We start from the raw sequence: 61,761 nt of genomic DNA, 5'->3' as shown, positions 1-61,761 counted from the left end.
TGAAGATAAACATGGTTAATTAAAATAAAATAAAAATTATAAAAATTACTTAATTACATTACTGCCCTTATTAAATTATTTATATATAATAAAAGTTAATTTATTAATTAAAAAAGTTTGTGGTTATTGAGTTGTTCTCGAGTTTTTGTAAATCACAGGGGTTCTCGTTTGAACCTCCACCTATATATATATATATACACACACGACAAATGCAACAAATAAACTCACACATCCTTCTCACATTTGATGAGGTTTGAACCCTTCCTCCTGAGAGGTTAAAGACAATGATACCGCTAAGCCAAAAACCTTTTCATTAATATTATATTTCTTGTAACATTGGATTTTTTTTTCCATGTTTTAATGTAACAAAGATTCAATTCTTATACAATTAAAGACATGAATGACAAGATCAAGTTGTATTATAATTATGATTATATAGAATAATGTCGTAGTGATATGAACTGGTATTTTGTAGGCTGAAAACTTGTTATCAAGTAAAATGTTTATACAATAAAAAGAATTAAATATTTATTAAAAAAATTATTTACATTAAATATCAAATATCTGAGTTCTGGGGAGGTAGGATAGTTCCAATACAAATAGGTGGACTAGCAGCTATCACAATTCGATGGAGCTATCTGAAGAGCATATGAAGACTTCGGAAATGGATTGCAACGAGTTATCTTACGGTAAGGAAAATGGTGTCTAGCGGGTCTCTTTTACCCGCTAAGCTTACATGTATAGGCAAGGGTCTTTTTAGCCTCAAAGGCGCCTTGAATCAATGCATTAATTTGACGTCAGGGCTAAACCTCTTTTTGTTTGGCCCATGAGGATACCTTCACTATATTTGCTCTTCTTGCCTGCTCCTCCGTCTTCCCTAATGTGTCATTTGACCTCAGTCATTCCAGGCAAAAGGATCCGTTCCTGGACTTAGGTTAGGGCAAGAAGGACTTAGGTTAGGGCAAGAAGGCTACGGTTGGTGACACAACCATTGTATGCGCTACATTGGGTTCGTCCATGGATCTAGAGTCATAGATTTGCGGGTGAACTTCCATGACCACAAATTCTGGCAACACGTGAAATGAAATTGAATCCAAGATGATATTTCCACTACATCTCCTACGCTAACTTATGCAGTGTGCACTACATAAAGAAATGGTTGTGGCCCAAATATATATATACACTCCCAAGGACCATATAGAAGATGAAATGGGTTATTTACTCTTAACTAAAGTGCAGTATTTGACCAAAATTTTGAGATAAATGCATATGAAAAAGGCCAACTATCAGCAGCCAGAATAATACATGCTTAGTAGAAACCTCCTAAGAGTATGTGGTGTAAAATCCAATAGCATTATCCATATGCATCTTCAAGGTTGACATCTCTTCTCTCTTCTTCTCTTTTTCTAAGTGTGTACAAGCCTTTACGACATACGCGAATTCCGGACCATAAAGATGGCATGCAGACGCCGCTTTGTAACTTACAAGCTCCATTTTCCCTGTTACCAGCAGAAAAAAACTACATAAATATTTGCTCAAATGAAAACCACAAATACTTTGAGAACCAACTATTTCATATACTTTGTCCTGTTTGGTTGGTTTTCCGTTAATCCCTGTATGGATAAAGTTGTCTTTGTGGATTATTTTGTCTTTATAATTCATGATATCGTCATTTGCATCATGAATAGCCGTCACGACATTCATCATGGATATTTGGTTCCCAGGTTCTCTAATTCTCATTTGAAATTATCCCCAGTCCAGAATGACCATTTCATTTTGGGCCAAATAACATTTCCATCAAGAAGTCATTTTGAACCTCCTCGAAATCTTGAATAATTCATGAGATATACATACTTTTAAAAAAGACGAACAAACGAAAACCTACCTGCAGCAACTTCTGATGCAAGAATTGTTTGGGTGAAATGGCGTGTCCGCCACCATCGGCAACGTAATCTCCAGTTCTTTCTTGATACGGCATCTTTAAACATATCAAGAGCAATTTTTGTATGCTTTCTGTAACCATTACCATAGCTGTCCACACAACTCGACATTCTGTCTTCATCACACTGGGAAAGCCTTATGAAGCAATAAGCAAACTCTTTCCATATATGACACTCTGCGTATGTACCATCTAAATGCAAACCAATCATTTCTACCAATTTTTCCGTACTGTAATATCCTGAAAGATTATCCAATGCAGACAAGGGAACAAATTATAAATTAGGAACCATAAATCAAATGCCAGAAAAGCACTTGAAAACCAAACCAAACCCAACAAGTCCAGTATATCCCACCCGGAGGTTTTGTGAGAAGGGGGAAGCGGTAAATAAACCAGGCCTCTACCCTAAAGAGAAGAGTGGTTGTTTCCAAAAATACCCCCAGCTAGTGAGAAGTGTGTGAAAGTGAAAAAAAACCAATATGCTAAGATTTGAAAAGCTAGATATGAGTAAGCAATAGCAATACAAACAGAAAAAGAGAGCCAGATATGAGTAAAGCAACAACAATATAATAGAGCTAGTCTAACTTAGAGACTGTTTGTTAGCAGCTAAATGAGCTTAATGAGACTCGCAGCTTATTCGGTCAGCTATTTATACATGACTGGTTGATAGTGGCTTAATGATATAGAAAATGGCTTATTCAGTAAGCTTCTAGGAGGGAGCTTTATGCAAAAAGCCAAGTTTTTTGCAAACCTGCCCCTTCCGAGTAAAAAGCACGCTCCTTCCATCTATGAAAAAACCTTCCCAATCTATATGGACAGATTAATCCACACAAACAGCTTTGTCCATACAGGACTTAATGGAAAACCAACCAAACAGCCCCTTAGGGTTCTGGTAACCTAACTAACCACTCAGGCACTCACTAACCCTATCCCCTATCATCTTACCTCTCCAGTTCTCTTCCTCCCGTCTACATAACTTTGCAAAAGACCTTTTTGTTGTAAAACTTACGATTGTACTAAATTGGACAAAAAGACTCCAAGAAAATTAACGTTATTTTGTTGTTGGACACAATGAGTTTGAAATAGATGTACACTCATGTACCATGTGGAAACGAATACTGTCATGAACAAATAAGGCAACACAAAACCTCGGCACAAGCTACCAGGTTGGTGTCGTTTGTAATAATTATTGATTAAAATGCTAAAGTACGCATAACTTTAAATGCCAAGTGTCAAAGATACTTGATCCATTAAATATTCAACAATACACTATGCAAGGAAAGCATAAAACCAGTAAAATGTGGAGGGTTCAAGATAATAACCTACCATCATGATGCAAGCTGATTAGCTTTGCGACTGAATGGCTACAAGTTGGATCCTTTCTTAACGTGTCCTCAAAGCAGTTGCACAGTTTGATCTCATCCTCATGGGAAAAGTGGTCAAGAAGACTAGCTTTTAACCTTCACCAATAGATTATATAATCAACAAAAAGCTAAATCTTTTATAGAAATGATTAACCAACTATGATGCTTGAAACCTTAACATTGACGATTACAAACTCGCAAACGACACAACAAAGAATCTGGTGAAAAAGTCGGAATGGAGTTGTAGTCTCCATTACACAGTCCACAAATTGACATGGACTACCGCTGGTTTAATTGCTAGAGTGCAAATAACAAGCCCCTCCTCACACCGACAGACTTTTGTCCAATATGTTAAGTCATACCCCTTTTGAGGTGCACTTGGTATGCAGAATGGAAATGGACAGGAGTGGATGGGACCAGACTGGCAAGAGAGGTACGAGGGTGAAAGAATTGCGCAAGGTTTTAGGGTTTTAATTTGACATGCGTAGTTTAGTAATTTACCCATCACGTCCCATCTCCTAATTTTGTTTCACCTAATTTGGTGGCATTTTTGTCCAACTCAGTCCCATCCCTCCCCAGTCTAATGCCACACCAAACATGGGGCAACAGCCAACAAGTTTTGCTCTGTCCTGTCCCGTCCCGCCTACCAAACACATTGCAGAATTACCCATCTACCTTAAGACCTGAAAAAGCCAACCGTCCCATGTGAACTTAAATTTTGTACATCACTATTCTAGGTTTAGAAGCAAACAGTATCATCAATTCTTCACCCAAAACAACATTACTGTTTTCTTCACATCTATAATCAATTTTTTACCCAAAACAACACAATTACTGTTTTCTTCACATCTTTGCATCCTCAGAAACAAATGTAATAGAAGTCTTGAATCCCACAAAGAGATATTAAGAAAGATCACCTAAAAGGAAGTGCCGCATCAGAAATTTGAACAACACTTTCCACCTCTTCTATAGCCTCCTTGACTTGATCACCGAGCAGCAGCATCTGGCGAATTGAGAAGGTGTAACCATGACTGAGTTCCAACACTTAAAAAATCAGGGAAGTTCCTTTGACACAAACTAGAAATGCCAGAAAATGTTGCTTGCCTGTATTAAAGGAAGTAAAGCCTCAATAGCAGGTGGAGAAGAATGAACAGCACCCCGTAAATGTTTCACTGCAGCCTTATAGTGATCATTGTGTATTCTCCTTTGAAAAGAGACGAAATCCTCCAAGTTATTTGTGCTGGGAAATCTTAAAGGCATCAACAAATATTCTAGATCTGTAGCAAGAACAAGAGAATGCATGCAAGTTCATACCGCAATACTTCTTCAATAAGATAAGGTACACAAAGATATAGACTTCAAATGCAAATGTCAGCATCATGGGAAAGAAAGCCATGTCAAAAGGACCCCCGCATTACAATATGTATACAGAATCAAGAGTTCCATATATTTTAACAGATATGTGTTGCATACGGGATGAGGGACAAATAAGGTAAGGGGCAAGAAGAAGATAACTGCATATCTGCATATATAACATGTTTACCAGATAAAACTCTGCAAACATATTAGCATAAACCGACCAGTCGACCACTAACAAAGTGCTGGGGCATTTTAAATGATATACCTCATGGTCTAAATTATTAGGTGCACACATGAGATTATTTACTCCAGTTCATCAAATAAAACCCCCTTCATGGATCCTTCGTTCTCAGTGTCACCAGGACATCTCAACTTTTAATTAGATTAAGCAGTTGGTGCAAGAATATGAACTTTTAACCAGTCAACAGAAAAAAGATATAAGCAGACGCTACAACTTTTGTCAACCAACATGTGCCCAAATCAATCGATAGTTAAGTAGATTGTGTAACGAAAGCTAAACTCACCACGAGCATAGTATATAGAACCATAGCGCTTGTTGCCAGTATGGGGGAACTGGGAAGCATTGCCACTTGGATCGCTCTCAACAGAGTTCATATGGAGTTCCTCATACTGGGGTATTTCTTTCTTGACATCATCATCAACCTCCATCGGAACTTTTCTTTCTCGGTCCACAACTTCAGGATCAATTGTTTTGCCAATTCTGATGGAGGTGTTTGAATCCCTTCGGATGGAAAAACCAGAATCTTGAACTTCAATGGCACTTTGTCCATTAGATTGATCGATTAACATGCTCTGTCGAGGTCCCAACATCGTCGTTGATTGGATGGGAGTACCAGACTCAGCTGAATCATGTAAGTGCATCTCTTTCTCTATGGCATTGTACCATAGATGAGAAAAGGCCAACCCAGCAACCACATTTGCTATTGAGTCACTTGTAAACTCACTCTCTTGCAGAAGGCTGATAGAACATCATATAATTTGATTAAAACGAATCCCTTATCTGTACCAAGACCAACATAAAGCAGTCCTGACCAAGATAGTCTAATGAAATGCAATCACAACAGTGGAACGGAGTAGAAAGCAGAAGATTAGTGACCCACACAACCATAAATACATGAAGCATCCCTTCAACATACAATTTTATAAGAGAAAGACAGCAAAAGATGATGATTAGGAAATCTTTTGATCAACTCTGATATGTAATGGGTATTTAAAAGATACAGGAAATGGGAATTAATGTACAAGAGGTTTTATCTAGATCAAGCAAACTTGTTGATTTTATAGCATACTGCTTCCAACCATGATGTATGGCCCGTCATAAGTCAAGTAAGTATATGTTCCAAATCACTATCAATGAATCAAAAACATGTTCCTTAGCTCTAACAATAACTACAAAATCAAATGACGACATAAGCCTCAAATAACAAGCGATTATAGTAACAAATTGTGGAACTTGTGCAAGTGTGTATTCTACAGCAGCATAAGGGCATAGATGCAGATCACTTACATGTAATAAGTTCCAAAACTAAGTGAATTAAAAAATTAATCTGCAAACCTTATAACAGCCTGATATGCCCCATCAGTATCGCCTTCTGAAAGACACAAGAGGAGGAATTCTAACTGTACATCAAACCTACCCTGCCAAAAAACCAATACATCAATAACGCTTCAACATGCAGTATTAATATTATAGTCATGGCAATCATAGTACTGGATACTAGACACCTCGACACCAGAAGGTTTTCTAGTTTTATAATAAATTTTACAAACCGGGGGGGGGGGGGTTCTTCTTGTTAATACCCAAGACTATCTATGTTTTGAAATGGACCAATTCAAGTGAACAATGAAAGAAGGATTGAAATAATCATAAGTGAAGATGTATTTCAGCAGTGAAATAAAGAACAATCTAGCTTTCGTGAGACTAGTCCACCTAACAAAACAGTAGACAATTTTCTGGCTCCTTCCCCCCACTGATCCCTATTTATAACATGGCATGACAATTTTATGAAAACAAATCCCTTTACTACCCCTACTAACAAACTACCTCAAGAAGTCACTATCTAAAATACCTAAAACATATTGTTGGGATTGGGCTTGCATAACCACTCTCTGGCTTATGGTTGAGTGCATAACAGACTACCAACGGAAGTAAATCACTTTCAATCACCTTAAGTTTCTGGTGGAAATATAATTTTATCATACGATGTCCTTGTAAAAACAATATGCTTCCAATCACATTTTTTAATATTTCAAATTTTTGGCTTCTTCACCAAAAATTCACATTAAAGTAAAATGCCCATAATGTAAACATACTATGAAGCAGATGGCCTAAAATATTTTATTTTGGTAGAGAAAATCACATGACTAATTAGAACATGGACCAGACATGAGAATGTGAATATAAAATGTATGTAACTAGACTATACCTTTGATGACCGCCTATTTTTTGTAACCGCAAAATTCTTTTTCATCCATATTTCGTACACATGCTGGATTTTTCTTCGTTTCACTTTTGCAACTCCCATATGTTCTAGAAGTTCCAACGTAGCCTACATTGCAAGTGCATAAACAGGTATTAAATAAACGTCGCTGGGAGAACTCCCATTACACAAACAGTTGAGGTGTTGTAGTTCCCAGCTTCTTGTCCAACTTTAGATCAATAAAATTACAACATGAATGATGAAACCTCAAAACTAATCAGAGCAGATAATTACAGAGTTCGCAAAGCAAATGCTCACACCTTTACTCAGATATGGCAAACTTTTTTCAATTGTATTCTAGTGCTAAATTGAGTGTGTTACGATATATATATGTCATGAACCTCAAAAATCTGAATTAACAACCTAAAGACCTACACCGAAAGATGCAATATTCTTATAGATAAATACCCCCCACCCCCATACACCCCTCAAAATCAAACTAGCCTAGACATTTAGGAATCAATTTCAAAATTCTGAGATGGTAGTACTACATATTGATCACGATAAGAGATGTTATTTTCTTTGTTTAGCATGAACTGATGCAATATCCCTGAATTAACCCTCTCAAGAACACCATCCATACATCATACAAGAAGACCACCCCATACATGATGTAATGTGTATATTGTTACGTACATTACTTAGGTTACTAAAAACAGAAGACTATTTAGAAAACTAATCAATGGTGGCTCTCCATGGACTCATATGTATTAGCCTACACCCCTACTAAAATTGTATAAATAAGAGCTTCAATACTGCTTCCAGATAATCCAAGAAACATGACAGGGATGGAAACCACTGAAGGTACCCAAAAAAAAAAAAGAAACAACAGCTACTAATTCATTGACTAATATATCTCCAAGAAGTCATAAAACTAACTGACAGGGGTGTTCTATATGCTGGAAATCAGATAATTTGCATCAACATTAGTAGTATACGACTTTGCTAGTTGTTTTTAGGTCAAAATGCATCTCTAATTTCCAAGAGCATGCATCCTTACTATGTCTGTGGGTACATGGCTTACAATAGATGCTATTCTCTTCTACGATCAATTTAGAGTGTATCTATGATTTCTGGAAAACAGGCAAATACAATGACGCAAATAAATGTACCCAATATTTAGTCCGATTCGTCGATAAACTGTTCTCCCTGTGCGTCCCCTTCAACAACAAGCTCAACACGCCGGAAGCTTCATCCCAATTTTGACGCCGAACCAGTTGCCGAAGAAGGTACCGCAGTCTATTCCGATGTTCCCACCGCAAACTCCGTAAATCTCTCCCAATACCTCTCTTTAAAGTATACGAAGGTTTCGTTACAGATAACATGATTCCTTTAATGTTCCTCTTCTTCGATGATTCAACGACGACGCCGTCATCGATCTTACTCCGATTCGTCTTCGTTGTTTTGCTCTTTTTAAGTTTGTTAGTGTCTTCTTCTTCATGGAATTCCTGTGAAAGGTCCATTGGGTATGGCAGTTTTTCCATGCATATGGCTACAGCATTCTGTGATTCAGAGACTTCGCCGGCGAGGTGAGGCCCGGTAGTGTGGCGGCAACGGAGAAAAATGGAAGAGAAGTTTACCCCGTGCGCACGACGAGTGGTCACCGGCGACGGCTTTATATGGTGTCGGTTTTTTCAAGGGTTTGCAACTTTGTTGGGCTAATGTGTACGGTTCATCGTTTCAATTTTAATATGGTCTTATATTTTTTTATGGTTTTCAATTTTGTTGGGCTTAGCCCAATAAATCTGGTCCGGTTTTTTATGGGTTTTCAACATTATTGGGCTTAACCCAACAAATTTGGGTTATAACTATATTATATTATAAAACATTTGACAAAAACTTTTAAAAATCATTTTTATGCATAAAGTATTGTATATTGATTCATATTACTTAAAGTTCAATACAAGTAAATTATGCATAAATATAACTTATTAAAACTTCATGTTTGAATTCGTTTCACTAACTGCGAATAAACATAATCAAATAAAGGATAAACATCTCATTTAAAAATATAAAAAATTTAAAATATGTAGAATTCGATTTCCTTACCAAAATTCAAAAAATGAACCAAACACGTAAATGAAACTTGGTCGATTCCTTCAAATTTTGTCGGGTTCCAACGAACCAAAACGCCACCTAAATGGTCAAGGTGTGTTCGGTTTGACGGTATATTTTTGAAAGATTACGATTTCATAACTTGAATATTACAAAAGCATAATGTTTTCAACGTATTAAAACATCATTCTTGTTAAATATTTTAACACGTTATTACAAACCAATCTAATAAAATCCCATGAAATACCAACTACCTCCATATAACTATTAAACCCGATGTTTATTTGCGGGATTTCCCTGAAATTCCCCGAATTTCTTTTAAATGGAACACGATGATCGGAATAAAATTTTGCAAACCATACGGAATAAAGGCTTTAAGATCAGGTCCAACCCAGACACTGTCATTTTCAAAAGGGTACAAATGTAATTTTGTACACTCCTGTCCCTTCCTTCTTTTTTTAACTGAAACTGAGATCAAATGTTATACAACTAAAATCCAAAATCAAAACCTAAAACCGGACCATTTATAATTTTCGGAATTCAGTTTTGATGTGAACTCGTTAAAAGGATGGAGCTTTAGTAGCCACAGTGATTAACAGATAGTGAATCAAATATAGTTATAGGTCAATACGACATCTATCATGCGACTGTTGAAAATATTAAAACGTACTTTATTTATTAAAAATTTAATTTAAATATTATTTATTATCAGAAATATTAACTTGGACTGTTTCGCAAGTGATTTATCGGTCAACGCTCGGGACAAAAAGGTCTATTTACAAGTTTGCATATAGTCCACGGACTGTTTTTCTAAGTTACTCGTCTCAATATTTTGATTAGACTTCAAATCGCTTTCATGACACCGTATAGAATTGGAAACCAATATCCAAATAAAATATCGCGGGCATGTTTTTTTTTTATAAAATCAGATATACAAGGAGATCCAATATCTAACCTTCAAAGAGGACAAGTGTTTGATCTGAAAAACAGATTACGTATATTCAAATATAACTGTTCCTATGATCGTGGATTTAATGTTGGTAAAATGTAAATGGTCCTTTTATTCACAACCTTTACATTAGAAATAGATGGACGGTTTGAATGGGTTTTTGTGTGCTCTCTTTTGAATCGTAAATAAATATGTGGGGGTTGGATTCCAGAGAGAAAGAGAGTTAAAGTGATAAGTGTAAGAATGGATCTCCACCGTTGGATACACGTTAGGATGAGATGCACCGAAATGCACCAGACCAATCACCATATCAAGCACGATTCACAGGTGAATTTGAGATTAAAGATAATAAAGGTCTGAATCCCTTTTTTTATGTTTCTTACCTTAACTTTTCTTCTCATACGATCATTTGCCTATATGTGTGTGCATGTGTATGAAAATACAGTGACTGAGTTTTTCCTCTTTCTACACTAAAGACATGCGAAAAAAATTAGGATAAATTACGGTTTTGGTCCTTATGATACGCGGGGTTTTATGAAATTGGTTCTTAGACTTCATTTATTACGTAGATTACCTGATGATATGATTTTTTCACGAATTTGATCTCTGGACCAAACGACCATCCATTTCCTCCATTAAAACTTGATGGAATTTTCGTCTATTTATAAGGTTTTTTTCCATTTTTAATATTAAATTTTCATCTTTTTTTAGAATTTTATCCTTTTTGACCACCAATTACGTGATGCCATGTGTCATCTAAGAAGAATATTCCACTCTGCTCTTCTCTTATCTCTTGGTCACGTGAACCCACCCCAACCCACCTCTATCTTTACTAGAGTTGGCAACGGTAGGGTATAGATAGGGTAAGAGTTATTCCGTTATCCAATTCATTTAAAAATGTAAAGTTTACATCTTAAATATCAAAATGAAAGTTCTGAAAGTACGTTACATAAAAAATGAATCAAGTTAAAGTGCATTACTTTTTCATGTACTTTACCCTTTTTCTGATATATATATATATATATATATATATACAAACTAGAAGGGTACTCGTGCAATGAATCGAGACACATCTCAATATCAGTGTTTTATTTAATATTTTTTATGTCGACATAGGGGGTGTTTGGGATTGCTTATAAAAGCTGTTTTTTAACTTATTTCAGTATGACACCGGTGATAAGCTGTTTTTTGGTGTTTGGATAAGAAAAAAAATGCTTATACCGGTGCCAAACCGGTAATAAGCTGTTTTTTATAAGTTAATTCTTCCTGACTTATGAAAAACTGTTTATTACCAGTTTACAATTTTAACTTTCTTTTATTTAATTCCGATTTAATACCACATAAATTAATAAATATTTTTACAAAAAAACATAAGTTGTTTTAAATAAGCAATTCCAAACATCTCATAATACGATTTTATATGGTTTTGAGAACGCGATAATGATTTTATTTTTAAATAAAATATAAATTTGAAAATATCAAAATTTTGAAAAAAAAATATTGATATCCGTGTCAAATTAACTTTTTTAAAAAATTATTGTTTTTGGTGTAGTTTTCTTAATTCAATTTTTTTATTATAATTTAATTTAGATTTAGTAATGAAGTAATTTAATTTAGATTTAATGATATAATTTTTTTATAAAGATAATAACTAAGTATTCTGTTAGAACTCAATGATTATCTTAATTATATTTTAGATTTTTTATATTTAAAATGAGATGTTTATCCAGTATTTGATTATGTTTATCTGCAATTAGTTACACAAATTCAAATATGAAGTTTTAAAAAGTTGTACTTATGCACAATTTACTTATAATCTTAAATTTTAAGTAATATGCATTAATAAACAGTATTTCGTGCATAAAAAATGTTTTTTAAGAGTTTTTGTCAAATGCTTTATAATATAGTTAATTTAATCTTTTTAAAAGTTCTTGTGTGTTTGGTGTAATTTCCTTAATTAAATTTTGTTAGTTATCAATTATTATCATTATTATATTTTAAATTTTTTATATTTAAAATGAGATATTTATCCAATATTTGATTATATTTATCTGCAGTTAGTTAGACGAATTCAAGTATAGAGCTTTAATAAGTTGTACTTATGCATAATTTATTTGTAATCTTAAATTTTAAGTAATATGCATCAATAAACAATACTTCGTGCATAAAAAATTATTTTTAAGAGTTTTTGTCAAATGTTTTATAATATAGTATAAATAGTATAGATTATGTGTTTTTAAAAAAAGCAATAGTGATTTTATTTTTGAATAAAATATATATTTGAAAATATAATAAAAATTTTAAAAAATATATATCAATGTTAATGTCAAATCAATTATTTAAAAATTTTCATTTTTTATGTAATTTATTTAATTTATTTTTTTTAAATAATTTATTTTTGGTTTAATAATATAACATTTTATAAAGATAATAATTAAGTATTCTGTTAGAACTCAATGATTATCCTAATTATATTTTAGATTTTTTATATTTAAAATAAGATGTTTATCTAGTATTTGATTATGTTTATCTGCAATTAGTTACACGAATTCAGATATGGAGCTTTAATATGTTGTACTTACGCATAATCTACTTGTAATCTTGAGTTTTAAGTAATATGCATTAATAAACAAGACTTTAAATATAAAAAGTAGTTTTTAAGAGTTTTTGTCAAATAATTTATAATATAGTATAGATTATTTTTTTATAATTTAATTTAAGTTTAATAATGAAATAATTTATTTTTGGTTTAATAATATAACATTTTATAAAGATAATAATTAAGTATTTTGTTAGAACTCAATGATTATACTAATTATATTTTAGATTTTTTATATTTAAAATGAGATGTTTATCCTATATTTGATTGTGTTTATCTGCAGTTAGCTACACGAATTCAGATATGGAATGAAATCGGATAAGGATAAAATCGTTTAGGGATGAACGAGTTTAAGAGTTTTAAGAGTTTTAGCCAAATGCTTTATAAAATAGTATAGATATATTAATTTTGAACTTATTTATTCTATCAAATCATTTTCTTGCAATTTAAAAAATAAAAATAAAAACAAGTGGGAGGAAATGCTTGAAAGAGTCAAATGAGAAGAAAATATTCTACTAGTATTTATTAAAATCATTCTTGAATTATTTATTGCATTTTTTTAATTTATTTTATTCAAAAATATATTTTTCAATAACGAATTCAACTAACTTATTGGATTTATTTAAAACTTTAAATAAATTATATACAAATTGTAGAATAAAAAAACGAATTCAATCGAATTTCCTTGAGCCTTGGAGTACGTATGGACGGTGAGAGGAAGGTGTAATGAAGCTGCTATTATGGAAAACAATATAAAGTCAAAATCCCGATAACATATATTACGATTGTTGACTTGTTACTCATTAATATGATCGTCGTTACATGAAACTTCGCATACACGTACCCGACTATGACTTGGACAAAATGTCGAGAAATATTGAAGCGATTTTGTCAATCGTATGGTTTTGACAACCAACATATCTTGCGTGGGCCTTAATCTGTATATTGATCTACAATGACTATAAATGGAATTGAACTGTATATATCATGAATTTTCTTGTAAGTTTACATATGTATTAATATCTCTCTCTCTCTCTCTCTCGTTATCTATATATCACACACACACACACATATATATATATACACACACATATATATATACACACACACACGGGTTAATTATCTGAGAACTCAAATTTCGTGAGAGCCACCATAAGCCACTGATTTAAGATAACTAGTCATATTTTATAAAAAGTAACTCATATATTAGATGACGAGTAAAATAAACTAAAAATACACGGTGACAGTTTTGTGATTATTGATAAATCTCGTGATAATTTTGTGATTATTGAGAAGTCTTACGACAATTTTGTGATTATGAATGTTCAGATTGTAGATCCAATCCAATGGTTGAGAATTGGTTTTACAGGTCTTATGGAAAACTCTTGGTCTCACATGATCCCAAGTATGTATGTATATATGTATGTATGTATGTATGTATGTATGTATGTATGTATGTATGTATAGACAGAGATAGAGATAAAGATGGGTTATAATGCAACCCTTTACGTGTGTACAATCAATGCAACTCAATCTCAACCGTACATTTGATTTCATAAATATATGATTTCATAAAAGTTTAGATTATTTTATAATATAAAGTATTGATCATAATGAATGAACCATATTCATCTTTCATAAATATTCAAATCATAATAAATAAACTTTTATCATTTTCATAAATATCTTAATTAATTGAATTGTATTGGTCGTACAAATGTAATAAACTACATTTGAAACGTATACATCACTTTTATCTATTATGTGAATATAGTTGACTTTTTAATATTGGAAGAAGAATATATGTGCAAAACAAAGGAAGCCACATAAATCGATGTCATTTATATCAAATATGATAGAAAAATGGTGCACACAAATAATAAGTTTGCAAAATGACTAAAATACCCATAGATTAAAGTAGAATTAGAAAAGAAAAGGGCAAATGTCCAAATGCAAAGTTGGTAATTTAATTTATTTTAATAGCAGATGGCAACACAATGCATCTTGTATTTGATTATTCTTTTGTTTTATAAAAACTTTTGAGTATTTTATTCAAAAAAATTTCCAATAAATTACCATGACAATGATTTATAATTTGAGTGAAATTAAGCTGTTGTTAGGTTGTCGTGCACTGGTTAAGTAATAATAGGATGTAGTGGAATATCTCATCTATATCAGATTTGAATCTAGATGCTTCCAAAGCTTTTATGGTCATGGACATTCACCTTTCATGACCTCAGACTATTCGTGATTGTTCGAGAGATTAGTCAGTGTGCATAAGCTGTCCTGAAAACTAATGATCACAAAAAAAACTTAGTGACACTTTTTTTTATATACATTTGTAATTGTCTCAGTGTTCTTATATATATATAGGGTTGGGTTCACGTGATACTAGGCTGTTTTCTTGAGACCCGTGAGACAATCTTTTTACACTTGAAACTTCATAGCAAAAACACTGTGAAGGTTTAAAAAAATCGAACATTCACAGCAAAACACTGTGAAGGTTACCTTCACAACATTTTGCTATGAAGTTTCAAGTGTAAAAAAGTTGGTCTCACGGGTCTCACGAAAACAGCCTAATATCATGTGAACCCAACCCTATATATATATATATATATATATATATACACACACACACACACACATCAAGAGAGAGAGAGAGAGAGAGAGAAAATCATTTGTTAACCAAATAAATAGTATTAACTTTGATAACCGATCTATGGCTTTAATTTTTTTTTAATCAATGGTAGTGATGAATGAGAGGTTATAATCTAACAAAAACGGAAACAAATTTAAAAAATAAAATAAATGAAGGGCATTTTTGGAACAAAATATTTTTAGAAGATATTTATGTTTATTTTTTGCAAAATAATCAATAATAATATACGTGAAACATGGTCAATCCTCAAGCCCTGTTATTACAAAATAATACTCCATAAAGCTGATAATCAACTTAAGGTGGCGTCTAGTTCACAAAATATTTTTGGATGAAATAGAATCTGTCAACGGAATTTGATTTTGAAGGAATTGAGATGAAATGTTGTCAGGTTTTACCGTCTGTTTGGTTGGCAGATTTTGAATCCGTCGGTTGGTTCACACAATGTAGCTTTATAATTGGAATAAAATTTCGCTAAATTACCAAAATACCCTTTTTGATATTTGAGGTTAAGGGTATTTTTTGAATCATGAAAATGTTAAATTCTACTTCATCAAAATACAATCTCTAGATCATGGAATGTCTAAATCCCTCATTTGTGGAATTTAACGATTACTTCCATGAAAAATATTGAATCAGTCAATAAAGTTGAATTTGGTCAAATGAATCTAACATTCCAATTTAATCAAATTCCTTCAGAATCTGTGTATCAAATGTCACATACACAATACCATAAAATAAAATCAACAGAGATACAGAGAACAGATAAAACATGAATTAAAGTTGATAATCAAAATGTATCTTACTGTATTGTATGTCAATACAATATGTGACTTCTATTTTTAGTATACATATTATATGATAATGTGACTACTTCTTCACACACACACACACACACACACTCTCTATTTCCATATATAGAAATTGTCTTTTTCTCGATCCCCCTCTATATAAATGTATGGGCAAGCAACTTGAGAAATCTTGGTGGGGGGTTTTCTTTAGCATCATATTTCCTAAAAATGAGGAACAAACCTACTTATTTTCATGTGTCTTTTCTTATTATTTTCTTGTTTTTATTTCATTTGAATAATAAAAGCAACAACGCATCTGCTTCAGAGACTGATACGTTAGTTATCGGTGCAATTACGGACACGACGTCGCGAGCAGGCAAAGAAGCCAGAGTCGCCATGGAAATCATGGTAGATGATTTCAACGCAAGAACAGGGAAAAACCTGACGCTATACGCAAGAAACTCTAGAGGAAATACTGTACAAGCGATCCACGAAGGTAATGTATATTGTACCTTCGTTCTTGTTCGATATGCCATTTTTAGCAAACTAGATGTGTTTAGTCAACCAGCCAAACAGATAAATTAGATATATGAGATAATGTTTATAAAAAGATTTAATGGAACAAGTCACAGATTAATTGGGTTGTGTATTGATTCATTGGATCTGTACATTTCGTTTTGTTTTTCATTTATATTTATATTTTATTGCAACAAATTTCGTCAACACTGATAAATATATCTACGTGGTTGGGTTCACATGAGACCAATGTTTTTTCGTGAGACCCGTAATACCAATTTATGTTCATTGATCGACTTTATAAGTTAATGATCTAAAGTTGCACGGTGACAATTTTGTGATTATTGAGAAGTCTGTTGACAATTTTGTGATTATGAACAATTAAATTGTAAATCTAATCCAAATGTTGAGAATTGGTCTTACGGGTCTTACGAAAAGCCATTGGTCTCACATGATCCCAAATTTATATCTATGTACGAAAACGATACCTGGTTTGCAACGGCCTTGTTATATTTGATTTTTATTTTACGTGATAATATGGACGTAGGAGGCGGGTTGGACGACATATCAAAACAAGTTTCGATCAAAGGGTCAAGATATATCTTGTCGGTTGAGTTGTCTCATTATCATTTTTTAATTTTTCATAAATAATTAATATTATTACATATGATTACAACAGTACCCTCATTGACTTTATAACTTCCTCTCTCCTCTATAATCTTTAAAGATTTTCGGCTTTTCTTTATCTTTTAACTTGATTTGGTCTTCAACAATTTATACTATATTATAAAAGCATTTGATAAAAACTATTGAAAATCATTTTTTATATATGAAATATTATTTATTGATGCATGTTACTCAAAATTCAAAATTACAAGTAAATTGTACGTAAGTATAACTTATTAAAACTCTATGTTTGAATTCGTGTAAGTAATTACAGATAAACATAATCAAATACATGATAAACATCTCATTTTAAATATAGAAATATAAAATATAATTATAATAAATTATAACAGAATACTTAATTTTTATATTTATAAAAAAATTATATATTATTAAACAAAAAACAAATTACTTCGCTATTAAATCTAAATTAAATTATAAAAAAAAATGAATAAATAAATTACATAAAAAAATGAGAATTTTTAAACAGTCAATTTGATGCTATTGATATACTTTTTAAAATGTTTTATTATATTTCCAAATTTATATTTTATTTAAAAATAAAAAAATTATCATTTTCTCAAAATGATATAAATAACATTATAACATAGATAAAGACAAATAATAAAATGAAATACTAAAATCGAGATATATCTCACTGTATTGTACGAGTACCTTTTCGAACGATCAATTTTACTGAAATTGTTTATCATATATATATATAATTTTTGTTAATAAAATTAAAGGAAAAAGTTAAGAAAAGCTTCCCGCCATATCAATGGAGATTTTTTGAATACAACGATCCAAAGGTCATACCTGAATGCAAATCGAGTAGTTTAACGATGCTGGATTTACTTCCGGCGCCGGTTACGATTTCCGGCATTTAATTGTACCAATTCCGAGCCCCCATCTACTTCTTCAGGTTTATCGATTTCATGAAATTTTCAATTTTCCGATTCCTGTTTTCTGATTATTCTTAGTGCTACATGCTTGGTACTGGTAGTCATCGGATTATGAAATAGTAATGTTATAGGATAGATCCGTTATCTGATTTCTACGTATTTACGGTTTAGTTCTTATTTTTTAAAACCCTAGAAAACTTCCCCTTTTCCATTTAGATCTCATAATACTCATTTCGTTTCATCAATATCTCGAAGTTTTTGAGGAAACACGATTCATTATGGACACAATATTGTGGGGGTTTAATTTGAAACAAAAATCCATATTGATTATGAACACAATAGTTCTTCCCAGCAAAGTGTGTTTTATTATTTCAATGTTCAGGTTTGCATCTAAGATTGTTTTTGTTACAAACGATCTCTGATTGTAGCGTTTGTCAGAACGATGAACTTATGTATGAATATTTAAGGAATTTCAAGAATTTTATGATACATATATATGGAGAAAGTGTTATAAATTTTATATCATTCTAGTTTGATATCAAAATAACTGGGAAATGATTTGGAAGCAGAACAAAATGTTTCTAACAACCGACATTAGATATATAGAGTCCCCTTCTTTTACAAAAACCATTAGACATCTGCAATCTAGTTGGACGAGACTCAAAAAAGAATTATCTAGACCTCATGAACAATTTGATAATTTGCAAAATTTTAGCTGCAAAAGCTAGAAACTGATTATATATAAAGGGTCATTGCTTGTTTCAACATTAAGATGTTCAGTTGGTGAATCAATAAAACCAGTTTATGTAGCTCTGTGTAGATATCTCTATTCTGTAGTGTTGTCCACCTGTTTTTCTTTTTCTTCCTCTATCTTACTTGCAGATAGATAACAATTTTTGGACATGGTCGAAATGCAGCCACCTATCTTATTAATACACATAAGGTGGAGGCGATTTTGGGACTACAGACCTTGGAAGAAGTGGTTTCAGTCGCAGAGGTCGGTAGTGAAGCTCAAGTTCCGACCTTCTCTCTTTTTGATTCAGTTCCTGAATGGGCACTAGATCGGTGGCCCTTTCTTGTTCAAGCCTCACCCTCTCAATTTGCTCAAATGAAAGCTGTTGTTGCTATTTTGAAATCTTGTGAGTGGCATCGCTTTACTTTCATATACGAAGATATCAATTCAGCTTCCACTCAAGTCATTCCTCATCTAATCGAAGCCATAAAAGAATCTGGTGTAGAAATGAGCACTATCGTAAAGCTCTCATCTCTATCTTCTTCTTCTTCTTCTTCTTTGTTGCTAGAAGAACTTGAAAGGATTAAAACAGAGCAATGCAGAGTGTTTCTCGTTCACGCCACTTTGGAAATGGGTATTCGCCTTTTTCAAAATGCAAAAAACATGGGGATGATGGAAAGGGGTTATGTTTGGATCACAACAACTTTATTTACAGATCTTCTCCATACTGTGAATTCCTCTACCTTTTCCATGATGGAAGGTATTGTGGGACTTGGTAGTTTCTTTCTGGATACTAGCTTACAGTTTCAAGATTTTAGCACAAAGTTTCAGAAAAAGTTCAAGATCGAGCAACCTGAAGAAGATAACAACATGCCCGGCATTTTTGCAGCCCAGGCCTATGATGCTACATGGATTGTGGCCTTAGCATTGAGCGAAAAGAACACGAGTGGGCAAAAGTTACTGGAAAGAGTTCCATCAATGTCTTTAAATGGCAATGGCATCACCGGTGAAGTTCAGTTTGTTGACCGAAAACCAGCTGCGTCACATATATTTCCCATTATCAACGTTATAGGAAAATACTATAGAGAACTCGGGTTCTGGTCAGAAGGACACGGTTTTTCTGAGGTTATTAATAGGACTACTAACAATACCTCTTTGCAAAGTTTAGGCTACATTTTTTGGCCTGGGAGACCGTTGCATACTCCAAGAGGGTGGGATATTTCTACAAATGTCAATCCGTTGCGAGTTGGTGTGCCAACGATGGCCATGTTTAAGAAATTTGTGGAAGTGATATATGATAGCGATGGTAATTTCACTTGCACTGGATATTCAGTTGAGCTTTTCAAAGAAATGGTTAAACAGTTGCCATATTACTTGCCATATGAGTTTATCCCCTTCAACGGAACATATGATCAACTGGTGGAGAAAGTTTATCTAAAGGTGAAGAGCCACTATTCATGCATTTTATTTATAACTTTTAAGCTCAGATTCCTGCTATTACTTTATTCTCCTTTTAGAATAGTAAAGCAATATCTTGAAGCAATTTCAGTTTCTGTGCTTCAGCCCGTACTTTTAACAAATATTCTTAGTTTAGAGTGTATCAACCCGTCTCACATAGATAGAAAAGTAAATTTGTTAGCTTCTTATGGGTGTGTTTGGTACACTGGACATAATAGAACAAAAAAGGGATCACTGTTCCATGTTTGGCAGGACTTTTACGTGGAGCAGACTAAAACAAAGTGGAATAGGTGTGTTCCACCCCCACCCCATGAAACAATGTACATTTTATTCATTCTTTAAATTTTTTTTTTTGTAATTTATGTTCTTTAAACTTTCACTTTACTATCCTCAAATATTATTTTTATTCGGTTTCTATAGTTTGATTAATTTAATGTAATTTATTTTTATTTTGGTGTCATTTTAATTGTCTTGACGAGAACTTTTTAATGATATATTTTGTTATAAAAAATATTTGTTTTATTATAATTTAATAAATTACATAAATTAATCAAAATATATAAACAACTCATTAGGGTAAATTGGTAATTTTATCTATTATGTAATGTCCAGTTTTGTCTTAACAAAAGCTTAATAGTTGTTCTATCCTCTTTTATCATGTTCTGCTCTGTCCTATCCTGTTTGGATACCAAATGTACCCTATAAGCTCAAAGTTATGGGATATGGGATACCAATTACTTCCACCATGGTTTTAAGTTGAATCCGAAGTTATTGGGCTAGCCTGTTGCTTTGGGGATTTACAAATAGACTCTACATATTAGCTATAATATGTTGTTTTTCTTCTTCTTATTAATTTTTCTTACCTGAAATTTTGCATTTATTGGGCAGATATTTGATGCAGTAGTTGGTGATGTCTCAGTAGTGTCCAGACGATATCAGTATGCCGAGTTTACACATCCGTATACAGAAACAGGGTTGGTGATGGTAGTACCTGTTGCATCACAGCATGGACAATGGCTATTTGTGAAGCCCTTCACATTGGGCATGTGGGCTCTAACTGTTATGATTCATATCTATAATGGCTTTGTGGTATGGCTGATTGAGCGGAAACACAGTCCTGAACTCGAAGGGTCTGCATTGCATCAAACTGGAATTCTTCTTTGTTTAGCCTTCACGAGGATGTTTTTAGCAAATGGTAAGTTGAAATGTTGCAAACAACGCTTCTGAAGTGTCCTATAAACACATCTTATTATAGGGCACTTGTTTTATAAGACATTCTTTAAAATAGTGTCCTATAAAAGGGCTAATAGGACACTTTGTTTCAAAAGTGTCCTAAAAAGCTTGTTAAGACGCTCAAAAGCATCCTATAAACTTATTACAACACTTTTAGATAGGACATAAAAAAGTTTGGTCTTATAAACTTAAGTTCTATAAAGTAGTCTATTAGAACATTAAAACACTTTTCGCTTCCTATAAACTCGATTTATTTGTAGTGATACAAAGATTGTTGTACTTACAATTATAGTAGGTTCCAAGTTGTTTAAGAAGTAATTTTTGGCTACAACATAATTTAAGAATTGTCTCGAAACACATCTTTTTATAGGACACTTGTTTTATAAGACATTTTTTTTAATTCCAAATAGTGTCCTATAAAAGGCTAATAGGACACTTTGTTTCAAAAGTGTCCTAAAAAGCTTGTTAAGACGTTCAAAACCGTTCTATAAACTTATTACAACACTTTTAGATAAGACACACAAGGGTTTGGACCTCTAAACTTAAGTCCTATAAAGTAGTCTATTAGAACACTTTAACACTGCAACAAAATTGGTTTTGTAGGACACCTAAAATGTCTAAGCGTCTTAATAAAATACTTTGTAAGACTTAAGTTTATAAGACCAGACCAAAAAAGGTCCTATCTAGAAGTGTTACAAAAGGTTTATAGGATACTTTTAGGCGTTTTAACAAGTTTTTTTAGGATGCTTTTAAACCAAAGTGTCGTGTTAGCTATTTTATATGACGCTATTTGAAAAAGTGTTATATAAAAAGATTAGTTTATAGGACATTTTTCAAATGTATTCTATAAAGTAGCTAATAAGACACTTTATTCTAAAAATGTCATAAAAAACATGTTAAAATGCTCAAAAGTGTTCTATAAACCTATTTTAATGCTTTTAGATAGGACGCTTTATAGTTTGATCCTATAAACTTAAGTTCTATAAAGTATTAAGTTCTATAAAGTATTCTATTAGGACCCTTAGACAATCTAGGCTATAAACCCAATTTTGTTGTAGTGGTATAAACACTTTTTGCGTCCTATAAACTCGATTTTGTTGTAGTGGTAACACTGCTCTTATCACTCAGGTGACGAACTTCATAGCAATTTGACAAGAATAACAACTGTGGTGTGGCTTTTTGCGGCAATAATCATTGGTCAGTGTTACACGGCTAGCCTCACCAGTATGCTCACTGTTAGAAGGCTGATACCTAAAGTAGCCGACTTTGAGACACTGAAGAATACAAATGCAATTGTGGGGTATGGCAGAGGAGCCCATGTCGTTAGGTATTTGGAGGATGTTTTGCATTTCAAGCCTAGTAACATTCGGAGCTTCAAGTCACCAGAAGAATATGCTCGTGCTCTTCGAAGTGGAGAAATAGCAGCGGTTTTTCTTGAGGCTCCGTTCACTAAACTATTCCTTTCCAAGTACTGCAAGAGCTTCATGGCGGCCGGGCCTACATTCGGGGATGGAGGATTTGCATTTGTAAGATTCTTATATATTACTCCATTGACTCATTTGTGTTAAGAGTCTCACATCTGCTATACTTGTTAAGAGTCTCATATCTGCTAGACTTGGACCTTTCTACTTCAACATATGTTGGAACCTCTCTTCTTTCCTTAGGGGCTCTTTTGGAGAATAATTTGATGGGGTTCCACATATTTCACATCGTATCAAAGCCAAGGTCTACACGCTACAACAAAATCAGGTTTATAGGATGCCAACAAATTTTAACTGTCCCAATAGACCGCTTTATAGGGTGCAAGTTTATAGGACTAAACAATAAAATATGCTATCTAAAGGTGTTGTAATAAGTTTACAAGACACTTTTGGGCGTCTTAACAAGTTTCTTAGGACACTTTTAATACAAATCGTTGTATTAGCTATTTTATAGGACATTTTTGAGAAATGTTCTATGGACACATCTTTTTATAGGACACTTGTTTTTATAAGACATTTTTCAAAATAGTGTCATATAAAATAGCTAATACAACTTTTTTTTAAAAAAAATGTCCTAAAGAACTTGTTAGGACGACCAAAAACATCCTATAAGCTTATTAAAACACCTTTAGATATGACACTTTATTGTTTCACTACAAAAACTGATTTTATAGGACGCCTAAAATGTAGAAGCGTCAAAAAAATATATTTTATGGGACTTAAGTTTATAGGACCTAAGTTTATAGGACCAAATCAAAAAGCGTCACATCTAAAGTGTTACAATAGGTTTATATGACGCTTTTAGGCGTTTTAACAAGTTTTTTAGGACCTTTTAAAATAAAGTGTCGTATTAACTATTTTATACGACACTATTTGAAAAAGTGTTGTATTAACTATTTATATGACAATATTTGAAAAAGTGTCCTATAAATACAAGTGTCCAATAAAAAGATGGGTTTACAGGACACTTCTCTCTCAGAAGTGTTCTGTAAAATAGATAATCAGATACTTTATTTCAAAAGCATCCTAAAAAACTTGTTAAAACGCCTAAAAGCATCCTATAAACCTAAGTTCTACAAAAGTATTCTATTAGGACGCTTTATAGTTTGATTCTATAAATGTGAATTCTATTAAAGTATTATATTAGGATGCTTAGACAATCTAGGCGTCCTATAAAGCCAAATTCTTGTAGTGTTTGGTCCTATAAATCAAGTCTTATAAATCCGTCTGTTTGGACGCCTAGACATTTTTGGCATCCTATAAACCCATTTTTGTTTTAGTGACACCTCTAGGACATTTGTGCCCGCCTAGCCTATGTTGGAGGGGGCGCGTTAGAGTCCCAATACTAGGTACACTTGGAACTTTCTGCTTTGATATATGTTGGAACCCCTCTTTTCTTCTCAAGGGCTCTTTTGGAGAGTAATCTGATAGGGTTCGACATATCTCACAATTTGATCTCTTCAACTTGGTGACACCAGTTCAATTCCCCCACCAAGTTCTTATGCATCTGCATTCTTGTTTCACTACAACAAAATTGATTTTATAGCACGCCTAAATTAAGAAGTGTTTGGAAAAATATATTTTGTAGGACTAAGTTTACAGGACCAAAACAAAAAGCGTCCTATCTAAAAGCGTCACAATAGTTTAGTAGGACGCTTCTAGGCGTTACAAATTTTTTAGGACGTTCTAAAATAACGTGTCACATTAACTATTTTATGTAACTTTATTTGAAAAAGTGTCATACAAACAGAAGTGTCCTATAAAAAGATGGGTTTATAGGACACTTCTAAAAAATGGCCCATAAAATAGCTAACGAGACACTTTATTTTAAACGCATCCTAAAAAACATGTTAAAATGCCTGAAAGCGTCTTATAAACCTATTGTAGCACTTTTAGAAAGGGCGCTTTATAGTTTGGTCCTATAAACCTAAGTTCTATAAAATATTCTATTAGGACGTTTAGACAATGTCGTACTATAAAGCCAATTTTATTAAGTGTTTCAAGTAGTCCATAATGACTTACTAGTCTGGCTGTACCTCCAACTGCAGGTACTTCAGAAAGGTTCTCCAATGCTTGCTGATTTTACGAAGGCATTACTGAACATTTCCGAAAGTGGAACTCTCCGACATATGGAGCAAAGAATGATTGGTTCCGAGCACTGTGTAGATCTGGAATCGATCCATGATGACTATGAAAGTTTGGGTCTTCATAGCTTTTGGTCACTTTTCCTTTTTACAGGCGCCACTTCGACCGTTGCACTTGCAATCTATGTCATTATTAGCTTGCGTAATCATTACTGGATTGAAGGGAGAAGTCTCGTCACCATTATTTCTGATGTTAGAAAGTATTTTCTGTATCGAAGGAAACGATTCTCCAGGAAAGTCAGCAATGTGGAAAGTCCTAAAAGTTCAAGCGTGCTAGAAATGAGTTGAGTCTAGGCGTTACAACGCAGTTACGCTGGATTTGACCCGAACAGATTGGAACCTACTATGATTGTAGGTACAACACTCCTTGAATCATTACAAAAAATTTGGGTTTATAGGACGCCAAAAATGTTTTAAGTGTCCCAATAGACTGCTTTATAGGACTTAAGGTTATAGGACCAAAATGATAAAGCGTTCTATCTAAAAGCGTTGCAATAAGTTTATAGGACGCCAAAAATATTTGAGTGTCCCAATAGACTGCTTTATAGGACTTAAGTTTATAGGACCAAACAATAAAGCGTACTACCTAAAAGCATTGCAATAAGTTTATAAGATGCCAAAAATGTTTAAGTGTCCGCTTTCTAGGACTCAAGTTTATAGGACCAAATGATAAAGCGTCCTACCTAAAAGCATTGCAATAAGTTTATAGGACGCTTTTGGGTGTCTTAACAAGCTTATTCGGACATTTTTAAAATAAAATGTCGTATTAGCTATTTTATAGGACACTATATGACAAAGTGTCTTATAAAAACAAGTGTCCTATAAAAAGATGTGTTTATAGGATACTTCTCAAAAATATTCTATAAAATAGTTAATATGACACTTTATTTTAAAAATGTCCTAAAAAACTTGTCAAGACGTCCAAAAACGTCCTATTACAACACTTTTAGATAAGACTCTTTATTGTTTGGTTCTATAAAACAATCTATTAGGACATGTAGACATTGTTGGCGTCCTATCAACCCGATATTACAGTAGCGAGTTATCTAAAATATAAAAAGCAAAGTAGCAATTCCATCTCTTTTGTATGTGTGCTGATATGATGTGTTACGTTTATTGGTGTTGGATATATAGGTGCATGGAAACAAGATGAACGACAACAGCAAATACTAAAATCGAAAAGCACATGGCATGACATTCAGCTGTTATAGTTCAATCGATGAAACAGCACATGATCAACATGAACAAGAATGATTCACAGCATGTTGTCATGGGGATGGATCACATGAAGTCGAGTGGCAGCAGCACCATACAGACATACGCATGATACCGTCTGACTGCAAACAGATCATCCGTCAAAGAAGGTTACATTTCTGCCAAAATCTCTAGCAACTTATAGAGTTTTCCAAAGTGTAAAGATATAATGCAAAGAATATAATCCCTGATTTTTGTGGGATTGTATTTAGCTTCTAGTAGCAGATTTTTGTATAGTTGGGTAGTTTTCTTCTTTAGCTATCAAATCCATTTAATTATGGGATTTAATTTAGGTCATTTAGGTTGTATACACACCTGCGTTTATCAACGAGAATACGTATAAAGTTTCTCTAAAAGTTTCATAAAGTATTCTAGTATCTCCTTGTGTCATGTAGTGTTGTCTAGGAACTTCTAAGAGGCTTGTTTGTTAGCAGCTTAATAAGCTTAACGGGAATCACAACTTATCCTGTCAACTATACATAACCATTTGATAGTGGCTTATTCAGTAAGCTTCTAGAAGGAAGATTTATGCAAAAAGCTAAGTTTTTTTTTTCAAACGTGTCATTCCAATTAAAAAACATGCTCCTTTCATTTATGAAAAAACCCTGCAAACAAAAACCTTTTCAATTTATAGATATAGATTAATTCACACAGACAACTTTATCCTTACATGACTTAATGAAAAACCAACCAAACTATGTAAGATACTGCAAGATGAGTCCATGTGACTTTAACTTAGCAGATAAGGAGGTGGGCGTCTGCTGAATGAATGAAAAGCATGAGGTTCGACTCCATGCACCACCTAGGGACATACAGTTTACGACCATGGGACCGGTATAGAGGGGAGTTCCATAGGGTGGTGGTGTACCCTTTTTCAGAATATTTGTAAGACGAACTTGAAAGTTCCCGGGACAATCTTGTATCCACGGGGTTTCAGGGTTTGTACATCTTTAGCAACGTTTGGAGTTCCCCTCATTTGTAAACCATCCAAGAAACATTCAAACAATAAAAAGAAAGCCTTTTTACAAGCTCATTCAAGGTTCTTGTGTTTGTTACTCCATTCAAGTCCCTTTTTTAGCACTTTCAGGATGACTTAGGGGATGTTTACCAAACACTTACTCGGGTACGTGAACACCACGTCACATTACGTTACCGGGTGAATATTGGTAAGGACCAAAAATCTTACCCGGTAAGAACGAGACAAGGACCAAGAGTCTTACCCGGTAAGTGAGGGCGATAACTCTTATCACGGTAAGTGCTTACCGGGTAAATTGTTGCATACGATACCGTTTTGGTGGACTAAATCTTACCCAGTAAGTAAATGATTGTGTTAAATTTTACCGGTAAACGCTTACTGGGTAAGTGTTTGATAAATGGCCCCTTAGTACTTTCAAGGTGTCAAAGTATAGTAAGGCTTCGTTTTTGGTTTACTTTTGTAGTAACGGCAGAAATCTAACAATGTTAAGATCGCTCATAACTTTTGTCCGTACAATAAAATCGGGTTTATAGGATGCCAACAATGTACAAGGGGATGTTTGATTGGTTTTCCATAAGTTCTGTATGGATAAAGCTGATTATGTGGATTAATCTGTTTCTATGGATTGGTAAGGTTTTTTTATAGAAGGAAGGAACACGTTTTTTATTTGGGAGGGGCATGTTTGGAAAACCTTGGCTTTCTGCATAAAGCCCTCCCCCAAAAGCTTACAGTGAATAAGCTGTTAGTCCCATTAAGCTCATTAAGCTGCTAAAGAACAAGCCCCAAGTGTCATACTAGACCGCTTTATGTGATTTAAGCTTATAGATACAAACAAAAACGTGTCATGTCTAAAAGTGTTACAATAAGTTTATAGAACGCTTTTGGGCGTCTTAACAAGTTTCTAGCACATTTTCAAAATAAGGCGTCATATTATCTATTTTATAGGACACTTTTGACAAGTGTCTTATAAATACATTTTTTTAAATGACACTTGTTTTTATAAAACCTTTTTTTACATAGTGACCTATAAAATAGCTAATATGACAATTTGTCTTAAAAATGTCCTATTTAGCTAGTTAAGACACCCAAAACCGTTCTATAAACTTATTGCTACACTTTTAGATATGACGCTTTATCGTTTGGTCCTATAAACATAAGTCTTATAAAACAGTCTATTAAGACACTTAAAAACATTTTCTGGCGTCCTGTAAACCCAAAATCGTTGTAGTATGTAGTGAAATTATGAAGTTCATGTCAAAACTTGTAATTCTTTTGTCAACAAATGTATCTGTGAAAGTTAGATAATACCCTAACCCATAGGATTGAACTTTGTAATTTACTTCAAAGATAAATCGGACTTGCATACATCATATCCTATAGGATAGAGGTCAGGTATGTGTACATCTTACCCACCCTAGACCCTACCACCAGATGGAATATACTGGATTAGTTTGGTTTATAAATCAGACCTGCATTTTATGTATGGATCATCAATCAATCCAGGATCATATTTGCTTCAAGATTCTAACGTGTTTGGTACATGGGACGGGATAAAACTCATTGTCCCATGTTTGGTGCAACATGCGACAGAACAATAACTCACTGTCCCACGTTTGGCGTGACATGTGACATAACAATAACTCACTGTCCCACGTTTGATATATAATCTTAAGAACTGGGAAAAGGTAGGACAACATGAAGCAAAAGAGACTTTTTCTTGTTCCATCAAAATAGGTGGAACAAGATGGGACAAGAATGAGGTAAAAACTAAAATATTACTGATCTACCCTAGTTTGATATATAATCTTAATATTGTATTTGTTTTAATGGTTATCATCGCTAGTTTCAGTAGCCGCCACCACTAGTCAGGATCTTTCTTGTACTTACTGATGATCCATGTCAACTTGAGTCTGTGAATCGGTCGGAGTGTGTACGGGGCTTACGATCCTAACAACAATGCTAGATGATCGTCTCATTCGATGCTGTAGGTTTTTCATGAACGCTGATATCATTTGGAAGAAATTGTGATTTCCGGATTACGTTCATTAAATTATCTAATGCCAATGATGATGTAAATGGCTAGAGCAAGCGTTGATGCCCCTACGGTTGACTCAAATAGTATTGAGAAGTTGCGAGGACTTAGACTCTCGTCTTCGTTAGGAAAAGATTTGTTGTCAACACACTTCTCGGATATAAGAAAGGCATCCTTGAGTTCTTTGAGCTTCCCACTTTCTGATATGTTCATTAGAGCTACGTTTGCATCGGAAAGCCACAAAAATTTTCTAGGAAACGCCTGCAAGTATAACATCGAGGAGACACGTAAGGAAACTCTGGTATCTCTATAAAAAGCTCTTTTAGAAAGAGATTCATCAGGTTTCATATATCTTCACATGGTATCAGAGCCAAAGTCTACCACATCTGTTTTAGGGTCACTGTCTAACCTCCATCTGGCTAGACAGGGACCTTCTCTTTATGGAGATGCTGCGACCTCCATCTGACAGAACCGGCGGTCCCTCAACCGGTCCCTGCTGGTCCCGGTCGGTCCCAGTCTGTTGCGGGTCCCGGTTCCGTCCTACGGCGGTTCCGGGCCGGTTTGGCCATCACTTCATGGAAGGAACATCTTTACAGATTTGGAAAACATTGTCTTTCTAGGTGAGCTGACTGAATAAGCTGCCAAGCGTCATTCAGCTGCTAACAATGAAAGTTCGTATGATACCTCTGAAAGTGAAAAGTGTTGTAAATGCAAGCCAAATGATGATTCCGATTTGGGTCATAATGGAGCCTTGAAGATGGTCACAATGCGTCCTCTCGATCAACCAAATGATGAAGCCGTTATAAAGTGTGATTGCTGCTATTAACCACCACATTTTGGAGGTGAAAGGCTTCATGAACAACCATGGCTGGTTTGATAATCTGGATCGAATTGGAACGATCATCTCCAATCCCGATTCCGTGTACGGTTGTGTGAAATCCGCGTACTCATGTCTGCTTGACAAAATCGTTACGTCACCGGCGATCACATCGAACTTCTGCTTCAAATCAACAAACAAAAGAGAACAGGTAATTAATAACTCGTATAATTTATATTTAGCAGATGGAATCAAAATATCCAGATTTTATCCGATACGTGCATGCTCATATATTCGTATTGGGATGAATTTGACGGTTTTTGGTTCGTAAAAGATGGAGGTGTGATGATGGTGACCTCTGCAGGTATCTGTCTGATCAGTTCATCGTAAGAACCATAGAATGGAAAATAGTCATATGGCAGATTCATTTGTTTCATCATTTCATCAAACACAGCGATTACGAATCCACCGATCACAGTTTGATTCTTCTCGGGATCAAATTCCACGTTCACGAATTGCTTGGACAGAGATTGAGCAGGAACGCCGACCCTCATTCGGTTCCATGAACTTTCGGCTAGATTACGGTGCTGTCTACGAGCATACCATGGTTGCACCGGCCACAGAGCTTGTCCCACGTTATCCATAGAATGGGTGTAAGCAGTAGCTCCATTAATGTCATCATCAACGGTCTCCGAAAACCCTGATCCTTCGGTCCAGTACACACTGTGATACCCCTTTGCCATCACGTTAACAATATCGACTGTACTCTCGGAAGTGGTCTCCGGGTGAATATTTTTCTAACAATTTCATGGCATTGTATCCTTGCACGTGAAAAATTCCAGGTTCTTGGTGCTCTTCTTCTGGGTAATCTGCTAGGAACTTCTGACGGAATCTTTTCCTGAAATCTTGAAACTCCAGCGTGTTTTCAGGGAAGTAACTTTTGACTCCAACCATGCCTTTCAAWGAAGAAGTCATGGTGGAATTAAAAGAATGAAAAAGATCAGTGATTCTATTGGTTGCTATCCATAGATACCCGTCTCCAGTCATTTCCATCTTCTTGGCTGCCTGAAACAGGCGAACCTCGAGTTCCAGAGTTGTATGCACTACAAAGACTTTACGTTGCTGTCTCTGTAGTATCTCAAGCTCTTCATCTAGGACACATGAACCAGATGTGAGTGGCAAGATATGAATTAGTTCACAACCTGTTTGTCGAAATGCCTGAGAGAGATGGGAGATGATTGATGAAGATGAGGAAGCTAGAAGCGAGGTTTATATGAGCGTAACTTGACGAATACCCCATGACGGTAAAATGGCAGCCACTGCATTCATGTGCGTGGATTGTGTAGGAACAGCTTGAACTAGAAACAGCCATCGATCTGTTGCCTGCAGTGGAGTCGTATCAGCTAGCAAAGGAACATTGGGATATCATGATCAGCTTCATTGATAACCTCGGCTATGGCAGAAGCTTCTTCCCATGTATGAGCTCCCACAATGGCTTTCACATTGTGTTCATCCATAAGTTCTTTTGCTGTATTTCCACATTATCTCTTGGCATGTTACCATATGTGTATGATACTAAAGAAACCAAACACTACAGCAAAATAAGTCTTTTGGACACACTGACATCATTGTTGGGGATTCTGGGTTTGTGGTTAGATAATACTTGAATAAATTTATGGATCGCGTATTGAAAAAACACTTTCCAAATACTATATTTCGCCGCTATTACGCCTTGGGTTTGCACTAAATTAGTACTGGGATAATACAGAAACTTCATACACGAATTAAGGCACAAATTCGTATCTATAAACCGTCGATCTCTCATATAAATACATAACACGTGGTCTGGTGAATATATATATATATATATATATAAACCGTCGATCTCTCATATAAATACATGACACGTGGTCTGGTGAATATATATACACACACACTAATATATTCGAATATATTCACCAGACCACGTGTTATGTATTTATATGAGAGATTGACGGTTACTGGCGGTTAAAATATAACTGTGTAGCAGTTATAATCGTCAATGGTTAAGGTTTGGGAGCAGTTATATCAAAATCAGAGGTAACATCCAGAGCATGCTCTGGTTCCATGGTCCGAACTCTGATTGCTCTATATTGGACTTAGTCAAATTTCTTTGGTTCAGAACTCTGATTCTATGGACCAGAACTTTGATTAAATAGTTCAGAGCTCTGATTGCTCTAACTCTGATCCAGACTCAAAAATTTCAGCAATAACTCGGAACTCTGATCAAGAAAGTTAGAGTTCTGATCACACTACCTCAGAACTAAACTTAGTGAAATTCCACCAAGTTCGAGAGCAATTTCAAGGAGTTTTCCAACCTCCTAAAATTAGTCTAGATCATCCCGCAACATCTCTAAAATTAGTCCAAACCACCACCAGGGGCGCTGCCCCTAGGATCGTGCAAGGGGGTTCTGCCCCCTAACCCCCGTCTTTCAGTGATCTAAGGTGCTGTGAGTGTGCACTTTGCACCTCCTAACTCCACTTTGTTTGCCTTATCACTTTAATCGATCTCATGTAAATCAAAATTACACCAAATGGTTGAGGAGACTAAAATCACCAGCAATCATTGGGTGGTCCTAATAGAGTATTTAATGGGACTTTTAAGTTCTAGGACCAACGACTATGCATTCTATGAATTGTGTTACAGTAAGTTGTCATGACCAAGTTGGGTGACGTAACAAGTTCTACTAATGAAGATGGACTATCTTTTAGGACATAATAATTACCATCACTTGGGACAACTTGGAATAATGGAAATCAGTTATTTACCTGCAATAGCTGCATGGACGGCCTTGTTTTGAGAGTTTTGAAGATATAAAACTGAAAGCTGATGGGCATTGATGTTGAAATCTTGAGTTGCTATCTCAATGGCCACTTTGGCCTCTTTCCCTGGTCTAGATGCTTGGTCAAGGATGGCACCAATCCTTGCGATCTCTGTGACTGAACTCAAGCTTCCGACGGCCGGTGATGGTTGCAGAAGAAACCACGGCAAGGAGAAAGCAACCGAAAAGATCAGGTAACTTGCGAAATTATTCATCTCCACTCAGATTCTTCTTTATTCCTTTCTGTGATTCATATATGTCTTAAAAGTTGTTGAATATTCTCCTAAGCATTTGAGCATTCCAACTTATAATGATCTTTTTGTCATCAAAAGTCCATGAATTATCGAAGTTCTCCCAAGCAAGAAATTGCTTGCAGCTTACACTGATGTAGACCCATGTCGTAAATCAAACTCAAAAACATAATTTCTCACTTTTTTATTCTTCTCATCTTACGAATCATATTATAGTCTTCACGGAAACAGTCTCTCTGCCTCTTGGTTAGAGGAAAGGTCCCACACCCAACTTTCAAGCAGGACATAATGGGTACTTTTGGTTTGGTTTCATGTTATACTAATATAACTGTTTTAACAACAAATTTCTAATAAATACGAGTAAAACAATGTCAATGGCTGGCTTAAAATGCCAAGAAATTTCAATTAGTCTTGTTACTTATTCAAACTCCTGCAAAGTTCTGACTTCTAAAGGCATCTTATGTATGCTTGTGTCATGTTGGGCAATGACATTTTCAAATGTCAACTTGTACCGATTTTTGTTCCAAAAGAATTGTAATTTGCTTGTAGATAATCGTGTGAAAAGGGTTGACTATTAATAAGTATTTAAATAAGCTATAACAATAACAAAATAAAGGAACAACGTGGACTGATCAACATCCTACGTAAATAGGTGTAACGCGTTAGCCTGTAATTCTAGATTGAAAATTCGCCATAAAGGAAGTTTGTGAACTTTATAGATTTTATGGGTCAAATGGAGCCTTTGAGGACTATATTGGCAGGAACATTGATATTTATATCGTTGACATGGCAGCCTCATTTCTGATATCGAAGATACGTTCTGCACCCAGCAGCAGGTTAATATGAAACTCAAGCCGAAGAAATGGACGTTCAAAGTGGAAGGTAAAAAGTTCTTAGGCCACTTGATCACAAGGCCAAGATTGCAGCAAGTCTGAAGAAGGTACAAGTGATCATCGATTTAGCCTCTCCAGGTTTTATAAAAGAAATTCAAGGGTAAGATGTAAAGTTAGTGGCTTTAGGACGGTTTCTATCTAGATTGGCTGCGAGGTCACTACCTTTCTTCAAGTCTCTTAAAAGGGTGTGTCAACAAGAAAGACTTCAAATGGAGTGATGAAGCGGAATCGCCATTTCAGTCCTTGAAGAATCGTTAGACCTACCTGACATCCTTTTTGTTCATTGGCGATGTAGGATTCGCCTAAGATGTTACAAACACCCCTTTGGGAACTCTTCACCCTTGATGATGTTTGCTTCACCATCCTGATGGTACAATGATTGGCTCTGATACCAGTTGTAACGACCAAAGCCCAAGACAATGGACTATCTCAATAACTTCTAAATCAACTTAAAACCATGGTGGAAGTTATTGGATGCCCATAGCTTGAGGCTTATAAGAAGCTCACAGATCTCATTCTTTACCTGTGTGGGAAAAGTTGTCACAAGCTCTCCCACTTAAATTTCTAACGTCTTTGTTAGACATATCCATCATCTCCTTGTTCATCGGTGATGTGAGATTCGCCTACAATTTTACAGCTTAACTAATCCTGTCTAGGAGAGGTTGGCACTAGCACCAGTAAATGTGGTTCTTGCGCATCCGGAGATATTGTCAATCGCACCAAATATGTGTTCTTACCGACTTGCCTATCCGATAAGTGCTACTAAAGCCGGAAAACTCAGGTACTGGTCAAGTGGGCAAGTGAACTCGGGGAACATGACATCAGTTAGAAGCCTAGATTAGCGAAAAAAGGGCAAGTCCTTGCCAATTTTCTGGGGAAACCCCAAAGATGGCACAACTCTTCCATCTAGTGTGAAAGAGCTTAAAGAACCAACAAAGGATTCGTCACAATTTTCACAGATGGTGCTTCAAGCCCAATAATGGGTGCGATGATAATCCTGAGCGCTCTCACATTTGCTTTACGTTTTGGCTTCATAGCCTCTAACAGATGAAGCATAATATGAAGCCCTTATTTCCAGATAGAAGTTGGCAATCTGCACCCACTACTAGAAAACAAAGTACCAGTGACGGAAAAATCCCTCGCTGATCAGCGAGGGAATTGGCAAAAACTAGTTCCCTCGCTGATCAACGAGGGATCAGCGAGGGAATTGGCAAAATCCAGTTCCTTCGCTGATAGTATTACCTACGAGCTTTTGACCGACGAACGATCAACTATGGATCAGCGATGGAAGACCCTTTTAGCGACAGATCAGCGAGGGAATTTTCCCTTACTGATACTCTTCATTTTTGTAGTGTGCCTTGGAGCTAGAGATGGAAAATTTATCCATTGGGGAGGGTACACGACCCTGACGGGGCGGGGATTCCCTGGTTTGATGGGTAAAGGGGAGGGGAGGGGGATTTGTTTTCATACTGGAGCAGGGTTGGGGATGGGGATGGCATTACCCGCCCCTAATCCGAACCTGATTATTTTATTTAATATGTGTATATATTGTGTGTATAAATAAATATATAAGTATATATGTAAACGTTTATTATTCAGTGACAGATATATTTGATTTTCAATATTGGTAATAAATGTAGTGAAAATTTGTTATAATTTTAATTTTGAAATACATTGTTTCTACTATACAAGTACCCAAAGGGTTCCCCGAACCCGCCGGAGATTCCTCCCTCCTGAACCGTCGGGGATTAGTCATGGCAGGGTCGGGGACGAGGGATAAATTACTCCCCTCGTTTCCATCCCCACTAGTTGAAAGACCAAATATATGGAGATTCATTTCGAGTAAGCATGAGAAATGTGAAGCTAGGGAAGAAGTCATGCAATATGAACTAATTACAAGGGTTTCTAGATCAAATAGTGTTGTGGTCTAGAAACAAGCATGGAGACACACTAGAAAACCAAAAGAAACCAAACAGTTTTAATAAAAAAACCTAACAGGTATATTGAAGTTACATTCATCGAAAAAAGTTGTACATATTTTTAAAGTTTTCTTAGAATGGACGATCAATCGAGGAACATATATGCTACCAGATTCTAACATGATAAATATACTGCCAGGATCCTTCTTGTAGTCCATGAATCAGACACATCTGGAGGGTGTATGGGGCTTTCGGCGCTGACAACTGTGCTAGGTCACTGCCTCATTTGATGCCATTGGTCTGCTATAAATGCTGATATCAGTTGGAAGAAATTCGTGATTTCTGGATGAGATTCATGAAATTGTCTAATGCTAATGATGATGTACATGACAAGAACAAGCGTTGATGCCCCTGCGGTTAACTCAAATAGTATTGCGAAGCTGCGAGGGCTAAGACTCTCATCTTCGTTAGGAAAAGATTCGTCATCCACGCACTTTTCAGATATAAGAAAGGCGTCCTCGAGTTCTTTGAGCATCCCACTTTCTGATACATTCATTAGAGCTTTGTTTGCATCAGAAAGCCATGAAAATTTCCTAGGAAATGCCTGTGAGTATAACACCATGTTTTGTTAGTACGTCCGTAAACAATGCAGTTTGACTTTTCAGATATAAAATACTCCCGTGGAGTCCCACATCAAATAGGCACAAACCATCAAACCTGTATATATATAGAGGGAGGTTAAGAGGACAACCCCAAAAAATGAAAAACTAAGGAACACTTGGTAATTGTTCATTTGGACGGTATGCACATATATGCATACAAGTAACTGAAGTTGTTTCTTGGTTTTATGCACATGTGCATACCGGACAAATTTCTTACAAATTACTTGTATGCACATGTGCATATCGTCCGGATGAACGGTTATAGGATATTCCTGAATGTTCCATTTTTTTACAATTTTCCCTGAACATGACCCTATATATGTGTAGAAACCTCTCAATCTCCCTATAAGAATTCTTTTAGTGAGAGATTCAAATAGGTTTCACATATCCTCACATGACATTAGAGCCAGGATCTACCACATCTAGGAACTTGAAACACTCTTTCGCCTCTGTTTCAAATTTGTAAAACTGGTTCATTTGACCTCAAAAGTCGAACTGCATTGAAATCATGAAGAATTTGGAACAAGAGAACTTACAAATCCAAACCCTCCAACTTTGAATGTCTCTCCAGTTCTGATGAAGCTCTTGCAGTACTGAGCTAGAAAAACTTTAGCTGCCGGAACTTCAAGAAAGATAGCGGCAATTTCACCACTGTTGAGGGCCTCAGCGTATCGATGGGTTGAGTTATAGCTTTTGACCTTGACGTCCTCAAAATCTAGAACTTCCTTCAGGTAGTAGTTTATAAATGATCCATTGCAGTATCCCACAGTTGCATTCATGTTTCTGAGCGCCTCAACGCTGGTTATTGCTGGTTCGAGCCTTTGAGCCGTAAGCATGCTTGCCAAGCTAGCCGTGTAGCTTTGGGTGATGATTAGGGCCACAAAGAGCCACACAACCACTGCCATTCTTGACAAGTTGCTATGCAGCACATCCCCTGCAAGCGAAAATGATTGCGTGTGTCAGATATATGGAACCCCATCAGATTACTCTCCAAAAGAGCCATCCTGAAACAAAATTAGCCATCACGATGAAAGTTTGTATGCTACCTCGCAAAGTGAAGAGTGTTGTAAATCCAAGCCAAATGATGATTCCGATTTGGGTTATAATGGAGCCTTGAAGATAGTCACAATGGGTCCTCTCGATCAACCAAATGATGAAGCCATTATATAGGGTGATTCCTGCTATTAACCACCACATTTTGGCAGTGAAAGGCTTCATGAACAACCATGGCTGGTTTGATAATCGGGATCGAATGGGCACGATCATCTCCAAACCCGACTCCGTGTATGGTTGCGTGAAGTCTGCATACTCATGCCTCCTTGACACAATCGTTACATCACCTGCTATTGCATCGAACTTCTGCTCCATTTCAAGAAAAGAATAGAACAGGGAATCAATGACAGAATAACTCGTACAATTTTTTTTTTTGCAGATTGAACCAAAATATCAGATTTTATCCATTACGTGCATGATCACATTGGGATGAATCTGGCGAATTGTGGTTCAGTTTTGAACTTTTTATATATTTTTGGGAAAGAAAAGAGTTGTCAAGATGGTGACCTCTGCAGGTATTTGTCTGATCAATTCATCATAAGAACCATAGAATGGAACATAGTCATATGGCAGATTCATTTGTTTCATCATTTCATCAAACACAGCGATTACGAATCCACCAATCACAGTTTGATTCTTCTCGGAATCAAATTCCACGTTCACGAATTGCTTGAACAGAGATTGAGCAGGAACGCCAACCCTCATTCGATTCCATGAACTTTCGGCTAGATTGCGGTGCTGTCTACGAGCATACCATGGTTGCACCGGCCACAGAGCTTGTCCCACATTATCCATAGAATGGGTGTAAGCAGTAGCTCCATTAATGTCACCATCAACGGTCTCCGAAAACCCTGATCCTTCGGTCCAGTACACACTGTGATACCCCTTTGCCATCACGTTAACAATCTCCACTGTACTCTCCGGAAGTGGTCTCCGGTTATCAAAGTTTCCGGGTGAATATTTTTCTAACAATTTCATGGCATTGTATCCTTGCACGGCAAAAATTCCAGGTTCTTGGTGCTCTTCTTCTGGGTAATCTGCTAGGAACTTCTGACGGAATCTTTTCCTGAAATCTTGAAACTCCAGCGTGTTTTCAGGGAAGTAACTTTTGACTCCAACCATGCCTTTCAAAGAAGAAGTCATGGTGGAATTAAAAGAATGAAAAAGATCAGTGATTCTATTGGTTGCTATCCATAGATACCCGTCTCCGGTCATTTCCATCTTCTTGGCTGCCTGAAACAGGCGAACCCCAAGTTCCAGAGATGTATGCATTACAAAGACTTTACGTTGCTGTCTCTTTAGTATCTCAAGCTCTTCATCTAGGACACATGAACCAGATGTGAGTGGCAAGATATGGGTTAGTTCACAACCTGTTTGTCGAAATGCCTGAGAGAGGTCGGAGATGATTGATGAAGATGAGGAAGCTAGAAGCGAGGTTTCATATATGAGCGTAACTTGACGAATACCCCATGACTGTAAAATGGCAGCCACTGCATTCATCTGCGTGGATTGTGTAGGAACAGCTTGAACTAGAAACGGCCATTGATCTGATGCCTGCAATGGAGTCGTATCAGCTAGCGAAAGAAATAGTGGGATATCATGATCAGCTTTGCTGATAACCTCAGCTATGGCAGATGCTTCTTCCCATGTATGACCTCCCAAAATGGCTTTCACACTGTGTTTATCAAGAAGTTCTTTTGCTGCATTTCCACATTATATCTTGGCATGTTAGCATACAGGTATGATTCTAAAGAACCAAACTGAAGTTCTTTATTATGATTTTGCCATGTTTTTAGAACAAATATCAATTACTATCATTTGGGTATACTTGAAATCAAGGAAATCATTAATTTACCTGCTATAGCAGTGTGAACAGGCTTGTTTCGTGAGTTTTGAAAGTGGAAAACTGAAAGCTGATGGGCATTGATGTTGAAATCTTGAGTTGCTATCTCAATGGCCACTTTGGCTTCTTTCCCAGGTCTAGATGCTTGGTCAAGAATGACACCAATCCTTGCGATCTCCGTGACTGCACTCAAGCTTCCGATGGTCGGGGATGGTTGCAGAAGAAACAACGGCAACGAGAAAGCAACCAAAAAGATGAGGTAACTTGCAAAATTATCCATTTCTAGTGAGATTCTTCTTTATTCCTTTCTTTGATTCATATATGTCTCAAAAGTTGTTGCATATTCTCCTAATCATTTGATCATTTCAATTTATAATAATCTTTTTGTAATCAAAAGTCCATCACACGTATATGACAATTCTTCCAAGAAAGAAATTGCTTGCAGCTTGCACTTATGTGGACCCATGTCGTATATCGCACACAAAAACATTATATCTCACTTTTTTTCTAATCGTTTTACGAATGATATTATGTTTTTTCACGGAAACAGTCTGCCTACCCTTCCGAGACCTTTCAAGTGGGATATGCATGGTACTTTTAGTTTGATGTTATACTAATGTACCCCCTCCGTCACAGGCGGACCTAGAAATTTTTTCAAGTGGTGGCACCATTTGACTATAAGAAACAATGATACAAATATTTTCCATAACATCATCAATAGTCTATTGGTTAGTTCTTTGTTTCTCGTATATGGGGTCACGTGTTGGAGTCTATTATTACAATTAGAAACATAATAAATCTGAAATTAAAAGCTAAAAACCTAAGAAAATGACACAAACAAGATTTGGAAACTCACCCAGGGTGGGAGAAAAGCCATGCAAACCAACTTGACCTAGGGAAACTCATGTCATCATCGTAGTTTCAAAATATATTTGATTGCACACAAACAAAATGATACACTGTCACCTTTCACGACCCTATAATTTTTTACACTACGATGGAGGAACAAAGTGGTGGCCTGAGCCACCGTATCCAATAGAGTGGGTCCACCCCTGCCCTCCGTCCAAAATAAGTGTCCACAATAGAATTGGCAGACAATTTTAGACATGCATAATTATTACACTTTTTAGTTGACCAAATGACAACTTTACCCTTTAATTTATTCATCTATCTTATTGACTCTTGAATATTTGTGCATTAGTTAAGGGTAGATTTGAAAGTTTAGTCATCTTTTTTTGAAGCTGGACACTTATATTTGAACAAACATAAATAGAAATGTAGACAGTTATTTGAAGTGGAAGGAGTAACTGTTTTAACAAAAAGGGTTCTAATAAATATGAGTAAGAGAATGTCAGCCTGGAGAGCTTTGGTCAATGGCTTAACATGCAAGGAAATTTAGGGTAGTCTCGTTACTCATTCAAACTCTTGAAATGGTCTGACTTTATTAGGCATCTTATATCTACTTGTTTCATTTTCAAAAGTCAACATGTAACAGGCTGTGACTAAATCATCCAAAAGAATTGTAATTTGATTGTGTAGAAAGGGTTGACTATTAATAAATATTTAAATACCCTATAATAATGATATATACATCAATTATTGGAAAACTGGGGAATTGATGTATCGATCAAAAGACTTGGATCAAAATCTGGATCGTGAACATAATCACTTTCCGTAAGTAATATTTCGTCCCTATTTCAGCCTCGGGTTACACGAAATTGACTTCGGGATAATCCAAATTCATACTCTAGGTTTTAGGCAAAATCCAGAATAAAACACAGATTCTGTTGTGTTTTCCAGACATTCAAAATTTGAGATTGAAAACTACTTGTAAGAGTAGCTGAACGACAGTTAAATTAGGTGGGTATAGGTAGTTATTTGAAGTTAAGAACAACTACCAAAATAACTGCTAATGGATGAGATCAAAAACTGGTTGCATCAGATCAGACTTTCAGAAGTTAGGGGCCGTTTACCTATACATTTACCCGGTAAGCGCTTACCGGGTAAATTTAATACTATCACTTACCTTAACGGGTAAGATTTTAGTCCATTAAAACGGCATCTTATGCAAAAATTAACCGGTAAGCGCTAACCGGGTAAGAGCCCTTCACTTACCGGGTAAGATTCTAGGTCATTACCTTCGCTCTTACTGGGTAAAGTTCTTGGTCTTTACCATATTCATTGATTAAGGTAATATTACTCGGTAAACGTTTGGTAAATGGCCCCTTAGTCTTTTGAGGGTTTGCTTTTTGAAGTTAATACTTAGCTTTCTAAATCCATTAACCAGCTTTCTGAACTCCAGGTTTAGATTTATGGAATTGGCCTTCTAAGTTCAGATGGCTTTCCGAACATGCCTTGGCCTTCTGATCTTTGCTTTCAGAATAACGCTTGGTGCATACGTTTAGGTTTCGAGGCGCTGCCCTGGACCCTGCAAGGGGACGCGACTCCTTGAACCATGCTTTATGGCAATCTCACGTTTGAGAGTTAGCTTACTAAGAGTGTGCACTCCGCACCTCCTAACCCTTATTATACCTTAACTCAAACCTCGTTGATCTTGTGTAAATCACAACTCCACTAAAATCATTGATGCCGCCAAAAAATTGCCAACATCAATGACATGGAAGTCAAAATTAGAAATGATGGAAACCTCATTTCTGATATTAGAGACACGTTTTGCATCCTGCAGCAGCAGATTAACATGAAACTCAACCTGAAGAAGTGCATGTTCAGAGTGCAAAGTAGAAAGCACATGTTTGTCCGTGTCTAGTCGAAGTGGTACTCCAACACGTCCCCTCAAACAGAGGCTAGATGGTGCGTCCTAGAATGAAGATGAAAGAGTGTGTCGAGTCCCTAGATGTAGACCCTGACTCTGATACCATACTAGGATAGGTAGAACCTCTTTGAATTCTCTTTAAAAGGCGGTTATAGAAAGAGGGGTAGTTCCTACATATATACAGGTTTGATGTTCTATGTCTAGCCCACGTGGGACTCCAACACCCCCCCAACCACACGCCAAATGGAGGCTAGATGGTGGCTCAGAGAATGGAGAGGAAAGAGTGTGTCAAGTCCCTAGGTGGTGCTAGAACCCGGCTCTGATACCATATTAGTTTGATTGAATTAGATGATGATTAATGGAAGAAGATGATGTTGGAGAAAACATATATGGTTGATATTGGACATCGATAAAAGCTAAAATGTACATTGACGTTTATTGAATATATATGTGCATAATTTGCTTTACAGAACAGAAACTGTACAGTTTTTGAAGTTTTACTCGCCAGGAATCGACAATGAAGCTATGATCATACCTGCTACAATGCTACTAGATCCCAAGCAGATAATATACAGTTCAGGGTCTCCGAATACATCTTATGAAATCGTATAGTCTAAAGTTCTCTTATCAAGAATCAAACAATAAACTTATGATCCTATCTGCAACTAGATCCTAACCTGATAATATACAGATAAGGGTTTCGCTTACCTCTTATAAACCATCCATGTCATCTTGAGTCAATTGATCGGCATTTCGCGTATGTCTACCACTCTCTACGTTGACAACTATGCTTGATGATCTTCTCATATGATGTTGCCAATCTTTGATAAATGCCGATATCAGTTTGATGAAACTTGTGTGTTCCTGAGTAGATTTTTTGAATTCTCTGATGCTGATCATGATGTAGATGGCTAGAGCAATTGTTGATGTCCCTCCGGTTATCATGAATAGTGCTGAAAAGCTGCGAAAGCTAAGCCTAGATTCTTCATCGGGTGAAGATTCTTCGTCCACACACTTCTCGGAGATAAGATGGGCGTCCTCGAGTTCTTTAAGTTTCCCACTTTCTGCTACGTGCATTAGTGCCTTGTTTGCGTCTGAAAGCCTTGGAAAATCCCTAGGAAATGCCTGAAAGAACAACACTGGATCATGTTAGCATGTTGTTTGATTAATCACCACGACAAAATGGGTGCTTTTAGAACGAGCAACCATCCTTGCGCATCCTATAGTCTAGCACGGGGTTGGCTATTCACTACAAAAAAATGGGTCTCTAACGGGACTTTTAAGTTTCAAGACCAATTTCTATGCATCTTACAGAATGACGTTACAATAAGTTGTTAGGACAAAGTTAGACGACTTAACAAGTTCTATTGATGAATTTGGGCAATTTAATTAGAATTTTTATATGGAACTTGTTGCAAGATTGGTATATTTGAGAATACAGAGAAACAGTGAGTAAAAAGTCTTAATCAAACTTGAGATGGCGTGAGAGTTTGCTTTCCTTAAGTCATCTTTCGACACAAATCTGCCAGGGTATCACGAAACTATCTCTAGGAAAGCATAAACTTAGAGAATCGTAACCATTCCTACATTAATACCTAAAATAACTCCCCATTAAATAAAAATGATTGCTGAAAATAAGTAATGAGCGGTTATGAAAAATAGCAGTTAGAGAACTGATCAACCGATGACCATCAGCTGATCAACTGTCAGTGGGTAACCATCAGCTGATCATATCAGCTAATAGCACATCATGGGTAGTTTCACCCGCTGATGAGTAACCATCTGATGCATCATTTGTTGGTGTTTGTAAACACATATAAATACCCACTGTTAACCACCTGTGCCAGGGGGGCCGCCCCTAGAACCCCGCCATAAGGCGTCATCCAGGGCTCCCGGGTTCTAGTTAACTTACATGAGTGTGCACTTCACACCTCCTAGCCCGTGTTGTAGTTTAACTAGTTACTGTAATTTCTTCTGAATCCAATTACACAAATAGACAGAACATGAACTTATGAAAACTGTCCTATTAGCCTTTTTTAAGGACACTTTTCAAGATTGTCCTATAAAAAGGCTAATACGGCGGTCTATTTCTTGTATCCTATTAGATCGTCCAACTTTATTGATAGAACTTCTAAAGTCCTAACTTCATTCTAACAAGTTATTATAACACCATTGTATAGGACACATGGACATCGGTCTTATAACCTGAAGTTCTATTAAGTACTTTATTAAGTCACCTAAGAATGGCTAGACGTACTTAAAAACCCAATTTGTTGCGGTGAAAGTCAAACTGTACGGGAATTATGACGGATATTTAGATCACGAGAACTTACGAATCCGAAACCTCCAACTTTGAATGTCTCTCCAGTCCTGATGAAGCTGTTGCAGTACTGAGCTAGAAAAACTTTAGCCGCCGGAACTTCAAGAAAGATAGCAGCGATTTCACCACCATTCAGGGCCTCTGCGTATCGATGTGTTGAGTTATAGCTCTTGACCTTGACATCCTCAAAATGTAGAACTTCCTTCAAGTAGTAGTTTATAAACGACCCATTGCAGTATCCCACCGTTGCGTTCATGTTTCTGAGCGTCTCAACACTGGTTATCGTTGGTTCGAGTCTCTGAGCTGTGAGCATGCTCGCCAAGCTAGCCGTGTAGCTCGCCGTGATGATTAGTGCCACAAACAGCCACACGACCATTGCCATCCTCGACAAATTACTATGCAACCTTTCCCCTGTGAGCAAAAACGATTAGCGTCAACAACAAGCAAAGATACCACCAAAGGGAAATTGAGAACGTTGTATTTACCGGGCAAAGTGAAGAGTGTGGTAAATGCAAGCGAAAAGACGATTCCAGTTTGGGTTATAACGGAACCTCGAAGATTCTCAGAATGTTTCCTCTCTATCAACCAGATGATGAAGCCATTGTAAATGGTGATTGCTGCAATTAACCACCACATTTCTGGAGTGAAAGGCTTCAAGAATAACCATGCCTGGTTTGAGATCCGGGGTCTAACGGGTACGATCATCTCCAAACCCGACTCGGTGTACGGTTGCGTGAAATCTGCAAACTCGTGTCTTCTTGACACGATTGTTACGTCACCGGCTACTGCATCAAACTTCTGCAACAAATCGAGAAAAGAAGTTAATCCCAGATGATAATATGTGATCAAACTTCTGCTTCAAACCAAGAAAAGAAATTAACCAAGAAACGATTTGCTTTCATGAATAATGATTGTGAAAAGATCTGACCTCTGAATGTATTCCTTCAATCAATTCATCATATGAACCAAAAAAGGGTTTATACACATATGATTGACTCATGTTTTTCATCATTTCATCAAACACAGCGACTACAAATCCACTGATCGAAGTACGATTTCTTTCTGAATCAACTTCCACTTTCACGAATTGGTTAAACAGAGATTGACCAGGAACGCCGACCGTCATCAGATTCTTCGAGCTTTCGGCGAGATTCCGGTGCCGTCTATGAGCATACCATGGTTGCACCGGCCACAGTCCCACATTATCCATAGAATGGGTGTAAGTTGTTGCTCCATTGATGTCATCAATGGTCTCCGAAAATCCTAATCCTTTGGTCCAGTATATACTGTGATATCCCTTTCCAATCACGCTAACAATCTCCACTGTAGTCGCCGGAATCGGTCTGCGGTGATGGAAGTTTTCAGGTGAGTCTTTTTCTAACAATTTCACGGCATTATAGCCTTGCACAGCAAAGATTCCAGGTTCGTCCTGTTCCTCTTCTGGGTAATCGGAACGGAACTTTTGACGGAATCTTTTTCTGAAATCTAGAAAATCCGGTGTGTTTTCCGGGAAGTAGCTTTTGACTCCAACCATGCCTTTCAGCGAAGAAATCATGGTGGAATTAATGGAATGAAAAAGATCCGTGATTTCATTAGTCGCTATCCATAAATACCCATCTCCGGTCATTTCCAGTTTCTTGGCAGTCTGAAAGAGGCAAATCCCGAGTTCTAGAGATGTGTGAATTATAAAGACTTGACGTTTTTGTCTCTTGAGTACCTCAAGCTCTTTGTTTAAGAAACATGAACCAGATGTGAATGGTAAGGTATGGGCTAACTCGGAACCTGTTTGTCGAAATGCCTGAGAGAGATGGGAGATGATTGATGATGATGGGGAAGCTAGATGGGAGGTTTCGTATATAAGAGTTACTTGCTGAATACCCCGTGCCTGTAAGATGGCAGCCACTGCATTCATTTGTGTGGATTGGGTAGGAACAACTTGAACTAGAAACTGCGATTGATCTGATGCCTGCAATGGAGTCGTATCAGCTAGCGAAAGAAATAGTGGGATATCATGATCAGCTTCGCTGATAACCTCGGCTATGGCAGATGCTTCTTCACATGTATGAGCTCCCAAAATAGCTTTCACACCATGTTCGTCAATAAGTTCTTTCGCTGCAATATTTTCACATTATCTCCTGGCATGTTAGCATATGGGTACGACTCTAAAGAACCAAAGCTTAACTTTTTAATACGAATTTGCTAACTTTTACATATAAAAGCATGATTGATCTTATATATGACGATATGTGGCAATGGAAGTGAATAATTTACCTGCAATAGCTGCTCGAGAAGGCTTGTTTAGAGAGTTTTGAAGATATAACACCGATGACCGATTGGTTCTGATATTGAAATCTTGAATTGCTATTTCGATCGACACTTTGGCCTCTTTGCCAGGTCTAGATGTTTGGCCAAGAATGACACCAATTCTAGCAGTTCCTGTTTCGTTTCTGACTTCTGGTGGCACTGCTAAGCTTCCGGTGGTTAGGAGAAAACATGGCAACAAGAAAGCAACCAAAGAAACCATCAGGTAACTTTTAAAATTATGCATCTCAATGAGATTCCCCTTTATTCTTTTCATGGTTTCCTATATATGTCTCAAAAGCTACCATTTTGAGTGATAATGACCTTTTTGTGAGAAAAGTCCATTAGATAGCACCCGGTTTGGTTGAGAACTAATGTGCAGGAAATTTCTTGCAGCTTTCATCTATGTGGATCGATGTGGGAACTGCAGTCATACTCGTAAGCATGATCTCATTTATACGAACGATATATATTAGACTTGTATAAACGTTATAATGAATTTATTTTAATAAATGTGAAACTAAAAGTACGGTATTCTAGAGAGGTATGCATGGTCAATTTTTGAAATGCGAATGTCTGATTAATTCTTATATAACTTGCAAGTTCTGACTTTACAAGCTTAATACGTCCACTTGTGTCATTTTAAGTAATTAATGACATTTTGAAGGTCAACATTTCTCATCCTAAATCATCTTATATTCATACCTTTGCTTCTCCACCTAAACCAGGTATGTATACGGTTCAGTTTGATTGGTTTATATCGTAAAATATTCGTCATATCTGTAAGTTTGGTTTCACAATTTTACAAACCAAACCAGTCAAATTACTGGGATCAGCCTGATCAGCCAAAGAGACAATTTTTTTTATTCGGTCGATTTGACGGTTTGATAAGTGACGCCCTGTAAGTGCTTACCGCTAAGACTTAAAGAGTTTGGTAAATGGCCCGTTAATCGTGCACACTCATACAATTAGTTATGATAGAAGTGTTTGGTTATAAATTAATTGCCTTAAACATCTTAAATAATAAGATAAAGAAATCTTGTGGACCAATATCATCCTCTTAAATAGGTATAGTGAGTGAAATCTTAAATGGGTATATTCTAGATTGGGAATTGATCATAAAAGATGCGACTTTAAAAGGCATCTTATGTCTAGACTTGGTCATTTTCGATGATGACATTTTCAAAGTCAACATGTACCAGGCTTTGACTAATCATCCATATCTTTTTACATTAATACTAGTTTTGTTCCAAAAGAATTGTAATTTGATTAATTGTAGATAATTTTGTAGAAAAGGTCGACTATTAATAAATTTTTAAATACCCTATTACAATAACAAAAAAGTAAAGGAACAATGTGGACTGATATCAACATCATATATAAATAGGTGTAATGAGGTTCAAATGGAGCCTTTGAGGACCAGATTGACTGAAACATGAAATTTTACATCAATGAGATGGTAGTCGATATTAGAGACGATGGCAGCCTCATTTCTGATCGATTTGAAGAGAGTTGCGGACCCTGCAGCAGGTTAACTTGAAACTCAACCCGAAGAAGTGGAAAGTAAAAAAGTTGTTAGGCCACGTGATCACAAGGCCAGGATTGCAGCAAATCCAAAGAAAGTACAAGCGATCATCGACTTAGTCTCTCCAGGTTCTACAAAAGAAATTCAAGGTTTAGAATCCTCAACTTGGCAGCAACAGAAGAAGGAATCAGCACACTCGTCCTTCCAAGCCCGTTTTCAATTAGAAACAAAAAGGTCTGGGCTTTTTTAGGCTCAGCCCCAAATTTGGGGTTGAAAAAGGGTCCCATCGGGATTTCAAGGCCGGGGGAATTTTTGGACTTTTCCAGGCCGGGCCTAACCCCAAAATTTCAGCCTGATTGGGATTTGAGGCCTGGGCTTCAGGCTCACTAGCCCCCAACTTTTTCAGGCTAGGCTCAGGCTGGGGCTGGTCTTCGGGCTTCAGCTTTTTTGTGCATCTTTACTCCTTGCTAAGAGAGAGAAGATGCAGATATCAGGGTCTAGAGCTTATGTAACGCCCCAAAAGCCCAAAGCAATGGACCTGCCCAGCAACTTTTAAATCAACTTAAAACCATGATAAAAGTTATTGATAGCCATAGCCCACAACTTTTATAAGGAGCTCACAAATCTCAGCCTCTAGCCATGTAGGACGAGTTGTCACAAACTCCCCTACTTTAATTCTTGACATCTTCGTTAGACCCACCCAACATCCTAGATGCCTGTTCATCGGCGATGTGGGATTCGCTTAAACTGTGACAAACACACCCTTTAGGAACTCATTTCCTCGATGAGATTTGCCTCACCTTTTCAAAAACCATGGTGGAAGTTATCTGGTAGCCCATAACTTGAGAGGTTTGAGCTCACAAAGCTCGCTCTTTACCGGTGTGGGGTGAGTTGTCACAAACTCCCCTTAAATTTCAAACGTGCTTGTCAGACCTACCCATCATTCTCCTTGTTCATAGCTGAGGTGGGATTAGCCTACGATGTTACAACTTAATACCCTGTCTAGGAGAAGCTGCCACTAGCACTTGTGTATGTTGTGTGGTGCTTCCGGAGATATTTCCAATCCCACCCTATATGTGATCTTACCAGCCAACCTATGAGGCAAGTGCTACTAAAGCCAGAAAACTCAGGTAGACCGGCCAAGGGGGCTATTGAACTCGGAGAACATTATGTTGGATTTTTTGATACACATCATCCCCCATCAGAAGCTTATCGAACTTGGACGTCAGATGACGCGCATGACCAGGGCCACGATGTATGCTACTGGACATCGGAGGATGCTTGGGCGATCTACCCTGTGACTTAAGGTCGTGGGAGCCACTGTTCAGCCTTTTAGGCACTGTTTCAGGTAGGTTTTGGGGGCTTGCTTAGAACTCTTCCCTAGGGCAATTTGGTGTCGAATGTAAGTCAATTTGAGAGATTTTACCTTCAGATTGTAGGATCTTTGCCTGAAGGTGAACTCTATTGTAATCTCCTCCACTTGTTCATCAATATATACAAGCTCCATCTCTCCCCTGTGGATGTACACTATCATACCTTAAATCTTGGTGTTCTTTGTGTTTATTTGCATTTACATTGTTTGAGATATCTAATTGGATTGCATTTTGTACTTATCGGTACATTTGGACACATTTAGGATCCTCATATCCTGTACTGATCATTGGGTTGCATCTTTGCACATTTTGGTATTGGTTTGGGACTTTTTGTGCATTGTCTTGTAGAAGTTATCCTCAACACATGACACCAACTAGAAACCTAGATTAGCGATAAAAGGGCAAGTCAAGTTAAATAGCACATGACATGACATTCATCCGTTATAATTCTATCCATGAAAAAACACATGAACAAGAACGATTTACAGCATGTTGCCACAGGGAGATGGATCTCATGAGGTCGGGATGCACATTCACGTAATTATGTTTTCTTTAGCCAAAAGGGAGGAACATCAACAGTTAAAGTACATTGAAGTTCATTAAATATCTATGTGCAGAAGTTGCTTTACAGAAGACATATTGTATATTCTGAAGTTTACTTGCCAAAAATCAACAATAAACCTATTATCATATCTGCAACTAGATCCTAACCTGATAATATATACGGTTAGGGAATTCGACTAATTCTAAACCATCCGTGTCATCTTGAGTCCGTTGATCGACGTTTCGCATGTATCTATCACTCTCTACATTGACAACTTTGCTTGATCTTCTCGTTAGTTGTTGCCAATATTTGATAAATGCTGATATGATTTTGATGAAACTTGTGTGTTCCTCAGTAGATTTTTTAAATTCTCTGATATTGATAATGATGTAGATGGCTAGAGCAACCGTTGATGTCCCTCCGGTTAACTCAAATAGTACCCAAAAGCTACGAGGGCTAAGCCTGGTGTCTTTATCCAGCGAAGATTCTTCATCCACACACTTTTCAGAGATCAGAAAGGTGTCTTCGAGTTCTTTAAGTTTTCTACTTTCTGTCATTTCCATTAGTGCTGCGTTTGCGTCTGAAAGATTAAACCCCTTACGAAATGCCTGTTAGAACAACACTAGATGAGTGTTTTTAACCGTCTTTGGTATTCCAATAAAGTCTTTTTAACCATCTTTTGGGTATTCTAATAGAGTACTTAGCGAGACTTTTTAAGTTTTAGGACCACTTTTTGTGTGTCTTATACAATGGTGTTACAATGAGTTGTTCAAAAGAAGTTAGGCGATTTATGTCTGTTGATGGTGTTACAATGAGTTGTTCAAAAGAAGTTAGGCGATTTATGTCTGTTGTCCTACTAGATTGTCCAACTTTGTCGATAGAACTTATTAGGTCTCCCAACTCCATCCTAATAACTTATTGTGACACAATTATATAGGACCAAAGTTGTTAAAGGCTCAAGGCGCACTTACGCACAAAGGGACCCCAGGGCCTAGGCACGAGGAGTGAGCCTTTGGTTATATATATGAATACACACACATAGTTATACACAACTCAAATATATAGCAAGTACTCTAGTGCAGCAACCAACAGTACTTAGATAGAGGCAGAAGGGAGAAGGATTTAAAGCGTGAGCCATGAGGGAGAAGTTTTAAGGTGTGGGTAGGGGTGTAAATGATACGAGACAACTCGCGAGCTACTCGAGATTGACTCGGCCAAAGCTCGATCAACACTCGACTCGAGTAGGCTTGGCTCGAGCTCGAGTTCAACTCGACATTTTAACGAGTCGAGTCAAGCTACCCAATACTCGACTCGGAAAGCTCGTGAGATACTCGATTATTTTATACATAATTAGTTTTAAAATATAATTAGTTTTTATGATAAAATTTGTAAAACATAAATAATAAAAATGTCTTATATTTTTAGATATTTAAACAAAATTATGCATTTATTTAATTATAAAAATTAATCAAAATTTTTTTTATATTAAAATCACAATAAAGAAAAAACAAAGAAAAACTATTAAAAGGGTTAGTGAAATTGTCCCACATTGAAGGAGAGGTGGTAAAAGAAGGAAGAAAAGATGTTATAAAAAGAGAGGCAGGTAAATGAAATTTTTAACTTTGTCTTTTTGATGATGAAGTTTGAAGTTGATCTCTTTAGTTTTATAAAAACTAAGAGAACACCTTTAAGTTTTAAAATTTATAAGAGAGAGACTCTAAAATTTCATAAATTTCAATAGGTGAGCTTGGTTCGAGCTTGATTCAAGTTCAAGCTTGTTTTGAGCTTGATTCGAGCTCGAGTTTAGTTTGAGCTTGATTCGAGTTTGAGTTCGAGCTTGAGAAAAAGCTTTGATTTGGAAATTGGGTTTCGAGTTCGAGTCGAGTATAGTGATACTCGAGCTCGACTCGCCATTTGCACCCCTAGGTGTGGGTATTTATGGAGAAACAGGCAAGAACTGGGTATTTAATATTAGGGTTTGACTTATGTCATCTACTTGATAACTCTTTTTTTAAGAGTCTAGGAGATAAAAAGATGAGAAAACTTATTTAATTTTGGGGTTTGACTTGGTATTTAATAAATATTTATGAGGCGCACCTAGGCCCACAAGACGCCTCAGTCAAGGCGCAGGGCCTTGGTTAGACTCGTGAATACGCCTAGCATCTGACTTTAAAAAAGCCCAAGACCTTGAGCCTTATAAGCCTCAGAGCCTAGGTGAGCCTTGGGCACACTTTTAACAACTATGTATAGAACTCAAAGTTGTTTGGTCTTTTAGGATGTCTGAGCATTCTAATAGAGTACTAAACGGGACTTTTAAGTTTTATGGCCAATTTCTATGCGTCATATACAATGGATTTAAAGCTAGGCTATCTAACAAGTTCTATCAACGAATTTGGACAAGGACACAAGAAATTAATCGTCTTATTGTCCTTTTTATAGAACACTTATGAAAAGACCATTTCGTTGCAGTGAGAAGTCAAACTGTATGCTGGGGATTATGAGCGAGATTCGGACCAAGAAAACTTACGAATCCGAAACCTCCCACTTTGAAGGTCTCTCCGGTTCTGATGAAGCGTTTGCAATACTGAGCTAGAAAAACTTTAGTTGAAGGAACGTCAAGAAAGATAGCTTTGATTTCACCACTGTTCAGGGCCTCAGCGTATTGATGGGTTGAGTTATAACTCTTGACACTGATGTTCTTAAAATCTAGAACATCCCTTAGGTAGGCGCCTATAAACAATCCATTGCAGTATCCCACTGTTGCGTCCATGTTTCTGAGCTTCTCAACGCTGGTTATCACTGGTTCAAGCCTCTGAGCCGTGAGCATGCTCGACAAGTTAGCCGTGTAGCTCTGAGTGATGATTAGTGCCACGAAGAGCCACATGACTACTGCCATCCTCGATAAATTGCTATGCAGCCTATCGCCTGTGAGCTAAAACGATTAGTGTAAAACAAGAAAAGATACAGTTTAACAGTTCACAGTTCACAGTTAGTATGATTAGGGACGTTTGTATGTTACCGCGCAAAGTGAAGAGTGTCGTAAATGCAAGCCAAAAGACGATTCCAATTTGGGTTATGATGGAGCCTCGAAGATCTTCAGAATGTTTCCTCTCTATCAACCAGATGATGAAGCCATTGTAAATGGTGATTGCTGCACTTAACCACCACATTTCTGCAGTGAAAGGCTTCAAGAATAACCATGCCTGGTTTGAGATTCGGTATCTTACGGGTACGATCATCTGCAAACCCGACTCGGTGAACGGTTGGGTGAAGTCCGCGGACTTGTGTCTTTCCGACAAGATCGTTACGTCACCGGCTACTGCATCAAACGTCTGCTCAAAATCAAGAAAAAGTATTAATCCCAGAAGATCTGTTTGCATGAATATATGATGGTGAAAAGGTCTGACCTCTTTAGGTATTTCTTTAATCAAATCATCATATGAACCATTGAAGCGTTGATACTTAAATGGTTGATTCATTTTTCTCATCATTTCTTCAAACACAGCGATTACGAATCCACTGAACTCATACTCTTTCTTCTCATGATTAAATTCCACTTTCACGAATTGGTTAAACAGAGAATGCTCAGGAACGCCGACCGTCATCAGATTCTTCGAGCTTTCGGCGAGATTCCGGTGGCGTCTATGAGCATACAATGGTTGCACCGGCCATAGAGCTTGTTCCACCTCATCCATAGAATGGGTGTAAGTTGTTGCTCGATGGATGCCATCAATGGTCTCCGAAAATCCTAATCCTTCGGTCCAGTACACACTTAGGTATCCCTTTCCATTCACGCTAACAATCTCCACTGTGGTGGCCGGAATTGCTTTCCAGTGATGGAATATTTCAGGCGAGTCTTCTCCTAACAATTTCACGGCGTTATATCCTTGCACGGCAAAGATTCCAGGTTCGTCCTGCTCTTCTTCTGGGTAATCGGAACTGAACTTTTGACGGAATCTTTTTCTGAAATCTAGAAATTCTGGGGTGTTTTCCGGGAAGTAGCTTTTGACTCCAACCATGCCTTTTAATGAAGAAATCACATTGGAATTAATGGAATGAAAAAGATCTGTGATTTCATTAGTCGCTATCCATAGATACTCATTTCCAGTCATTTCCATCTTCTTGGCCGTCTGAAAGAGCCGAATCCCAAGTTCAAGAGATGTGTGAATTATAAAGACACGACTTTTTTGTCTCTTGAGTACCTCAACCTCTTTGTTTAAGAAACGTGGACCAGATGAGAGTGGTAAGATAAGGGTTAACTCGCAACCTGTTTGTTGAAATGCCTGAGAGAGATGAGAGATGATTGATGATGATGGGTAAGCAAGATGCGAGGTTTCATATATGAGCGTAACTTGATGAATACCCCATGACTGTAAAACGGCAGCCACTGCATTCATCTGTATGGATTTGGAAGGAACAGTTTGAACAAGAAACGGCCATTGATCTGTTGCCTGTGGCGGAGTCATATCAGCTAGCGAAAGAAATAGTGGGATATCATCGTCCACTTCGCTAATAACCTCGGCAATGGCAGATGCTTCTTCGCATGTATGACCCCCCAGAATAGCTTTCACACCATTATCGTTAATAAGTTCTTTCACTGCAATATTTCCACATTATCTCCTGACATGTTAGCATATGTGTATGATTCTAAAGATCCAAATCTTAACTTTTTACCTCCTGACATGTTAGCATATGTGTATGATTCTAAAGATCCAAATCTTAACTTTTTACTATGAATTTGCTACTTTTTACATAGAAAAGCATGATTAGTTTTATTTCCGACGATTTGTAACAATGGAAGTGAATAATTTACCTGCAAAAGCTGTGCGAGAAGGCTTGTTTAGAGAGTTTTGAAAATATAACACCGATGACCAATTGGCTTTTATGTTGAAATCTTGAATTGCTATTTCAATCGACACTTTGGTCTCTTTACCAGGTCTAGAAGTCTGGCCAAGAATGACACCAATTCCAGTGATCCCCGTTTCGTTTCTGAGTAATTCTGGTGGCTTAATTAAGCTTCCGGTGGCTACGGCTGCTTGCAGAAGAAAACATGGCAACCAGAAAGCAACCAAAGAAAGGATCAGGTAACTTATAAAACTATGCATCTCAATGAGATTCCCCTGTATTCTTTTCATGGATTCCTATACATATCTCAAAAGCTACCATTTGGTTTATAATAATATTTTTGAAGAAAAGTCCATTAGATATTTTCCACTAATGTGCTGGTTCCATGCAGCTTCCGTTGATTTGGATCGATATGGAAACTGCAGTCATACTCGTAAGCATGATATTATTGAAGTGTTTTGAAGTGGTCAGTTAGTTTTGCTGAATAAAAGGTCAACTTACATGAACGATATTGTACTAATACAAACGTTATAACGAATTTATTTTTATAAATATGAAGACTAAAAGTATGGTATTCTAGAGAGGCATGCAAGTTTTGGCTTTACATGTTTAATACATCCACTTGTGTCATTTTCAGGAATTAATGACATTTGAAAGGTCAACATTTCTCATCCGAAATCATCTTATACCTTTCTTTCTCCACCTTAATCAGGTATGTACATATTTGGTTCTGTTTGATTGTCTTATATCGAAGAATATTCGTCATGTCTGTAAGTTCGGTTTGATGTCGGTTCACATATGCACATTCAAATATATGTTTTTCGGACTTTTTCAATTATTCACATATGAACCTTTCCCTTCTTACCTTCTTAGGATATTTAACCTTCTTATCTGTACCGACCCCTATATTATTTGTGTCAAAATGACAGGTTTCTTGTTTCAAACCAGAAAATGAACCAAATGATGAGGTTTCAAATTTTCAAACCAGTCAAATTGCTTTAGTTTAATCCGTTTGGACTTAATCTTGCACACCCAGACAACTAGTTATGATAAGAAGTGTTTGGTTATAAATTAATTGCCTTAACTGAACATCTTAAATAACAGGATAAAGAAATATTGTGGAGCAGTATCATCCTCATAAATTGGTATATATAGCGAGTCAAATGGGTATTCTAGATTGGGAAATGATCATAAAAGATGTGACTTTCAAAGGCAGTCATTTTTGTAATAAGTATATAGGACTCTTTTGTGCATCTTTACAAGCTTTTTAGTAAACTTTTAATGCAAAGCGTCACATTAGTTATTTTATATGACACTTTTTTACGACGCCCAAAAGCATCCTATAAATTAATTAAAGGCTTTAGATAGAACGCTTTATTTTTGGTCCTGTAAATTAAATCTTATAAGTGGTCTGTTAGGACGCTTAGAAATTTTTGGCGTCCTATAAACCCAACTTTCTTGTAGTATGGCAACAAGAAAGCAACCAAAGAAAGGATTAGGAAACTTTTAAAACTATGCATCTGAATAAGATTCCCTTTTATTCTTTTCATGGATTCATATACATATATATAGGCGTAGGATCATGTTAGAAGGAGAGTTAACATGAGAAGCGTAAGAAGGGATCTGGATCCTTGATCACTTTTAATCTCAAACCCACCCATGAATCACGCTTGATATGGGGATTGATGTGGTGCATCTCATCTCGGTGCATCTTATCCTAATGTGCATCCAAGGGTGTAGATCCTTTCTTACGCTTCTCACTTTAACTCTCTTTTTCACCAAAAACCAACCCTATACACACACACACACATATATATATATATATGTATCTCAAAAGCTACCACTTTTATTTATGGTAATCTTTTAGAAGAGAAGTCCATTATATTGCACACGATTTGGTTAGATGCAAATGTGCAGGAAATCCATACAGCTTTCATTGATGTGGATCAATATGGAAATTGCAGTCATACTCGTAAGCATGATCTCATTATACGAACGATATTATACTCATATAAACGTTATAAGAAATTTATTTCTAGAAAGGCATGCACGGTCAATGGGTTATATGTAAATGTCTGATTAATCCATATACCTTGTAAATTCTGACTTTACAATCTTAGGGGCTGTTTGGTTCATGGATTTGGATGGAATTGGAATGGCCAAATCCTTTGACCAAATTCCAAATACAATGTTTGGTTCATGGAATAGAAATGATGGAATTCTTTCAATTCCAATAAATTCCTTTGCAACCAAACGCAATCACAAGGCATGATCAAATTCCATTCCATTCCTTCAAAGTCAAATTCATTTGATGAATTCCAATTCCATCGAATTCCATTCTACGAACCAAACGCCCGCTTACTACGTCTACCTGCATCATTTTTCAGCGATGGCATTTGAAAGGTCAACATACGCTCATCCTAAATCAGACATATATTTATACCTTCCTTGCTCCACCTAAACCAGGTATGTGTAAGATTCAGTTTGATTGGTTTATATTGTAAAATATTGCTCGTGTATATTACTGAGATAGGCTGGAGCATCCAGACAGACCGTAAACAGTGTTTGGTTAGGTTGGTTTGCTTTAAAATCGATGGCAAGAAAAAGATCGGAGGTCTAGGATTAAAAACAAAGAAGAAAAGAAACAAGGGACAAACCGTTGTGCTTCAAAATAGGCACTAGGAACTAATCGTTATGGTATGTACTAACATCTAACATGTAGTTATTTATTAGTTATTTAATATACATTATTAACGTATCAAAATTTTCAAACCAGCCAAATTGCTTCAGTTTGGACTTAATTTTCACTATAACAAAATTGGATTTATAGGACGCCACCAATTTCTAAGTGTCATGATAGACTGCTTTATAAAACTTAATTTATAGGACTAAAAAATATACCGTTCTATCTAAACGTGTTGTAATAAGTTTATAGGACGTTTTTGGGCTTCTTAACCAGTTTTTAGGACACTTATAATACATGGCGTCGCATTAACTATTTTATAAATCAGTTCTAAAAAAGTTTCCTGTAAACCCATCTTTTTATAGAACTCTTGTTTTAATAAGGGGCCGTTTACCTAAATGCTTACCCCGGTAAGTGCATAACATTAGGAGTCAACACTATAATTTATTTTATTGGGTAAGATTGTAGTACATCTAAACTTATTCTATACAACAATTTATCTCGTAAGCTCTTACCCAGGTAAGAGTCATCACCCTCACTTACTGGGTAAGACTCTCCATCCTTATGATCGCTCTTACCGGGTAAGATTCTTGGCCCTTGCCATGTTCATCCGGTGAGGAAAATTACCCGGTAAGTACGACCCCTAAGACACTTTTTCAAACAATGTCCTATATAATAGCTAATACAATGTCTTTTTATAAAAATGTCCTATTAACTTATTACAACGCCTTTAGATAAGATGCTTTATCTTTTGTTCTGTAAATTAAGTCTTATAAAATGGTCTATTATAAATTTTTGGCGTCCTGTAAACCCAATTCTGTTGTAATGCATACAATATGATAAGAAGTGTTTGGTTATAAATTAATCGAGATAAAGAAACCTTGTGGACCAGTATCATCCTCATAAATAGGTTTTCTAGATTGGGAATTGATCATAAAAGAAAGTGTTGTAAAGGTGACTATAAAAGGAATATTATGTCTACTTGGGTCATATAGTGACATCTTCAAAAGTCAACATGTACCAGGCTTTGACTAAATCATCCATATGCTTTTACAATAATACCAAGTTTGTTCTAAAAGAATTGTAATTTGATTGTGTAGATGTGCTCTGAGTGGTAAAAGACGCTTATCAACAATCCATTTTAATGGCTAAGAATGTTGCTCCACAAGGTAAATAAAAATGGTGACTCTTGTAGGTAAGTGCTTACTCGGTAAATGTTAGGTAAACGACTACATAGTATGATCAGTGACTAATTATATCGCCAAATAATAAAGTCAAACTTCCATTCATAAAAGTCCGACAAGAACGCTTAGTAACGTACCAAACAACCGGGTATAAAAACATCATTATAGTGACATTTGGGAACTGTCACTAAAGCTTGAAAAGCGTCAATAATACATATCTTTAGAGAAGTAAAAAAATTAGGCAACCTTTAGAGAACCTATAAAAGCGTATCTAAAGCCCCAAAAAGTGTCGATAAAAATTAACATAAACATACCCTTTAAAAACCCTTATGAGGGAAGTGAAAAGCTTCTCTAAAACCTTCAGAGAAGCTTTTGAGACCATGGAGTACAAAACAAAATCTTCTCTAAATGTCAAATTTGTTGTATATACCTGCAAATGGATCCGAGCCTGATAATATATAGTTCGGGGATCTCGTCTACCTCTTATAAATGATTCGTGTCATCTTGAGTCCATTGATCGGCATTTCACGTTTGTCTAGGATTCTCTACGTTGACAACTATGCTCGATGATCTTCTCATATGATGTTGCAAATCTTTGATAAATGCAGATATGAGTTTAATGAAACTTGTATGTTCCTGAGTTGATTTTTTAAAGTCTCTGATGATGATGCTGATGTAGCTGGCAAGAGCAATCGTCGATATCCCTCCGGTTAACCCGAATAGTACCGAAAAGCTATGAGGGCTAAGCCTTGATTCTTCATGGGGAGAAAATTCTTCGTCCACACACTTCTCAGAGATAAGAAATTTCTCCTCTAATTCTTTAAGTTTCCCACTTTCAGTTATGTGTATTAGTGCCTTGTTTGCATCTGAAAGCCTCGAATACCCCGTAGGAAATGCCTTTAAGAACGACACTAAATTGTGTTAGTATGTTCGTACCGTTTGACTTTTCACTACACCAAAATGGGTCTTTTAGGATGCTTAATCGTCATTGGGCGTCCTAATAGAGTACTTAATGAGACTTGAGCTTTGAGACCAACTTCTATGTGTCGTGTACAATGGCGGTACAATAAGTTGTTAGGACGAAGCTAGGTCGCATAACTTTATCCTAACAACTTATTATAATGCAGTTGTATAGGACGCCAACAAACATTGGTCTTATAAACCGTAGTCTTATTATGTCACCTAAGGATGGCTGGACGTCCCAAAACCCTATTTTTTTGAAATGAAAGCCTAAGAATTTGTCGTAACACTAGGACTTAGAGGCTTCTGAATTTTACTTGGGACATTCAGAAGCTCGATTTTCCCAAGCACTTCTTTTCATAAAATAGTAGAGGTTTCGGAGCCACACTGAACCCCGCAAGGGCAGCCTCCTTGACTCGATATGAGGGGCCGCAGCCCCCTGACCCTTGCCATAAGGCGCCATCCAAGGATTCCGGGTTCTAGTTAGCATACACTAGTGTGCACTCCACACCTTCTATTCCGTGTTATTGCATAACTAACAACCCCATATTCTCTTGTAAATCTGATTACATAAAATAAACCAACGGTTTCATGAAAATCACCTACATACAACTAGGTGAGATTTGGATTAAGAGAACTTACGAATCCGAAACCACCAACTTTGAAGGTCTCTCCAGTTTTGATGAAGCTCTTGCAATATTGAGCTAGAAAAACTTTAGCTACCGGAACTTCAAGAAAGATAGCGGCGATTTCACCTCTGTTCAAGGCCTCAGCGTATTGGTGGGTTGATTTATAGCTCTTGACCATGACCTCCTCAAAATGTAGAACTTCCTTCAGGTAATGTTTTATAAACGATCCATTGCAGTATCCCACAGTTGTGTTCATGGTTCTGAGCATCTCAAAGCTCGTTATCGTTGGTTCGAGCCTTTGAGCCGTGAGCATGCTCGCCAAGCTAGCCGTGTAGCTTTGTGTGATGATTAGCGCCACGAAGAGCCATATGACCATTGCCATCCTCGACAAATTGCTATTCAGCTTATCGCCTGGAGCAAAAACAATTAGTACGTTAAACAACAAGCAGTGCCCGGGAGGTCAAGGGTTCAAGCCTCGCCAAAGGTGGTCGAAGTGTGCGTGTATATAAAATATTATATACTTCCGAAAAAACAAAGATACAGTTGCAGTCGGCATGATTGTATTTACCGCGCAAAGTGAAGAGTGTCGTAAATGCAAGCCAAAAGATGATTCCGATTTGGGTTATAATGGAGCCTCGAAGATCTTCATAATATTTCCTCTCGATCAACCAGATGATGAAACCATTGTAAATGGTGATTGCCGCAATTAACCACCAC

At 36.4% G+C, this 61,761-nt stretch overlaps 5 protein-coding genes and 2 pseudogenes across 5 annotated transcripts; 1 reads left to right on the top strand and 6 right to left on the bottom strand.

Moving 5' to 3' along the window:
• Positions 1-1,163: 1,163 nt before the first annotated feature.
• On the bottom strand, positions 1,164-8,771 carry LOC112516649. Its single transcript, XM_025123813.1, has 9 exons — positions 8,276-8,771; positions 7,110-7,232; positions 6,239-6,321; positions 5,187-5,641; positions 4,408-4,580; positions 4,221-4,306; positions 3,266-3,399; positions 1,886-2,179; positions 1,164-1,499 (listed from the first exon to the last, which is right to left on the bottom strand). Exons 1-9 carry the CDS (start codon positions 8,645-8,647, stop codon positions 1,324-1,326), a joined length of 1,896 nt encoding a protein of 631 aa, XP_024979581.1. The 5' UTR covers positions 8,648-8,771; the 3' UTR covers positions 1,164-1,323.
• Positions 8,772-16,441: 7,670 nt separating this feature from the next.
• On the top strand, positions 16,442-26,825 carry LOC112516341 (glutamate receptor 2.8-like). The gene is made up of 6 exons (XM_025123352.1): positions 16,442-16,709; positions 19,215-20,470; positions 21,377-21,683; positions 22,850-23,247; positions 25,251-25,697; positions 26,481-26,825. Exons 1-5 carry the CDS (start codon positions 16,442-16,444, stop codon positions 25,632-25,634), a joined length of 2,613 nt encoding a protein of 870 aa, XP_024979120.1. The 3' UTR covers positions 25,635-25,697; positions 26,481-26,825.
• A 2,684-nt stretch (positions 26,826-29,509) lies between these two features.
• On the bottom strand, positions 29,510-33,501 carry LOC112516340 (annotated as a pseudogene).
• A 2,932-nt stretch (positions 33,502-36,433) lies between these two features.
• LOC112517293 (glutamate receptor 2.6-like) lies at positions 36,434-40,187 on the bottom strand. The gene is made up of 5 exons (XM_025124679.1): positions 39,920-40,187; positions 38,572-39,764; positions 38,058-38,370; positions 37,548-37,945; positions 36,434-36,953 (listed from the first exon to the last, which is right to left on the bottom strand). The coding sequence occupies exons 1-5, from the start codon at positions 40,185-40,187 to the stop codon at positions 36,624-36,626; spliced, it is 2,502 nt and encodes an 833-aa protein (XP_024980447.1). The 3' UTR covers positions 36,434-36,623.
• Positions 40,188-43,131: 2,944 nt separating this feature from the next.
• Positions 43,132-47,578, bottom strand: LOC112516339 (glutamate receptor 2.8-like). Its single transcript, XM_025123351.1, has 5 exons — positions 47,272-47,578; positions 45,929-47,130; positions 45,486-45,798; positions 45,014-45,411; positions 43,132-43,805 (listed from the first exon to the last, which is right to left on the bottom strand). Exons 1-5 carry the CDS (start codon positions 47,576-47,578, stop codon positions 43,392-43,394), a joined length of 2,634 nt encoding a protein of 877 aa, XP_024979119.1. The 3' UTR covers positions 43,132-43,391.
• A 3,203-nt stretch (positions 47,579-50,781) lies between these two features.
• On the bottom strand, positions 50,782-55,848 carry LOC112516427 (glutamate receptor 2.8-like). The gene is made up of 5 exons (XM_025123464.1): positions 55,557-55,848; positions 54,151-55,340; positions 53,763-54,075; positions 53,271-53,668; positions 50,782-51,351 (listed from the first exon to the last, which is right to left on the bottom strand). The coding sequence occupies exons 1-5, from the start codon at positions 55,846-55,848 to the stop codon at positions 50,899-50,901; spliced, it is 2,646 nt and encodes an 881-aa protein (XP_024979232.1). The 3' UTR covers positions 50,782-50,898.
• A 4,090-nt stretch (positions 55,849-59,938) lies between these two features.
• Positions 59,939-61,761, bottom strand: part of LOC112516337 — a 5,038-nt pseudogene continuing 3,215 nt past the window's right edge.

The sequence above is a fragment of the Cynara cardunculus genome, assembly GCF_001531365.2.
Source record: "Cynara cardunculus var. scolymus isolate 2C chromosome LG 8, CcrdV1, whole genome shotgun sequence".
Classification (NCBI taxonomy): Eukaryota; Viridiplantae; Streptophyta; class Magnoliopsida; order Asterales; family Asteraceae; genus Cynara; species Cynara cardunculus.
Note: the sequence above shows the minus strand (reverse complement) of the source record. Positions and strands in the feature narration are given on the sequence as shown.

Coding starts and splice junctions, on each gene's coding strand:
- LOC112516339 (XM_025123351.1), bottom strand. CDS start 47,578: ATGAAAAGAATAAAGGGGAATCTCATTGAGATGCATAATTTTAAAAGT. Junction 45,412..45,485: donor CACACTCTTCACTTTGCCCG/GTAAATACAACG, acceptor TTTTGCTCACAG/GGGAAAGGTTGCATAGTAAT. Junction 43,806..45,013: donor AAGTTGGAGGTTTCGGATTC/GTAAGTTCTCGT, acceptor TTGTTCTTTCAG/GCATTTCCTAGGGATTTTCC.
- LOC112516649 (XM_025123813.1), bottom strand. CDS start 8,647: ATGGAAAAACTGCCATACCCAATGGACCTTTCACAGGAATTCCATGAA. Junction 7,233..8,275: donor CGAATCGGACTAAATATTGG/GTACATTTATTT, acceptor CTTGCAATGTAG/GCTACGTTGGAACTTCTAGA. Junction 3,400..4,220: donor GATGCGGCACTTCCTTTTAG/GTGATCTTTCTT, acceptor CTATTGGTGAAG/GTTAAAAGCTAGTCTTCTTG.
- LOC112517293 (XM_025124679.1), bottom strand. CDS start 40,187: ATGGATAATTTTGCAAGTTACCTCATCTTTTTGGTTGCTTTCTCGTTG. Junction 39,765..39,919: donor TGTTCACACTGCTATAGCAG/GTAAATTAATGA, acceptor GTGGAAATGCAG/CAAAAGAACTTCTTGATAAA. Junction 38,371..38,571: donor TCAGACAAATACCTGCAGAG/GTCACCATCTTG, acceptor GAAATGGAGCAG/AAGTTCGATGCAATAGCAGG.
- LOC112516341 (XM_025123352.1), top strand. CDS start 16,442: ATGAGGAACAAACCTACTTATTTTCATGTGTCTTTTCTTATTATTTTC. Junction 20,471..21,376: donor TGGAGAAAGTTTATCTAAAG/GTGAAGAGCCAC, acceptor TTTATTGGGCAG/ATATTTGATGCAGTAGTTGG. Junction 21,684..22,849: donor GAGGATGTTTTTAGCAAATG/GTAAGTTGAAAT, acceptor CTTATCACTCAG/GTGACGAACTTCATAGCAAT.
- LOC112516427 (XM_025123464.1), bottom strand. CDS start 55,848: ATGCATAGTTTTATAAGTTACCTGATCCTTTCTTTGGTTGCTTTCTGG. Junction 54,076..54,150: donor TTAAAGAAATACCTAAAGAG/GTCAGACCTTTT, acceptor GATTTTGAGCAG/ACGTTTGATGCAGTAGCCGG. Junction 51,352..53,270: donor AAGTGGGAGGTTTCGGATTC/GTAAGTTTTCTT, acceptor TTGTTCTAACAG/GCATTTCGTAAGGGGTTTAA.